At 44.1% G+C, this 71675-nt stretch overlaps 3 protein-coding genes and 2 long non-coding RNA genes across 37 annotated transcripts; 3 read left to right on the top strand and 2 right to left on the bottom strand.

Annotated features, from left to right (window-relative positions):
• Positions 1-5590: 5590 nt before the first annotated feature.
• Positions 5591-6742, top strand: LOC147986128 (uncharacterized). The gene is made up of 2 exons (XM_087541888.1): positions 5591-5881; positions 6059-6742. Exons 1-2 carry the CDS (start codon positions 5591-5593, stop codon positions 6740-6742), a joined length of 975 nt encoding a protein of 324 aa, XP_087398014.1.
• Positions 6743-29857: 23115 nt separating this feature from the next.
• On the bottom strand, positions 29858-40679 carry LOC125539023 (septin and tuftelin-interacting protein 1 homolog 1-like). Its single transcript, XM_087544482.1, has 3 exons — positions 39989-40679; positions 37813-37816; positions 29858-30254 (listed from the first exon to the last, which is right to left on the bottom strand). The coding sequence occupies exons 1-3, from the start codon at positions 40668-40670 to the stop codon at positions 29858-29860; spliced, it is 1083 nt and encodes a 360-aa protein (XP_087400608.1). The 5' UTR covers positions 40671-40679.
• On the bottom strand, positions 36071-36790 carry LOC147986127 (uncharacterized). Its single transcript, XR_015617044.1, has 2 exons — positions 36575-36790; positions 36071-36448 (listed from the first exon to the last, which is right to left on the bottom strand). It is a non-coding gene; the product is annotated as an uncharacterized LOC147986127 (long non-coding RNA).
• Positions 40680-46863: 6184 nt separating the features above from the next.
• Positions 46864-48507, top strand: LOC125539021 (peroxygenase). Its single transcript, XM_048702377.2, has 6 exons — positions 46864-47093; positions 47221-47376; positions 47477-47562; positions 47720-47814; positions 47923-48048; positions 48179-48507. The coding sequence occupies exons 1-6, from the start codon at positions 46979-46981 to the stop codon at positions 48330-48332; spliced, it is 732 nt and encodes a 243-aa protein (XP_048558334.1). The 5' UTR covers positions 46864-46978; the 3' UTR covers positions 48333-48507.
• Positions 48508-53738: 5231 nt separating this feature from the next.
• LOC125539020 (uncharacterized) lies at positions 53739-60173 on the top strand. 33 transcript variants are annotated; one of them, XR_007296639.2, is made up of 11 exons: positions 53784-56799; positions 57067-57314; positions 57508-57574; positions 58315-58351; positions 58528-58598; positions 58773-58864; positions 58947-59009; positions 59105-59190; positions 59401-59420; positions 59497-59556; positions 59643-60173. It is a non-coding gene; the product is annotated as an uncharacterized LOC125539020 (long non-coding RNA). The 33 variants fall into 33 exon arrangements; XR_015617036.1 differs by having other exon boundaries at positions 58513-58598; XR_007296637.2 differs by having other exon boundaries at positions 57496-57574.
• Positions 60174-71675: the final 11502 nt, after the last annotated feature.

The following is a 71675-nucleotide window of genomic DNA, read 5'->3' as shown; positions in this document are numbered from 1 at the left end:
CTTTGGCGAGGATTTTTCATTATTTATTATAAGATATTCCATGGAGTTTCAGGACTTTTGGAGTTGTGCAGGATAGGTCTCTAATATTTGCTCCTTTTCCAACCTAGAATTCCAACAACCGGCATTCTCCTTCCTTATGTAAACCTTGTAAAATAAGAGAGAATATCCATAAGTATTGTGACATAATGTGAAATAACAGCCCATAATGCAATAAATATCGATATAAAAGCATGATGCAAAATGGACGTATCACAAGGCACGTATTGTATTGTTGCCATCGAGGATAACAAGATGGGGTTTTATCATATTGCATGAATTTAGCCCTCTACATCATGTCATCTTGCTTAAAGCGTTACTCTATTCTCTTGAACTTAATACTCTAGATGCATGCTGGATAGCGGTCGATGTGTGGAGTAATAGTAGTAGATGCAGGCAGGAGTCGGTCTACTTGTCTCGGATGTGATGCCTATATACATGATCATACCTAGATATTCTCATAACTATGCTCAATTCTGTCAATTTCTCAACAGTAATTTGTTCACCCACCGTAAAATACTTATGCTCTTGAGAGAAGCCACTAGTGAAACCTATGGCCCCCGGGTCTATCTCCATCATATTAATCTTCCAATACTTAGTTATTTTCATTGCTCTTATTTTACTTTGCATCTTTATCATAAAAATACCAAAAAATATTATCTTATCATATCTATCTCTCACTCTCGTAAGTGACCGTGTAGGGATTGACAACCCCTTATCGCGTTGGTTGCGAGGATTTATTTGTTTTGTGTAGGTGCGAGGGACTCGCGCGTAGCCTCCTACTGGATTGATACCTTGGTTTTCAAAAATTGAGGGAAATACTTACGCTACTTTGCTGCACCACCCTTTCCTCTTCAAGGGAAAACCAACGCAAGTGCTCAAGAGGTAGCACATACCGATGACAAAGGGAACAACATATGTTGTTATGTGGTTTGACCGATAAAGATCTTCGTAGAATATGTGGGAGCCAATATGAGCATCTAGGTTACTCTATTGGTTATTGACCAGAGACGTGTCTCGGTCATGTCTACATAGTTCTCGAACCCGTAGGGTCCGCGCGCTTAAAGTTCGATGACAGTTATATTATGAGTTTATGTGTTTTGATATACCAAAGGTAGTTCGGAGTCCCGTATGTGATCACGGACATAACGAGGAGTCTCGAAATGGTCGAGATGTAAAGATCAATATATTGGACGACTATGTTCGTACACCGGAATGGTTTCGGGGAGTTTCGGGCATATATCGGAGTACCGGGGGGTTACCGGAACCCCCCGGGGAGACTAATGGGCCTATTGGGCCCTAGTGGAGAAGAGGAGGGGCAGCCAAGGGGAGCCGCACGCCCCCTTCCCCCCCCCCCCCCAGTCCGAATTAGACAAGGAGGGGAGCGGCGCCCCCCTTTCCTTTCCCCCTCTCTCTGCTTCCATCTCCTCTCCTACTCCCAGATGGAAGGGGGGAGTCCTACTCCCGGTGGGAGTAGGACTCCTCATGGGGCGCGCCTAGGGTGGCCGGCCCCTCCCCCTCCTCCACTCCTTTATATACGGGGAGGGAGGCACCCCTTGGAGACACAACAATTGATCTCTTGGATCTCTTAGACATGTGCGGTGCCCCCCTCCACTATAATCCACCTCGATAATATCGTAGCGGTGCTTAGGCGAAGCCCTGCGTCGGTAGAACATCATCATCGTCACCACGCCGTCGTGCTGACGGAACTCTCCCTCAAAGCTCGGCTGGATCGGAGTTCGAGGGATGTTGTCGAGTTGAACGTGTGCAGAACTCGAAGGTGACGTGCGTTTGGTACTTGATCGGTCGGATCGTGAAGATGTACGACTACATCAACTGTGTTGTGCTAACGCTTCCGCTTTCGGTCTACGAGGGTACGTGGACACACTCTCCCCTCTCGTTGCTATGCATTACCATGATCTTGCGTGTGCGTAGGATTTTTTTTGAAATTACTACGTCCCCAACATAATTAAACACAAAAAACACAACCAAAACAGAGGCTAGATAAATTATTTATTACTAAAGAGGAGCAAAAAGCAAGGAATAAAAATAAAATTGGGTTGCCTCCCAAAAAGCGCTATCGTTTAACGCCCCTAGCTAGGCATAAAAGCAATGATAGATCTAGGTATTGCCATAATAATAGGATAGATCACGAAAACTCATTTCATATTCTCTACGTTCAGCAGCAAGTTTTCTTTGAGGCAAGCAAAAGTAATCAAAAGGGCTAAATATAATGGGACAGAAGTCCCCAAGATCAATTTTGGGAGGTATAGGTTCCTCCTTTGGCCCTTCATATTGCACAACCAATTCATCATTATAAGCATTCTTTTGACATAACTTCATGAGCCTATACTCGAGAGAATATCCTAGCTCATTGTTTCGAATAGCAAAATCATTATTAAGTTCAGAAATTCTATCAACTAGAACATTGGTAGGAATCTTTTTTCTAAGGTTCTCATTAAAAGCAACATAGTGTAAAGATTGAAAACGCATTATTTCCTCTTGATCAAAGAGGATTGCCTCTATGGGAGGACGGCCAGCGTCCACCCTATAGTGCGCAAAGATTTCTTTGGCCCATTTTATTATAAATCTAAACTCATGAGCCAAAAAGATAGTAGCGGCACGCTTAACATAAGAATGCTCAATACTATAAAATTATAGGAAAATCCTTTGTATGCAAGGATGCATGTGCATAAATTGCCTTTCAAGTTCAACTACAAGCATGGCGATAGCGTCCGCAAGACTACTAGTTCTATGAAGAATAGAGCTACCCATAGAAGGCAAAGCACCGACACAAGTAAAGAAATCTTGGATAACTCCTTTTCCAATAATATTACCACTACCGATTCGGAATTTTTTGTATGTAAGATAGGGGGTTCTTCAGCAGGAGCATCGGAATTTTCCATGTTATTATTATTGTCCATATCGACAATAATTTCCCCAATTTCAGACATAATGACAGGAAGAGTGAGGAGCAAAAGAAAGAGGGAGGCGAATAGAAAAGAGAGGGCGAATAAAATGGCAAGGGTGAAGTGGGGGAGAGGAAAACGAGAGGCAAATGGCAAATAATGTAATGCGAGGGATAAGAGTTTGTGATGGGTACTTGGTATGTATTGACTTGTGCGTAGACTCCGGCAACGGTGCCAGAGATGGCTCGTTGTTGGGAGTCAAATGTTGACTTGACTTGGCGCGAATCTCCCCAGCAACGGCGCCAGAAATCCTTCTTGCTACCTCTTGAGCACTACGTTGGTTTTCCCTTGAAGAGGAAAGGGTGATGCAGTAAAGTAGCGTAAGTATTTCCCTCAGTTTTTGAGAACCAAGGTATCAATCCAGCAGGAGATCACGCTCGAGTCCCAATGCACCTACACAAACAAATAAGAACCTCGCAACCAACGCGATAAAGGGGTTGTCAATCCCTTCACGGTCACTTACGAGAGTGAGATTTGGTAGATATGAAAAGATAATATTTTTGGTATTTTTATGATAAAGAGAAATAAAGATGCAAAGTAAAATAAACGGCAATAGAAATAACTAAGTGTTGGAAGATTAATATGATGGAAGATAGACCCGGGGGCCATAGGTTTCACTAGTGGCTTCTCTCAAGATAGCATAAATATTACGGTGGGTAAATGAATTACTGTCGAGAAATTGATAGAAAAGTGAAAAATTATGAGAATATCTAGGCATGATCATGTATATAGGCATCACATCCGTGACAAGTAGACCGACTCCTGCCTGCATCTACTACTATTACTCCACACATCGACCGCTATCCAGCATGCATCTAGTATTAACTTCATAAGAACAGAGTAACGCCTTAAGCAAGATGACATGATGTAGAGGGATAAACGCATGCAATATGATGTAAACCCCATCTTTTTATCCTCGATGGCAACAATACAATACGTGTCATTTCCCTTTCTGTCACTGGGATCGAGCACCGCAAGATTGAACCCAAAGCTAAGCACTTCTCCCATTGCAAGAAAGATCAATCTAGTAGGCCAAACCAAATTGATAATTCGAAGAGACTTGCAAAGATAAACCAATCATACATAAAAGAATTCAGAGAAGATTAAAATATTGTTCATAGATAAACTTGATCATAAACCCACAATTCATCGGACCTCGACAAACACACCGCAAAAGAGGATTACATCGAATAGATCTCCAAGAGAATCGAGGAGAACTTTGTATTGAGATCCAAAGAAAGAGCTAGCTATGGACCCAAAGGTCTGAAGTAAACTACTCACACATCATCATAGGGGCCATGGAGTTGATGTATAGGCCCTCCGTGATCAATGCCCCCTCCGGCGGAGCTCTGGAAAAGGCCCCAAGATGGGATCTCTTGGGTACAGAAGTTTGCGGTGGTGGAAATAGGGTTTCGTGGTGCTCCTGGATGTTTGCGGGGTATGTGAACATATATAGGAGGAAGAAGTAGGTCGGTGGAGCTACGAGGGGCCCACGAGGGGGAGGGTGCGCCCCCTACCCCGTGGCTGCCTCGTTGATTGCTTGGCGTCCACTCCAAGTCCTCTGGATCACGTTTGTTCCAAAAATCACGTCCCCGAAGGTTTCATTCTGTTTGGACTCCGTTTGATATTTCTTTTCTACGAAACACTGAAATAGGCAAAAAATAGCAATTTGGGATGGGCCTCCGGTTAATAGGTTAGTACCAAAAATAATATAAAAGTGTAAAATAAAGCCCATTAACATCCAAAACATATAATATAATAGCATGGAACAATCAAAAATTATAGATACGTTGGAGACGTATCAGGCAGGTCGACCTCGTCCCCGGTGACCTCCTCGCGCCGCAGTGCTCGGATTGAGGCGTCCAGACCGGCTGGCAGCCCGGCCCTACCTATCCCTGAGCAGGCTGCCCTCCGGGCCACTGCCCGGAACCTCGAGCCAGGTACCCCGTCCGTCCCGACCACTTCTGCTACTTGTTCCTTTTCTGCTTTGGAGTCGGCTCCGCTTGGCCACCTCGCTAAGGTGGCGGCGAACTCGGCCATAGTGTTCAGCGGGGATGTTGCCCCCCGCTAGTTCAGATTGAGGCCATCCGTGCACGGGAGATCCTTGATGGCCGCCTTGTCGAGGCCCATGCATGCCCCCCTCCTACCTCGAGCGCCCCTTCTGGGGCTACCCCGAGCGCCCCTTCCCTCGCGACGGCCGCCCCAGATGTCATCCGGGGACGCACCCGCTCCCGCACCGCTGCCCTCCGCGCCCAGAGCGCCTCACGTGTCTTGGTATCAAGAAGCCCCCCGATGGATGCGTGATGCGAGCCCTTTTCTGGAACATTCGCGGCTTCGGCCAAGATGGTCGGCGCCACCAACTCATCGAGTACATGCGCTCCGAGCGAATCGACATTGTGGTCATTCAAGAAACGATGCGTACGAAATTCTTCCTGTCGGAACTTGAGCATCTGAGCTCCGACTTGTTTGCTTGGCATTGGCTCCCTTCTAGTGGGAGTGCGGGCCACTCGGGTGGCATCCTACTAGGCATAAAGGATGCCACCTTTGAGGTTGGAGGCATGGACTGAGGTGAGTTCTTTGTTAGCATGGAGGTCTTCGAGAGGGCCATAAACTTCAAATGGGAAATCATTGTAGTTTATGGGCTAGCCGACCGCCGCCGCTCGGAGGCCTTCCTCGCTGAGCTCCGTAGAAAGGTTGCGGCCGCCCAGCTTCCGGTGATAGTGGGCGGCGATTTCAACCTCATCAGATCAGAAGAAGACAAGAGCAATAATTTAGTGATCTTCCCTCGGATGCAAATGTTCAATGATTGCATCACAGACATGGGGCTGCGAGAGCTCGATCGAGTTGGGGCCAGGTTCACTTGGACAAACCGCCAAGTTGATCCCACTCGCTCGGTTCTTGATCGGGTCTTCGCCTCCCCAGAGTGGGACATTCGTTGTCCCCTAGCGTCACTTCGGGCGATTACGCGGATTGGTTCCGACCACGTCCCCTACTCCTCTCTTCGGAGAACGAGCGTCCTCCCCTACCCCCGTTTCCGCTTCGAAACCTTCTAGGTGCGTCAACCGGGCTTCACCGCCGCGGTGGCCGCCAGGTGGCGCGGGGCGCGGGAGGTGCCCCACCGTGCTCTGTCCGTCGTTGACTCCTGGCATTTCTGCGCCATGCGGTCACGTCAATTTATGAAAGGGTGGGGTGCCAACATGGGCCGGAACATCCGTGAGAGGAAGAAAGCCCTTATGGAGGGCATCCAGGCCCTCGACCTACGTGCTGACGCCGCGGGCCTCTCAGCAGACGAATGGATGCTTAGGTACGACTTGGAAGACCAGCTCACAGTCATCTACACTGACGAGGAGGCATACTGGGGCTTACGAGGTACGCAGAATTGGGTCCTCAAGGGGGACGCCAATACTGCCTACTTCCAGGCCATTGCTAACGGCCGTAGACGCCGTAACTCCATCCCCTCTTGTGGGATGGAGAGTCCCTCCTGCAGCGGCCGGAGGACATCCGGCTCATGTAGACAGCTTCTACAGAGACCTATTCTCTGCCCCCCCCCTCGGGGAGGTCTTGCCCTGGCGCATGATATCTGGCCGGCCCACTTCTGCGTCTCGCCTGAGGATAACGCGTCCCTCATAGCCCCGTTCACGGAGGCGGAGGTTTGGGCGGCAATTAAGGGCATGAACCCCGCCTCGGCTCCTGGCCCAGATGGCCTCCCACTAAAATTCAGACTTTCTGGGAGGTAATCAAGCCCGAGGTGATGGCCCTATTTGACGAGTTCTTTGTTGGGTCCATTGACCTTGCTCGGCTGAACTATGGGGTAATCACCCTCATCCCCAAAGTGACTGGGGCCTCGGACATCTGACTGTTCTGGACGATTACGGTGATTAATGTCATCTTCCGCATCCTTGCAAAGGGGTACGCCATCAGGGTGGCCCCTATTGCCGACCGGATTACCCATCTAGACCAGTCGACCTTCATTCAGGGCCGATATATCCTTGATGGGGTCTTGGTGTTCCACGAAGCTCTCCATGAGGTGCACTCCAAACACCTCAAGGCAGTCTTCTTGAAACTGGACTTCCACAAGGCATACGACACGGTTAGTTGGCCCTTCCTTCGGGAATGCCTGCTCCGTAAGGGCTTTGACAACATGTGGATAACCCGAGTGATGCAGTTGGTATCCTCGGGCCGCACCGCGGTGAACATCAATGGGGAGATTGGCCCTTTCTTCCACACATTCTATGGGGTTCGCCAGGGTGATCCCTTCTCTCCATTCCTGTTTAACATGGTTGTCGATGCTCTGGCGGCCATCCTGGATAAGGCCAAGGCGGCAGGTCACATTGATACGTCCATTTTGCATCATGCTTTTATATCGATATTTATTGCATTATGGGCTGTTATTACACATTATGTCACAATACTTATGCATATTCTCTCTTATTTTACAAGGTTTACATAAAGAGGGAGAATGTCGGCAGCTGGGATTTTGGGCTGGAAAAGGAGCAAATATTAGAGACCTATTCTGCACAGCTCCAAAAGTCCTGAAACTTCACGGAAGCTATTTTCAGAATATATAAAAAATACTGAGCGCAAGAAGTTCCAAAAGGGGCCCACACCTGGCCACGAGGGTGGGGGCGCGCCCCCTGCCTCGTGGGCCCCCTGGTGGCCCTCCGATACCCATCTTCTGCTATATGGAGTCTTTCGTTGAGAAAAAATAATAAGCAAGCTTTCGGGACGAGACTCCGCCGCCACAAGGCGGAACCTTGGCGGAACCAATCTAGGGCTCTGGCGGAGCTGTTCTGTCGGGGAAACTTCCCTCCGGGAGGGGGAAATCATCACCATCGTCATCACCAACGCTCCTCTCATCGGGAGGGGTCCAATCTCCATCAACATCTTCACCAGCACCATCTCCTCTCAAACCCTAGTTCATCTCTTGTATCCAATTCTTGTCTCTAACTCTGGGATTGGTACCTGTAGGTTGCTAGTAGTGTTGATTACTCCTTGTAGTTGATGCTAGCCGGTTTATTTGGTGGAAGATCATATGTTAAGATCCTACATGCATATTAATACCCCTTTGATTATGAACATGAATATGCTTTGTGAGTAGTTACGTTTGTTCCTGAGGACATGGGAGAAGTCTTGCTATTAGCAGTCATGTGAATTTGGTATTCGTTCGATATTTTGATGAGATGTATGTTGTCTCTCCTCTAGTGGTGTTATGTGAACGTCAACTACATGACACTTCACCATTATTTGGGCCTAGAGGAAGGCATTGGGAAGTAATAAGTAGATGATGGGTTGCTAGAGTGACAGAAGCTTAAACCCTAGTTTATGTGTTGCTTCGTAAGGGGCTGATTTGGATCCATATGTTTCATGCTATGGTTAGGTTTACCTTAATACTTCTATTGTAGTTGCGTATGCTTGCAATGGGGGTTAATCATAAGTGGGATGCTTGTCCAAGTAAGGATAGCATCCAAGCACCGGTCCACCCACATATCAAATTATCAAAGTACCGAACGCGAATCATATGAACGTGATGAAAACTAGCTTGACGATAATTCCCATGTGTCCTCGGGAGCGCTTTCTTCTATATAAGAGTTTGTCCAGGCTTGTCCTTCGCTACAAAAAGGATTGGGCCACCTTGCTGCACTTTATTTACTTTTATTACTTGTTGCTCGTTACAAATTATCTTATCACAAAACTATCTGTTACCTATAATTTCAGTGCTTGCAGAGAATACCTTGCTGAAAACCGCTTATCATTTCCTTCTGCTCCTCGTTGGGTTCGACACTCTTACTTATCGAAAGGACTACGATAGATCCCCTATACTTGTGGGTCATCAAGACTCTTTTCTGGTGCCGTTGCCGGGGAGTGAAGCGCCTTTGGTAGGTGGAATTTGGTAAGGAAAAAATTTATATAGTGTGCTGAAATTTACTGTCACTTGTTACTATGGAAAGTAATCCTTTGAGCGGCTTGTTCGGGGTATCTTCACCTCGACCAGTAGAGAAAAGAGTTGCTCCTCAACCTACTGAACCTACTGAAAATGAAAATGTCTACTTTGAAATTTTTTCGGGTATGATAGAAAAACTGCTAGCTAATCCTTTTGTAGGAGATGGAACATTACATCCTGATGAGCACCTAATATATGTGGATGAAGTTTGTGGATTATTTAAGCTTGCAGGTATGACCGATGATGTTATCAAGAAGAAGGTCTTCCCTTTATATTTGAAGGGAGATGCATTGACATGGTATAGGCTATGTGATGATATGGGATCATGGAACTACAAACGATTGAAACTGGAGTTTCATCAGAAGTTTTATCCTATGCATATTGTTCATCGTTATCGTAATTATATATATAATTTTTGGCCTCGTGAAGGCGAAAGCATCGCTCAAGCTTGGGGAGGCTTAAATCAATGTTATATTCCTACCCCAATCATGAGCTCTCAAGAGAAATGATTATCCAAAAATTTTATGCTCGGCTTTCTGATAACAATCGCACCATGCTCAATACTTCTTATGCTGGATCTTTTATGATGAAGACTACTGAATTCAAATGGGATTTATTGGAAAGAATTAAACGCAACTCTAAAGATTGGGATCTCGATGAAGGTAAGGAGTCAGGTATGACACCTAAGTTTGATTGTGTTAAATCTTTTATGGATACCGATGCTTTCCGTAAATTTAGCACTAAATATGGACTTGACTCTGAGATAGTAGCTTCTTTCTGTGAATCTTTTGCTACTCATGTTGATCTCCCTAAGGAGAAGTGGTTTAAATATCATCCTACCATAGAAGTAAAAGTAGCTACACCTATTAAAGTTGAAGAAAAGACTATCACTTATAATGATCCTACTATTCCTACTGCCTATGTTGAGAAACCACCTTTTCCTGTTAGGATAAAAGATCATGCTAAAGCTTCAACTGTGGTTCCTGAGCAAGTTAAAGTTGAACCTAATGTTGCTATTGTTAAGGATCTCTTGGTTGATAATATTGATGGGCATGTTATTTACTTCTGTGATGAAACTGCTAGAATTGCTAAACCTTGTGCTAAAGATAAACATAGACATGTGGTAGGCATGCCTATTATTTCTGTTAAAATAGGAGATCATTGTTATCATGGCTTGTGTGATATGGGTGCTAGTGCTAGTGCAATACCTATTGACTTATACAAAGAAATTATGCATGATATTGCACCTGCTGAGTTAGAAGATATTGATGTCACAATTAAACTTGCCAATAGAGATACTATTTCACCAATTGGGATTGTTAGAGATGTTGAAGTCTTGTGTGGGAAAACTAAATATCTTGCTGATTTTCTTGTTCTTGGTTCCCCACAAGATAGCTTTTGTCCCATTATATTTGGTAGGCCCTTCTTAAACATTGTTAATGCTAGGATAGACTGCGAAAAGGATGTTGTTACTATTGGTTTAGGTGATATGTCTCATGAGTTCAACTTTTCTAAATTTCGTAGACAACACCGTGAAGAGGAATTGCCTAGTAAAGATGAAATTATTGGTCTTCCTTCTATTGCCGTATCTCCTAGTGATCCTTTAGAACAATATTTGCTAGACCATGAAAATGATATGTTTATGAATGAAAGAAGGGAAATAGATGAGGTGTTCCTTAAACAGGGACCTATTCTGAAGGTATTGTCTTGGGGCATAAAATTTCTGAAAGAGGTATTGAAGTTGACAAAGCTAAAGTTGATGCTATTAAAAAGATGTCGTGTCCCAAGGACATCAAAGGTATAAGAAGTTTCCTTGGTCATGCCAGCTTTTATAGGAGGTTCATTAAGGACTTTTCAAAAATTTCTCGGCCTCTGACTAATTTATTACAAAAAGATATACCATTCGTCTTTGATGATGATTGTGTAGAAGCATTTGAAATACTTAAGAAAGTATTAATCTCTACACCTATCGTTCAGCCACCTGATTGGAATTTACCTTTTGAAATTATGTGTGATGCTAGTGATTATGCTGTAGGTGTTGTTCTAGGGCAAAGAGTTGATAAGAAATTAAATGTTATTCAATATGCTAGTAAAACTCTAGACAATGCCCAGAGAAATTATGCTACTACCGAAAAAGAATTCTTAGCAGTTGTATTTGCTTGTGATAAGTTCAGACCTTATATTGTTGATTCTAAAGTAACTATTCACACTGATCATGCTGCTATTAAATATCTTATGGAAAAGAAAGATGCTAAACCTAGACTTATTAGATGGGTTCTCTTGCTACAAGAATTTGATTTGCATATTATTGATAGAAAGGGAGCTGAGAACCCCGTTGCAGATAACTTGTCTAGGTTAGAAAATGTTCTTGATGACCCACTACCTATTGATGATAGCTTTCCTGATGAACAATTAAATGTCATAAATGCTTCTCATACTGCTCCATGGTATGCTGATTATGCTAATTACATTGTTGCTAAATTTATACCACCTAGTTTCACATACCAGCAAAAGAAAAAGTTTTCCTATGATTTAAGAAATTACTTTTGGGATGACCCACATCTCTATAAAGGAGTAGATGGTGTTATTAGACGTTGTGCACCTGAGCATGAACAGGAACATATCCTACGCAAGTGTCACTCCGAAGCTTATGGAGGACACCATGCTGGAGATAGAACTACACATAAGGTATTGCAATCCGGTTTTTATTGGCCTACTCTCTTCAAGGATGCTCGTAAATTTGTCTTATCTTGTGATGAATGTCAAAGAATTGGTAATATTAGTAGACGTCAAGAAATGCCTATGAATTATTCACTTGTTATTGAACCATTTGATGTTTAGGGCTTTGATTATATGGGACCTTTTCCTGCCTTTGATGGATATACACATATTTTAGTTGTTGTTGATTACGTTACTAAGTGGGTAGAAGCTATTCCAACTAGTAGTGCTGATCATAACACCTCTATTAAGATGCTTAAAGAAGTTATTTTTCCAAGGTTTGGAGTCCCTAGATATTTAATGACTAATGGTGGTTCACATTTTATTCATGGTGCTTTCCGTAAAATGCTTGCTAAGTATGATGTTAATCATAGAATTGCATCTCCTTATCACCCACAGTCTAGTGTTCAAGTAGAATTGAGTAATAGAGAACTCAAATTAATTTTGCAAAAGACTGTTAATAGATCTAGAAAGAATTGGTCCAAGAAACTTGATGATGCATTATGGGCCTATAGAACTGCATATAAAAATCCTATGGGCATGTCTCCGTATAAATGGTTTATGGAAAAGCATGTCACTTACCTCTCGAACTAGAACATAAGGCGTATTGGGCTACTAAAGAGCTCAATTATGATTTCAAACTTGCCGGTGAGAAGAGGTTATTTGACATTAGCTCACTTGATGAATGGAGAACCCAAGCCTATGAGAATGCCAAATTGTTTAAAGAAAAGGTTAAAAGATGGCATGCCAAGATGATACAAAAGCGTGAGTTTAATGTAGGTGACTATGTATTGCTATACAAATCTCGTTTAAGATTTTTTTGCAGGAAAACTTCTCTCTAAATGGGAAGGTCCTTACGTTATCGAGGAGGTCTATCGTTCCGGTGCCATAAAAATCAACAACTTCGAAGGCACAAATCCGAAGGTGGTGAACGGTCAAAGAATAAAACATTATATCTCAGGTAATCCTATAAATGTTGAAACCAATGTTATTGAAACCGTAACCCCATAGGAATACATAACGGACACTTTCCGGAATGTTTCATACTCCGGAAAGGAATAGGTATGTGGTACGGTAAGTAAACCGACTCCAAAACAGTTTTAATGGAATTTTTCTCCGTTTTGGAATATTTAGAAAAATAGAAAAATAAGAAGCAGTCCGGGAAGGACACGAGGGCTCCACGAGGGTGGAGGGTGCGCCCTACCCCCTGGGCGCACCCCCCAACCTCGTGGGCACCTCGTGCGCTCTTCGGACTCTGTTTTCTTGCACATTACGTATTTTGGTCAGTAAAAAATCATTATATAATCTCCCAGAGGTTTTGACTCATGTATCACGCAAATATCTCTCGTCTTTGTTTCGAGCTGTTTTTCTGACAGATCTAGGTCGACATGTCGTCTTCAAGTGCCCCCAAGGACAAGTTCTTCGAGAAGGTCATCAACCCCTACCTCGCGGAGGTGCTGCAACACCCTCAAACCATTGAGATGCGTGAGGGGTTGTTGCACATCCGCAATGCTGAGGGACCAAGGAAGACTGGAAGCACGGAGGCAAGGCTCGAGGCATTGGAGCAACAAGTTTTCAAGTGTCAGGAGATGGTGGAGTGTGGACTCGACTCCAATCACATTATGATCACGGAGTTCACCAACAACCACAAGCTGGACGTCAAGGACATTGGGGAGGCCATCTTCAAGCTTCATGTGAAAATTGAGCACCTCCAAGCCCAGATCTATGACCTGCAAAATCAAAACTGTGAGTATGAATATAGATTCAAAAGGATGAGTTTGGCTGCAGATTTGAGGACTCAGGAGACTCGATCATCCTTCTATGATGGTGAGCCTATGCCTTGGAAGAGGGATGACAAGCCTACATCATCAACAACTCCAACTCCTTCACCGGCAAAAGAGATATAATCACATGGGTATGGGCACTCCCCTTGGCAACTGCCAAGCTTGGGGGAGGTGCCCCTGGTATCGTATCACCATCACATCTCTATCTTTACCATTTTTCTTAGTTCGATCCTTTTAGTAATATCTTGATCTAGTAGAATAAGGTTTTTGTTATGATCTAAGTTTTGATTTTTGCTTTATGATCCCTCTATGTAATCGAGTCCGTGAGCTATATATAATAAAGTTTAGTGTTGAGTCAAGGGTTTGATTATTTTGCCATGATCTTGAGTGAACAATAGAAAAGAGAAAGAATAAAAGAAATAAAAGAGATCATATGGATCTTTGAAGGAAATATGCCCTAGAGGCAATAATAAAGTTATTATTTATTTCCTTATATCATGATAAATTTTTATTATTCATGCTAGAATTGTATTAACCGGAAACATAATACATGTGTGAATACATAGACAAACAGAGTGTCACTAGTATGCCTCTACTTGACTAGCTCGTTAATCGAAGATGGTTATGTTTCCTAACCATGAACAAAAGAGTTGTTATTTGATTAACGGGATCACATCATTAGAAGAATGATGTGATTGACATGACCCATTCCATTAGCTTAGCACCCGGTCGTTTAGTATGTTGCTATTGCTTTCTTCATGACTTATACATGTTCCTATGACTATGAGATTATGCAACTCCCGTTTGCCGGAGGAACACTTTGTGTGCTACCAAACGTCACAACGTAACTGGGCGATTATAAAGGAGCTCTACAAGTGTCTCCAAAGGTACATGTTGGGTTGGCGTATTTCGAGATTAGGATTTGTCACTCCGTTTGTCGGAGAGGTATCTCTGGGCCCTCTCGGTAATGCACATCACATAAGCCTTGCAAGCATTGCAACTAATGAGTTAGTTGCGAGATGATGTATTACAGAACGAGTAAAGAGACTTGCTGGTAACGAGATTGAACTAGGTATTGAGATACCGACGATCGAATCTCGGGCAAGTAACATACCGATGACAAAGAGAACAGCGTATGTTGTTATGCGGTCTGACCGATAAAAATCTTCGTAGAATATGTAGGAGCCAATATGAGCATCCAGGTTCCGCTATTGGTTATTGACTAGAGACGTGTCTCGATCATGTCTACATTGTTCTCGAACCCGTAGGGTCCGCACGCTTAAGGTTTCGATGACAGTTATATTATGAGTTTATGAGTTTTGATGTACCGAAGGAGTTCGGAGTCCCGGATGAGATCGGGGACATGACGAGGAGTCTCGAAATGGTCGAGACGTAAAGATCGATATATTGGATGACTATATTCGGACATCGGAAAGGTTCTGAGTGATTCGGGTATTTTTCGGAGTACCGGAGAGTTACGGGAATACGTATTGGGCCTTATTGGGCCATACGGGAAAGAAGAAAAAGGGCCTCAAGGGTGGCCGCACCCCTCCCCTTGGTCTGGTCCGAATTGGACTAGGGAAGGGGGGCGCCCCCTTCCTTCCTTCTCCTTTTCCCTTCCTCTTTTCCTATTCCATATGGGAGGTGGAATCCTACTAGGACTAGGGAGTCCTAGTAGGACTCCACACTTGGCGCGCCCCCTCCTAGGGCCGGCCTCCTCCTCCCTTGCTCCTTTATATACGGGGGCAGGGGGGCACCTCTAGAGACACAAGTTGATCCACGTGATCATATTCTTAACCGTGTGTGGTGCCCCCTTCCACCATAGTCCTCGATAATATTGTAGCGGTGCTTAGGCGAAGCCCTGCGACGGTAGTATATCAAGATCGTCACCATGCCATCGTGCTGACGGAACTCTTCCCCGACACTTTGCTGGATCGGAGTCCGGGGATCGTCATCGACCTGAACGTGTGCTAAAACTTGGAGGTGCCGTAGTTTCGGTGCTTGATCGGTCGGGCCGTGAAGACGTACGACTACATTAACCGCGTTGTGCTAACGCTTCCGCTGTCGGTCTACAAGGGTACGTAGATCACACTCTCCCCTCTCGTTGCTATGCATCACCATGATCTTGCGTGTGCGTAGGAAATTTTTTGAAATTACTACGTTCCCCAACAGTGGCATCCGAGCCTAGGTTTTATGTGTTGATGTTATATGCACGAGTAGAACACAAGTGAGTTGTGGGTGATATAAGTCATACTGCTTACCATCATGTCATACTTTGGTTCGGCGCTATTGTTGGACGAAGCGGCCCGGACCGACATTACGCGTACGCTTACGCGAGACCGGTTCTCCCGACGTCCTTTGCACAAAGGTGGCTAGCGGGTGACAGTTTCTCCAACTTTAGTTGAACGGAGTGTGGCTACGCCCGGTCCTTGCAAAGGTTAAAACAGCACCAACTTGACAAACTATCGTTGTGGTTTTGATGCGTAGGTAAGATTGGTTCTTGCTTAAGCCCGTAGCAGCCACGTAAAACTTGCAACAACAAAGTAGAGGACGTCTAACTTGTTTTTGCAGGGCATGTTGTGATGTGATATGGTTAAGACATGATGCTAAATTTTATTGTATGAGATGATCATGTTTTGTAACCAAGTTATCGACAACTGGCAGGAGCCATATGGTTGTCGCTTTATTGTATGCAATGCAATCGCGCTGTAATGCTTTACTTTATCACTAAGCGGTAGCGATAGTCGTGGAAGCATAAGATTGGCGAGACGACAACGATGCTACGATGGAGATCAAGGTGTCGCGCCGGTGACGATGGTGATCACGACGGTGCTTCGAAGATGGAGATCATAAGCACAAGATGATGATGGCCATATCATATCACTTAAATTGATTGCATGTGATGTTTATCTTTTATGCATCTTATCTTGCTTTGATTGACGGTAGCATTTTAAGATGATCTCTCAATAATTATCAAGAAGTGTTCTCCCTGAGTATGCACCGTTGCGAAAGTTCTTCGTGCTGAGACACCACGTGATGATCGGGTGTGATAGGCTCTACGTTCAAATACAACGGGTGCAAAACAGTTGCACACGCGGAATACTCAGGTTATACTTGACGAGCCAAGCATATACAGATATGGCCTCGGAACACGGAGACCGAAAGGTCGAGCGTGAATCATATAGTAGATATGATCAACATAGTGATGTTCACCAATGAAACTACTCCATCTCACGTGATGATCGGACATGGTTTAGTTGATTTGGATCACGTAATCACTTAGAGGATTAGAGGGATCTCTATCTAAGTGGGAGTTCTGAAGTAATATGATTAATTGAACTTAAATTTATCATGAACTTAGTCCTGGTAGTATTTTGCAAATTATGTTGTAGATCAATAGCTCGCGTTGTTGCTTCCCTGTGTTTATTTTGATATGTTCCTAGAGAAAATTGTGTTGAGAGATGTTAGTAGCAATGATGCGGATTGGATCTGTGATCTGAGATTTATCCTCATTGCTGCACAGAAGAATTATGTCCTTGATGCACCGCTAGGTGACAGACCTATTGCAGGAGCAGATGCAGATGTTATGAACGTTTGGCTAGCTCAATATGATGACTACTTGATAGTTTAGTGCACCATGCTTAACGGCTTAGAATCGGGACTTCAAAGACGTTTTGAACGTCATGGACCATATGAGGTGTTCCAGGAGTTGAAGTTAATATTTCAAGCAAATACCCGAGTTGAGAGATATGAAGTCTCCAACAAGTTCTATAGCTAAAAGATGGAGGAGAATCGCTCAAGCAGTGAGCATGTGCTCAGATTGTCTGGGTACTACAATCGCTTGAATCAAGTGGGAGTTAATCTTCCAGATAATTTAGTGATTGACAGAATTCTCTAGTCACCATCACCAAGTTAGTAGAACTTCGTGATGAACTATAATATGCAAGGGATAACGGAAACGATTCCCAAGCTCTTGATGATGAAATCGATGAAGGTAGAAATCAAGAAAGAGCATCAAGTGTTGATGGTTGACAAGATCACTAGTTTCAAGAAAAGGGCAAAGGAAAAAAGGGGAACTTCAAGAAGAATAGCAAGAAAGTTGCTGCTCAAGTGAAGAATCCCAAGTCTGGTCCTAAGCCTGAGACTAAGTGCTTCTACTACAAAGGGACTGGTCACTGGAAGTGGAACTACCCCAAGTGATTGGCGGATAAGGAGGATGGCAAAGTGAACATAAGTATATTTGATATACATGTTATTGATGTGTACTTTACTAGTGTTTATAGCAACCCCTCAGTATTTGATACTAGTTCAGTTGCTAAGATTAGTAACTTGAAACGGGATTTGCAGAATAAACAAAGACTAGTTAAAGGTGAAGTGACGATGTGTGTTGGAAGTGGTTCCAAGATTGATATGATCATCATCACACACTCCCTATAATTTCGGGATTAGTGTTGAACCTAAATAAGTGTTATTTGGTGTTTGCGTTGAGCATGAATATGATTTGATCATGTTTATTGTAATGCGGTTATTCATTTAAGTAAGAGAATAAATTGTTGTTCTGTTTACATGAATAAAACCTCATATGGTTACACACCCAATGAAAATAGTTCATTGGATCTCGATCGTAGTGATACACATAATCATAATATTGAAACCAAAAGATGCAAAGTTAATAATGATAGTGCAACTTATTTGTGGCACTGCCGTTTAGGTCATATTGGTGTAAAGCGCATGAAGAAACTCCATGCTGATGGGCTTTTGGAATCACTTGATTATGAATCAGTTGATGCTTGCGAACTATGCCTCATGGGCAAGATGACTAAGACTCTGTTCTTTGGAACAATGGAGCGAGCAACAGATTTGTTGGAAATCATACATACTGATGTATGTGGTCCGATGAATATGGAGGCTCACGATAGGTATCATTATTTTCTGATCTTCACAGATGATTTGAGCAGATATGAGTATATCTACTTGATGAAACATAAGTCTGAAACATTTGAAAAGTTCAAAGAATTTCAGAGTGAAGTGAAAAATCATCGTAACAAGAAAATAAAGTTTCTACGATCTGCGTAGAGAAGAGTATTTGAGTTACGAGTTTGGCCTTCAGTTAAAAACAATGTGAAATAGTTTCACTACTCACGCCACCTGGAACACCACAATGTAATGGTGTGTCCGAACGTCATAACCGTACTTTATTAGATATGGTGCGACCTATGATGTCTCTTACCGATCTACCACTATCGTTTTGGGGTTATGCATTAGAGACAGCTGCATTCACGTTAAATAGGGCACCATCTAAATCCGTTGAAACGACACCGTATGAACTATGGTTTGGCAAGAAACCTAAGCTGTCGTTTCTTAAAGTTTGAGGTTGCAATGCTTATGTGAAAAATTTTCAACCTGATAAGCTCAAACCCAAATCGGAGAAGTGCATCTTCATAGGATACCCAAAAGAAAATGTTGGGTACACCTTCTATCACAGATCCTAAGGCAAGATATTCGTTGCTTTGAATGGATCCTTTCTAGAGAAGGAATTTCTCTCGAAAGAAGTGAGTGGGAGGAAAGTAGAACTTGATGAGGTAACTGTACCTGCTCCCTTATTGGAAAGTAGTTCATCACAGAAATCTGTTCCTGTGACTACCAGACCGATTAGTGAGGAAGCTAATGATGATGATCATGTAACTTCAGATCAAGTTACTACCGAACCTCGTAGGTAAAACCAGAGTGAGATCCGCACCAGAGTGGTACGGTAATCCAGTTTTGGAGGTCATGTTACTTGACCATGACGAGCCTACGAACTATGAGGAAGCGATGATGAGCCCAGATTCCGCGAAATGGCTTGAGGCCATGAAATCTGAGATGAGATCCATGTATGAAAACAAAGTATGGACTTTGATTGACTTGCCCAATGATCGGCGAGCCATTGAGATTAAATGGATCTTCAAGAGGAAGACGGACACTGATAGTAGTGTTACTATCTACAAAGCTAGAATTGTCGCAAAAAAAAGTTTTTCGACAAGTTCAAGGTGTTGACTACGATGAGAGTTTCTCACTCGTATCTATGCTTAAGTTTGTCCGAATCATGTTAGCAATTGCCGCATTTTATGAAATCCGGCAAATGGATAAACAAAACTGCATTCCTTAATGGATTTATTAAAGAAGAGTTGTATATGATACAACCAGAAGGTTTTGTCAATCCTAAAGGTGCTAACAAAATGTGCAAGCTCCAGCGATCCATCTATGGACTGGTGCAAGCATCTCGGAGTTGGAATATGCGCTTTGATGAGATGATCAAAGCATATAGTTTTATACAGACTTGCGGTGAAGCCTGTATTTACAAGAAAGTGAGTGGGAGCACTACAACATTTCTGATAAGTATATGTGAATGACATATTGTTGATTGAAAATAATGTAGAATTATTCTGCAAAGCATAAAGGAGTGTTTTGAAAGAAGTTTTTCAAAGAAAGACCTCGGTGAAGCTGCTTACGTATTAAGCATCAAGATCTATAGAGATAGATCAAGACGCTTGATAAGTTTTTTTCAATGAGTACATACCTTGACAATATTTTGAAGTAGTTCAAAAATTGGAACAGTCAAAGAAAGAGTTCTTGGTTGTGTTACAAGGTGTGAAATTGAGTAAGACTCAAAGCCCGACCACGGCAGAAGATAGAAAGAGAATGAAAGTCATTCCCTATGCCTCAGCCATAGGTTCTATAAAGTATGCCATGCTGTGTACCAGATCTATTGTATACCCTACACTATGTTAAGCAAGGGAGTACAATAGTGATCTAAGAGTAGATCACTGGACAGCGGTCAAAATTATCCTTAGTGGAATAAGGAAATATTTCTCAATTATGGAGGTGACAAAAAGGTTCGTCGTAAAAAGTTACGTCGATGCAAGTTTTGACACAAATCTGGATGACTCTAAGTCTCGATCTAGATACATATTGAAAGTGGGAGCAATTAGCTAGAGTAGCTCCGTGCAGAGCATTGTAGACATAGAATTCGCAAAATACTTACGGATCTGTATGTGACAGACCCGTTGACTAAAATTATCTCACAAGCAAAACATGATCACACCTTAGTACTCTTGGGGTGTTAATCACATAGCGATGTGAACTAGATTATTGACTCTAGTAAACCCTTTGAGTGTTGGTCACATAATGATGTGAATTGTGTTAAATCACATGGCAATGTGAACTAGATTATTGACTCTAGTGCAAGTGGGAGACTGAAGGAAATATGCCCTAGAGGCAATAATAAAGTTATTATTTATTTCCTTATATCATGATAAATGTTTATTATTCATGCTAGAATTGTATTAACCGGAAACATAATACATGTGTGAATACATAGACAAACAGAGTGTCACTAGTATGCCTCTACTTGACTAGCTCGTTAATCGAAGATGGTTATGTTTCCTAACCATGAACAAAAGAGTTGTTATTTGATTAACGGGATCACATCATTAGAAGAATGATGTGATTGACATGACCCATTCCATTAGCTTAGCACCCGATCGTTTAGTATGTTGCTATTGCTTTCTTCATGACTTATACATGTTCCTATGACTATGAGATTATGCAACTCCCGTTTGCCGGAGGAACACTTTGTGTGCTACCAAACGTCACAACGTAACTGGGCGATTATAAAGGAGCTCTACAGGTGTCTCCAAAGGTACATGTTGGGTTGGCGTATTTCGAGATTAGGATTTGTCACTCCGTTTGTCGGAGAGGTATCTCTGGGCCCTCTCGGTAATGCACATCACATAAGCCTTGCAAGCATTGCAACTAATGAGTTAGTTGCGAGATGATGTATTACAGAACGAGTAAAGAGACTTGCTGGTAACGAGATTGAACTAGGTATTGAGATACTGACGATCGAATCTCGGGCAAGTAACATACCGATGACAAAGGGAACAGCGTATGTTGTTATGCGGTCTGACCGATAAAGATCTTCGTAGAATATGTAGGAGCCAATATGAGCATCCAGGTTCCGCTATTGGTTATTGACTAGAGACGTGTCTCGGTCATGTCTACATTGTTCTCGAACCCGTAGGGTCCGCACGCTTAAGGTTTCGATGACAGTTATATTATGAGTTTATGAGTTTTGATGTACCGAAGAAGTTCGGAGTCCCGGATGAGATCGGGGACATGACGAGGAGTCTCGAAATGGTCGAGACGTAAAGATCGATATATTGGACGACTATATTCGGACATCGGAAAGGTTCCGAGTGATTCGGGTATTTTTCGGAGTACCGGAGAGTTACGGGAATACGTATTGGGCCTTATTGGGCCATACGGGAAAGAAGAAAAAGGGCCTCAAGGGTGGCCGCACCCCTCCCCTTGGTCTGGTCCGAATTGGACTAGGGAAGGGGGGCGCCCCCTTCCTTCCTTCTCCTTTTCCCTTCCTCTTTTCCTATTCCATATGGGAGGTGGAATCCTACTAGGACTAGGGAGTCCTAGTAGGACTCCACACTTGGCGCGCCCCCTCCTAGGGCCGGCCTCCTCCTCCCTTGCTCCTTTATATACGGGGGCAGGGGGCACCTCTAGAGACACAAGTTGATCCACGTGATCATATTCTTAACCGTGTGTGGTGCCCCCTTCCACCATAGTCCTTGATAATATTGTAGCGGTGCTTAGGCGAAGCCGTGTGACGGTAGTATATCAAGATCGTCACCACGCCGTCGTGCTGACGGAAATCTTCCCCGACACTTTGCTGGATCGGAGTCCGGGGATCATCATCGAGCTAAACGTGTGCTAAAAATCGGAGGTGCCGTAGTTTCGGTGCTTGATCGGTCAGGCCGTGAAGACGTACGACTACATCAACCGCATTGTGCTAACGCTTCCGCTGTCGGTCTACAAGGGTACGTAGATCACACTCTCCCCTCTCGTTGCTATGCATCACCATGATCTTGCGTGTGCGTAGGAATTTTTTTGAAATTACTACGTTCCCCAACAATCTTATGGGGAGTAATGAGCTCACATATAAAGAGTATGATGATTAAAAGTTGTTGAGAGTTGACAAACATAGTTTTGGTCATCATTGCAATTAATAGGAAGTAATAAAGAAAGAGAGGTCTTCACATATAAATACACTATCGTGGACATCTTTTATGATTGTGAGCACTCATTAAAATATGACATGCTAAAGAGTTGACGTTGGACAAGGAAGACAACGTAATGGGTTATGTTTTCTTACATCTGAGATAAATTATATTGTCATGGATCATCCAACATGATTGAGCTTGCCTTTCCCCTCATGCTAGCCAAATTCTTTGCACCAATTAGAGATACTACTTGTTCTTCCAAATACCCTTAAACCCAGTTTTGCCATGAGAGTCTACCATATCTACCTATGGATTGAGTAAGATCCTTCAAGTAAGTTGTCATCAGTGCAAGCAATAAAAATTGCTCTCTAAATATGTATGATTGATTGGTGTGGAGGAAATAAGCTTTATATGATCTTGTGATGTGGAAGAAATAAAAATGACGGACTGCATAATAAAGGTCTATATCACAAGTGGCAATATAAAGTGACGTTCTTTCGCATTAAAATTTTATGCATCCAACCATAAAAGCGCATGACAACCTCTGCTTCCCTCTGCGAAGGGCCTGTCTTTTACTTTTATCTCCTACCTTACATAAGAGCATGGTGATCTTCACCTTTCCTTTTTACATTTTATCTTTTGGGAAGCACAATATGTTGGAAAGATCCTAGTATATATGGCTAATTGGATGTGAGTTTTCATGAACTATAATTGTTGACATTACCCTTGAGGTAAAACATTGGGAGGCAAAACTATAAGCCCCTATCTTTCTCTGTGTCCAATTAAAACTCCATACTCATAAGTATTGCGTGAGTGTTAGCAATTGTGAAAGACTACATGATGGTTGAGTATGTGGACTTGCTGAAAAGCTCTTATATTGACTCTTTCCTATGTTATGATAAATTGCAATTGCTTCAATGACTGAGATTATAGTTTGTTGGTTTTCAATGAAGTTTATGATTCATACTTGAAATTGTGATTGAATTGTTACTCTAGCATAAGAGATCATATGGCAATAATTATATAAGTTGTTGTTCTAAGAATGATCATGATGCCTTCATGTCCGTATTTTATTTTTATCGACACATCTATCTCTAAACATGTGGACATATTTTTCGATTTCGGCTTTCGCTTGAGGACAAGCGAGGTCTAAGCTTGGGGGAGTTGATACGTCCATTTTGCATCATGCTTTTATATCCATATTTATTGCATTATGGGCTGTTATTACACATTATGTCACAGTACTTATGCCTATTCTATCTTATTTTACAAGGTTTACATAAAGAGGGAGAATGCCGGCAGCTGGGATTCTAGGCTGGAAAAGGAGCAAATATTAGAGACCTATTCTGCACAGCTCCAAAAGTCCTAAAACTTCACGGAAGCTATTTTCAGAATATATAAAAAATACTGAGCGCAAGAAGTTCCAGAGGGGGCCCACACCCTGGCCACGAGGGTGGGGAGCGCGCCCCCTGCCTCGTGGGCCCCCTGGTGGCCCTCCGATGCCCATCTTCTGCTATATGGAGTCTTTCGTTGAGAAAAAATAATAAGCAAGCTTTCGGGACAAGACTTCATCGCCACGAGGCGAAACCTTGGCGGAACCAATATAGGGCTCTGGCGGAGCTGTTCTGCCGGGGAAACTTCCCTCCGGGAGGGGGAAATCATCACCATCGTCATCACCAACGCTCCTCTCATCGGGAGGGGGCCAATCTCCATCAACATCTTCACCGGCACCATCTCCTCTCAAACCCTAGTTCATCTCTTGTATCCAATTCTTGTCTCTAAGTTTGGGATTGGTACCTGTAGGTTGCTAGTAGTGTTGATTACTCCTTGTAGTTGATGCTAGTCGGTTTATTTGGTGGAAGATCATATGTTCAGATCCTATATGCATATTAATACCCCTCTGATTATGAACATGAATATGCTTTGTGAGTAGTTATGTTTGTTCCTGAGGACATGGGAGAATTCTTGCTATTAGTAGTCATGTGAATTTGGTATTCGTTCGATATTTTGATGAGATGTATGTTGTCTCTCCTCTAGTGGTGTTATGTGAATGTCGACTATATGACACTTCACCATTATTTGGGCCTAGAGGAAGGCATTGGGAAGTAATAAGTAGATGATGGGTTGCTAGAGTGACAGAAGCTTAAACCCTAGTTTATGTGTTGCTTTGTAAGGGGCTGATTTGGATCCATATGTTTCATGCTATGGTTAGGTTTACCTTAATACTTCTGGTGTAGTTGCGGATGCTTGAAATGGGGGTTAATCATAAGTGGGATGCTTGTCCAAGTAAGGACAGCACCCAAGCACCGGTCCACCCACATATCAAATTATCAAAGTACCGAACGTGAATCATATGAACGTGATGAAAACTAGCTTGACGATAATTCCCATGTGTCCTCGGGAGCGCTTTCTTCTATATAAGAGTTTGTCCAGGCTTGTCCTTTGCTACAAAAAGGATTGGGCCACCTTGCTGCACTTTATTTACTTTTATTACTTGTTGTCGTTACAAATTATCTTATCACAAAACTATCTGTTACTTATAATTTCAGTGCTTGCAGAGAATACCTTGCTGAAAACCGCTTATCATTTCCTTCTGCTCCTCGTTGGGCTCGACACTCTTACTTATCGAAAGGACTATGATAGATCCCCTATACTTGTGGGTCATCACACATTAAGGGGATAGTGCCGCATCTAGTTGGGGGAAACGGGCTTTCCCTTCTCCAATATGCGGATGACACCATCATTATGGTGGAGGAGTCGGAGAGTGATATTTCAAACCTCAAATTCCTCCTTCTCTGCTTCCAGCAGATGTCTGTCCTTAGGATCAACTTCGCCAAAAGCGAGGTGATGGTCTTGGGCTACGCCCAAGACGAGCGGCAGAGCATTGCGGATAGGCTTAATTGCCAGCTCGGGTCCTTCCCCACGACTTATTTGGGGATCCCCATTAGTGACTCCAGGCTTACGGCAGCTGAGCTGCGCCCCACCGTGGGGAAGCTTCAGCACCATATCAAGCCCTAGCAGGGTCGGTGGCTTTCGAAAGCGGCCCGTACGGTGCTCATTAACTCATCCCTCTTTAGCCTTCTTCTATTCATCATGAGCTTCTACAGCCTTCCGGAGACCCTTCACCACGAGATTGCCACCGTTCAGGGGCGCTTTTTCTGGGCCAGCGAGGGTGATAATCAGAAGTACCACATGGTTAGGTGGTCCAAGATCTGCAAACCTCGTGACCAGGGCGGACTCGGGATTATGTCCAAGCGCATGAATATTGCCCTCCTGACTCAGTGGCTTTGGCGGATTGCCAATGGAGATGGTGGCCTATGGCTCCACATTATTCAGCAGAAATACCTCCGTGGCCAGCGTCTCTCCTTTTGCCAGCGGTCTGGGGGCTCTTAGTTCTGGCAATCCATCATTCAGCTCCTCCCTGTCCTCCGGATCGGGACTTCGATAAAGATTGGGTCCGGCTCCGCCATGTTGTTCTGGTTCGATAGATGGGCTGGAGACACGCCCCTTGCAGCCTGCTTCCCAGACTTGTTCTTCATTGCGGTTGCCCCTCGGATTTCGGTGGCGACCGCCCTTGCTGACTTAGGGCAACTTGTGTTCCGGAGACCATTTGGCCCGGATGAGAACGCAGACTGGCAGGAGCTACTCGACTGTATTGCACTCCACGAGCCTGATCTCACGATAGACGACGACCATGCAAATTGGCGGCTTGAGCCTTCCAGTCGATTCTCCACCAAATCTCTATACCTGGCCATCGCCCCTTCCCCTGGCCATGAGGCGCTCTCCTCCATTTGGGAGATTCGCCTCCCCCTCAAAAGTAGGATCTTCTTGTGGCAATGGATTCGCGTCCACCTCCCCTCTGGCGTGGAGGTTCGAAACGCAATGGTCCTGGAGATGGGCTCTGCCCGCTCTATGGGACCGAAGAAGACTCGAACCATATCTTCTTCACCTGTGTGTCCGCGCAGTTCCTATGGAGCTATTTCCGCGAGATTGTGGGTGGAAGCTGGGACCGCAACAACTTCCCCGCTCTCTTTGCCAAACTCCAGGCGATCCCACCCGTGTTACGCCACATTAGGTGGCTGACCATTGGGGTCCTTACCTGGACGCTGTGGACTGTTAGGAATAAACTTGTGATTCAGCATATTCCTCTTCGTCATGCTACTGACGCTTTGTCCGAATGGTCTGGTTACTTGCAGCTTTGGCGACCGCTTAGCCGTCCTAGGGAGAGAGACGCCATCACCTCCATCATCACTCAGCTTCGCGCGATGGCTCTCCGGTTGGCTCCACCGCTTCCCCAGCCACCTCCGGAACCAGATTAGATCGCCGTCTTTGTGCTCCGCCGCCGTTGCCTTGGGGAGCTTCGTAGTGCGTTTGTGCTGGGCTTGTTATGTTGTGCCCACAGCTGAACTTGGGTCTGTGTGTGTTTGTGTCTGTCTGTGTTGGACCCTACCTACGGCGGCATTGTGTCGGTGTGTGTCGTGTTCCGTTGTTACCTTGTTACTCTTTGCATGGTGGTTGCTTTATTTATAAAGCGGGGCGAAAGCCTTTTTTGGTATGAATTATGTGTAAGAATTTGTATTCTCTTATTTGGTTCATGAGAGTTGATGAGGGACTAGACCAGGGAAGTGAATATAAGTTACGATGAAGGATTAAGATTGACTGACTAAAACAATTCCTACCCAACTCACATCCCCTCCCCTGTTAATAAAATGGTGAGAGTTGAAGTTGAAGTCCTATGCCTATTTCTTTATCAGTTCCCAATCCCCCAACCAAACAATAGATTTGAAGTCTTGTATCCCTTTAATTTCCATTCCCTGACTCTAATTACCCCCAACCAAACACGACGTTCAAGTTATTTTTTTACTTTCCTTCTGGTTTCATAGGTTAAATGCAACTCTATCTCTTACCCTTGCGATGATTTTGCAGTTTAATTAAATTGCAAAACGTTCGATATTTTGGTACATGCAGTATCTATTGTCTCTCCTAAATACTCTAAAACTCCTGAGTATATTTTTCATGTACTATACTATCCAAAGGCTACTCTTACAATATTCCTATGTTTTAAACGAGTGATGCTACATCTACAAAGGTTTATTTAAAGATTTTACATACAAACAGACGCGGAGGATTGTGATTGGTAATAGCGAGATGAGGGGGCCCAGCCCCACTTACATTCAGAGGGGGAGATAGAATTAGTTTGGAAGGTTAAGTAAACGGTTATAGTTCTTTGTGGTGTAGCATTATTGGTTTTAAACCATACTTCACAAGTGTGTGACATCTCTACCATGTGTTTTTTTTGTTTCTATTCTTACATTCGAAGAGTTCCAGTAAAACAAAATCATCAATGACCAACCGAACTGCCAAGAGTTTGCGAGTTTCAGGTCAAGTAGGGGGAGGTGGATGAATTGGATTGGATTGCTTGTTTTATCCATATGCAACACCGATATAGCGCAAAAGAATTTGTGAGACTCAAATTCGAGCTCCCAAACATAATTTTTTTATTTGTGTAGTATTTTTTGGATGATCTATAAATACTAACTAGATGAGTTTTTCCTTCTTCTTAAACACCATTATTGCCTAGCTAGTGTAGTCCATGTCATGGGACTTCACGCCATCTTGGTAGTCAAATAGCTTGGAAACATCACCCACTAGCTGGCTGTAGAGATTGACCAACTGCTCATTCTCCTTCTTAGCTTGGTCACCTCTCTCTCATGAGCCCCAATGTACATTTTGTGTTAAACAAATCTTAATGTACAAATTCATCATTGACCAGTAATGCACAAATAGAGCAATAATGCACTGGAAAGCATAATTTGATTAAATTCAGTGCCACATTTAGTTACAGGCACATGCTTAGTGACACTCAGTTAAACCCATACACTATAATTTCAACAGTAATCAACAACTTCATCATTGACCGCTACATCCCTAGACCACTCACATCCCTACAAAGCACAGAACGGACTGGCTATTGGATCTGACTATTGGTAAGCTAGAGATAACAAGTTCATCACTAACTTGCACAACACAACCTAGAAATATCCTCTCAGTGTCAATCCCATCAAAAGCCACCATCTTCTTGGGCCTCTGTGGTGTAGCATGCACTTTGCCTCGGATTCCAGCACCGCACCACAGAAACATGGATCCACTACGGTGTTAGGGGTATCCTGCAAACATTGCAACAAGATCCCTAATACTAATCAAACAAATCCGAGCACAAATCAAACAAATCCCCAAATCAAAAAGAGCTAATCCTAGGAGCAAGAAGTGGCTTACGGAAAGCTCCATGTCCATGCCAACCATGGACATGTCATTGTCCGTGCTCTCCTCCCCGTCGTTCCACGAAGGCATTGCTGAATGACGCTAACGGCCGTCAGGTGCACGCCGTCTTCCAGCCCGCCGACGTGGCACCTGACAGGTGGGCCACCTGCGATCCCGGCCTGTCATAATCTAGGTTAAACGGCCTGAAATGGTACCTTATCGAAAGTGGTGGGTTTTAAGAAAAAAAATAGAACCAACTTGGTAGTTCTGCCGGGGGGTGTAAAGTGATTGTTCTATGGGATAGATGCCTGAAAAGCTGTAGTTTTTTTTTTGTCAAATACTCCACCAATTGACATCCAACATGATTTTGTCTACATCAATGCTTCTTTGATGGCATCACGGAAGCAAAGTATTCTTAGCAATAGATGTGAGTAGAACAAAAAGTTTCTCTAAATCTGTAGTTAAAAGAAGAGAAAAAAATTATGTTTTTGATCCCTCAAGTTTCCCAAAATTATAGGCTCAGTCCCTCAAGATTTTTTGGTACACATTTGGTCCTTCAAGTCTCAAAACCGGTTAAGTTTAGTTCAAAACCAGATTTTGACCACTTTGACCGGGTTTGACACATCCTCCTACAGGCAGCCCTACAAAAGATCACTTACATAAGGTACTGTATTGCTGCTAACAGGATGATATTACGATCTTTGCGAAGCTTCCCCATCGTAGGTAGGGTAGATCTTTATTCTCTTTCACAAGTCGTTTGGTCTGGGCCAGTATGCTAGTACTGAAGGTTCTTCCAGGAGGCAACCCAATTAAATTAACCTCTGCATTGATGCACCATTTCAGCAGGTTAATGGCTTAGTTCAGACTCTGACCATTCCGCGATAGGATTTCATCTAGGAAAGTTTGTTTTGAACTGTGATCGGTAGGAGCATGTATAGATGAAGGGGGAAAAAGTGACTGAACAGAAAGCAATTTCAGGCATCTCATGTCTAGATGATCCCTTTTACATATCATAGCATACAAGATCACCATTACATTGCTAATCATGAGTGACTACAACCATATATACAAGCTGTTGACGCAGGAGTATCACTATCAACTATGACGAACAAGACGGTTGAGGTCTTCCGTTTGTCGATCCGCTATGGCAGCGCCGACCTCCAGACGCGCGAGCACGCGTTCGTCGTCGAGCAGTTCTGGAGTGAACAGGTTCTTCCAGCTGGTGCACCACGCGTCGGCCTCCCCCGGCGATGTCTTCGCGGACTGCAACCAATGGCGCAGCGCGCTCTCCCATTTGCCGAAAAACTCTTGTTCTAGGATCGACACCGCGTCTTCAGTGCGCACGAGAGGCGCCCACTCCATCACCGTGCGGAACTTGATGTCGATCTGCTTCGGGGGCGTGATCCTCAGCTGTTGCAGCCACCTTGTCAGCCTAGGCAAGACGTGGCGCCGGGAGAAGATCTCCCAATGCGCCGGGTCGAAGTAGTCCTTCCTGTTGAACTATGAGATGGGCCCAGAGCCCATATGACAATTTCAGATTTGATCTCTAAGGGCCCATGTAGGTGGCATGACAAGGTGGTGGGAAGTTTAGTCCCACCTTGGAAGTGGAAGGAGAGTTGGAGTGGTTTATAAGGGATTCTCTTCCTCATGCCATTGGAGCTTGAGAAGAGATGAGGCCCTCGCGCACTCCTCCTCCTCTGCTCGCCTCGCCACGCCTCGTCACGACGCGCCGCGCCGCGGCGCCGCGGGATTGAGCCGAGCCGAGCTCCTATGCGCTTCTTTCTGCCGGTCAGGAACGGAGAGTCTTTGACAGGTGGGGCCACGATCTAAGACGTCGGATCGTGGGCTACCGACTTGGACGTGGGTTCAGCCCACGTCTCTCCACGCGCAGCCGCACATATATATGTGGGGCGCTGCCAACCCTAGCCGCCACGAAACAGAACGCATCTCCGCCTCCACGCCCACGTCGTTCCTCTGCTGCTGCTGCCGCCGGCGACTCCGTCCCGTTCACCGCGTACACGGTTGACGGGAGAGCAGGCCTCCGAAACCCCGCCTCTCGCGACTACGCGACTACTCGCTTCTGTTCATCTACGTCCACATCACCTTCGTCATCACCATGTCGACCGACGCCGACCATGCCGCCGCTGAGAAGGCCGAAGCCGACAAGAAGGCCGCCGAGGATGCCGCGGCTACTGCCACCGCCACCACCGCCGCATGGCCGATTGGAGGGTATACATCGTTTATCCCTCTCATGTTTCTTTCTGTTGTAGCAGTACTAGCGATATGCGTAGATGTTTCTACTATATGCATAGTACATGCTTTGTTAGATCGTAACCAGTGTGTTATCAATGTTGTCATTGTCATGCTCATGATTTATTCATGGATTAATTTAATCGGAAAACTGCCTATTTTCTTATCAATCCAAAAACCTAATATGTGTAGGAGTTTCTCGAATTCTGGTTTTGCTGCTGCACTGAAACCGTCGCCGTTTACGGGGACGTACTTTAAGCGTTGGCAGACTAAAACCACCTTATGGCTCACTGCCATGAACGTGTTCTGGGTCGCCGGTGTGACTCCCACAGGAATGATTGCTCCTGATCAGGAGAAGGCGTTCAAGGAGGCCACTGTCGTGTTCCTCGGGGCAGTTCTGAGTGTGATTGGAGATAAGCTGGTTGACGCATATTTGCATGTGCGGTCTGCCAAGGACTTGTGGGAGGCGCTCGAATCTAAGTTCGGGGCTGCCGATGCAGGGAGCGAGATGTATATTATAGAGCAGTTCCATGATTACAAGATGGTTGAAAACCGTCCTGTATTGGAGCAGGCTCGTGAGATAATATGCATTGTTAAGGAGCTTGAGCTTCTTAAGTGCGAGTTACCGGGCAAGTTTGTCGCGGGCTGCATAATCGCTAAGCTTCCCAATTCCTGGAGGAACTTTGCCACCACTCTGAAATATCAGAGGCGTGAATTCTCTGTGGAGGATGTCATTGGCCATCTGAGTGTTGAGCAGAATTCAAGGGCAAAGAACTCGCACGGAAAAGGGGTCGAAGGAACTTATGTGGCCAACATGGTGCATCAGAAGAACTCCAATTCCCACAAGCCCAAGGGAAAGAACGGTGTCCAACAGAGTGCCGACTTTAAGAAGAAGGGTAAGAAGACCTTCAAGAAGAACAAGAAGGATGAGGGCTGCTTTACTTGTGGTTCGCTTGAACATTGGGCCAACAAGTGCCCAAACAAGTATAAGAAGCAAGGGCAGGACTCCAAGTCTGTCAATATGATTGTGAGCAACAATGAGAGTGGTGCATCTGGGTACGGTAATTTATTTGCTGTATTTTCAGTTTGACCGTCCACCGATTGGTGGGTCGACACAGGTGCAGGTGTTCATGTGTGTGCTGACATTTCATTGTTTTCTTCTTACCAGGCCACAGGTCACGGGTCCGTACTAATGGGGAATGGCGCGAGTGCTTCCGTTCTTGGTGTTGGCACGGTCGATCTGAAGTTTACTTCGGGAAGGATCGTGCAGCTGAAGAACGTGCAGCATGTCCCCGCCATCAAGAAGAACCTCGTTAGTGGCTCCCTTCTATGTAGAGAAGGGTTTAAGTTGGTATTTGAGTCTAATAAATTAGTTGTTACGAAATATGGACTATTTGTTGGAAAGGGTTATGAATGCAGAGGCATGTTCCGCCTTTCTCTTGCAGATCTATGTAATAAAGTCGTGAACAATATTCATTTGAGTGTTAATGAATCTGAAGTATGGCATTCACGTCTTTGTCACATTAGTTTCGGTGTTATGAGCGGCTAGCAAAATTGAATTTAATCCCGAGTTTCACTTTAGCCAAAGGTTCTAAGTGCCATTTGTGTGTGCAATCTAAGCAACCTCGCAAGCCTCACAAGGCAGCAGAGGAGAGACACTTGGCGCCACTGGAACTCATACATTCTGATCTTTGTGAGATGAATGGTGTGTTGACTAAAGGTGGAAAGAAATATTTCATGACTTTGATAGATGATTCCACTAGATATTGCTATGTGTATCTGTTAAATACTAAAGATGAGGCTCTACACTACTTCAAAATCTATAAGGCAGAAGTTGAGAATCAACTTGAAAAGAAAATTAAACGAGTCCGATCAGATCGTGGTGGAGAGTACTTCTTGAAAGAGTTTGATGCCTTTTGTGCGGAACACGGCATTATTCACGAGAGGGCGCCTCCCTACTCACCCCAGTCAAACGGGGTTGCCGAGCAAAAAAACCGTACTCTAACTGATTTGGTTAACGCCATGTTAGATACATCGGGTTTATCCAAGGCATGGTGGGGGGAGGCTATAATGACATCCTGTCATGTCCTGAATAAAGTTCCGACAAAGGATAACGAGATCACTCCTTACGAGAAGTGGACCAAGAGAAGGACAACACTCTCGTACTTACGTACCTAGGGCTGCTTGGCGAAAGTTAATGTGCCGATCCCCAAAAAGCGTAAGCTTGGACCAAAGACTGTGGACTGTGTTAATTTGGGCTACGCTATGAATAGTGTTGGCTATAGATTTCTAGTAGTGAAATCTGAGGTACCTGACATGAAAGTCGGTACAATTATGGAGTCTAAAGATGCTACATTCTTTGAGGACATTTTTCCCATGAGAGATGTACAAAGCACTTCTAGATAGGAATCTGAGGAGACTCCTGAACCTACCATTCCGATGGAATATTATAATCAAACACATGATGAAAATCCTGAGGAGGATAATGAGGAATCCCTTGGTAGAGGCAAGAGACAAAGGACTGTAAAGACCTTTGGTGATGATTTCTTCATATACCTCATGGAGGATAATCCCACTTCTATTTCAGAAGCGTATGCATCTCCAGAAGCTGACTACTGGAAGGATGCGGTCCGTAGCGAGATGGATTTCATCATGGCTAACGATACTTGGGAGCTTACTGAACGTCCTTATGGTTGCAAACCATTGGGATGCAAGTGGGTGTTCAAGAAGAAGCTTAGGCCCGATGGTACGATAGAAAAGTACAAGGCTAGGCTTGTGGCCAAGGGCTACGCCCAGAAAGAAGAAGAAGATTTCTTCGACACTTATTCAACTGTGGCCAGACTAACCACCATTCGAGTATTACTCTCGTTGGCGGCCTCGCATGGTCTTCTCATTCATCAGATGGATGTTAAGACGGCTTTCCTGAACAGAGAGCTAAAGGAGGAAATCTATATGCAACAGCCTGATGGCTTTGTGATGGATGGTCAGGAAGGAAAGGTGTGTAAGTTGGTGAAATCTTTGTATGGCCTGAGACAAGCGCCTAAGCAATGGCATGACAAGTTTAATGAAACGTTGACATCTGTTGGCTTTGTTGTTAATGAGGCTGACAAATGTGTATACTATCGCTATGGTGGGGGCGAAGGAGTTATACTGTGTTTGTATGTTGATGACATACTGATATTTGGGACTAATCTCAAGTTAATCGAGGAGGTTAAGTCTTTCCTATCTCAGAACTTTGAGATGAAGGACCTTGGAGTGGCTGATGTTATCTTGAACATCAAGCTATTGAGAGATGATGAGGGTGGGATTACACTTTTGTAATCCCATTATGTTGAGAAGGTGTTGAGTCGTTTTGGATATTCGGACTGCAAACCATCTCAAACACCATATGATTCTAGTGTGCTGATTCGAAAGTCTAAAGGCACAGCTATAGATCAATTGAGATACTCTCAGATTGTTGGTTCACTACAGTATCTAGCGAGCGCAACGAGGCCTGACATCGCATTTGCTATTAGCAAACTGAGCCGATTTGTTTCCAAACCGGGTGATGTACATTGGCATGCTCTTGAGAGAGTTATGCGCTATCTGAAAGGTACTATGAACTATGGACTTCACTATACCGGATACCCGTCGGTACTTGAAGGGTATAGTGATGCGAATTGGATCTCTGATGCTGATGAGATGAAGGCCACAACTGGGTATATATTTACTCTTGGAGGTGGTGCTGTTTCCTGGAAGTCTTGCAAGCAAACGATCTTAACAAGATCGACAATGGAAGCAGAATTAACAGCATTAGACACATCGGGTGGCGAAGCAGAATGGCTTCGAGATCTGTTGATGGACTTGCGAGTGGTTGAGAAGTCGATTCCGGCCATCCTTATGAACTGTGGCAATCAAACAATTATTGTCAAGGTGAAGAGTTCAAAGGACAACATGAAGTCCAACAAACACATAAGAATGAGATTGAAAGCTGTCAGAAAATTGAGGAACTCCGGAGTGATAGCGTTGGATTATATTCAAACGGCTAAGAATCTGGCAGATCCCTTTACTAAAGGGCTATCACGTGTTGTGATAGATAACACATCAAGGGAGATGGGTATGAGACCCACATGAGTTGCCATGGTAGTAACCCAACCTATGTGATCGAAGATCCCGTGAAGTAGGACCTGGGAAAACAAGCCAGTGGTGAACTGAGGAGAGTAACTTTACTAACCCACTCCGTTGGAGATGCAATACTCTCGGAAACTGTATGGAAGGATGACTACTGTCTTAATGTGTTCCAAGGCTTATATGCATAAGCAAGATGCTATCCTACAGAGCGATCTTTGGAGGAACACACCTATATGAGCCCGACTGCTGGTCACACAGTCTATGAGATTGGGGTGATCTCTAGCAAGCTCATGAACAGGCCAGGAGTGTGACTAATATGCTCCACCTGAGGGGTCGGCCTTCGGCAGCCTCATATCAGTGAGACTTGTGGTGAAACTTCTTGACGCCAAACTGACAATTCAAGGCATAGTCCATTGTTCAGTTGTGAAGGAGTGTAACTACTTGGTCTAGGTGGAGCTCAATCTTACTCGGTCTCCACTGAGATGCTGGTATATCAAAACAGCGTTTGGAACAAAGGACAAACTGGGCCCCTGAGATCTGATGGGGGATTGTTGAACTATGAGATGAGCCTAGAGCCCATATGACAATTTCAGATTTGATCTCTAAGGGCCCATGTAGGTGGCATGACAAGGTGGTGAGAAGTTTAGTCCCACCTTAGAAGTGAAAGGAGAGTTGGAGTGGTTTATAAGGGATTCTCTTCACTACTAGGGAAAAGCCTAGCAGCAGCGCGGGTTTTAGGCCTATCAGCAGCGCGGGCACCCGCGCTACCAATAAGGTGCTACAGCTAACGCTACTACTATCCTAGGTAGTAGTAGCATGCACTTCTCCTCCCACGCTACTAGTAGCTAATTACAAATTAAAAAAATAAAATTTAGCTGCATTATTCCTGGATAGAAAATAGACATGCCCAGTGCAAAATAAACTCATGTCAAGGAACAACATCTCAACTGAAAGAAATCACAACATCCCATTTAACATCAGACTCGTGTGAAGGAACAACATCTCAACTGAAAGAAATCATGAAATCCCATTTAACATCAGACGAACACAACCATCATCTAAAGGTGGGTACCTTCCCTAGCATTCCACCACCAACCTAAACAGACCACTTCTCTAGATGTATCTACTAAGGCTTGGAGTTCAGACACCGGTGGACCTCCCCCCGGACGGTGGCGTCGAGGACCTCCACCTTGGCGACCTCCGACATCGCAATCACCTGGATGATCATCTGTGTGCAGTAGTCACTGTGCTTCACGGTGAAGTCCGCCTCCAAGTGGTTGAAGAGCACGACACCCACCGGGCCACGAAAATCCTCCTCGATCACCCCTGCACCCATGTCAGGAAAGTGAAAACTTGTTGGTTCACGTGCTGTGTCCAAATCTAGTATTGTATTTTCTTTCGTTTTTGCGCATGCACATGAATCAATAGTAACAGCCGAAGGCTGGTCCTTACTTGTTGCTCGACACGTGAAGAAGGCTGGGTACCCTCCTTATTGCACGAACGAATCCAAGGAAGACACTGTTGGTGGCTCCGAACACGGCTTCCGCTTATCTGTAGACAAGGAATAGTTTCAGCTAACAAGGAAAATGAGAACAAAGAGCAATCAGTAATTCTGAGACAAGAAATAACTTCTGTTGCAACCCGTGCATTGTATTCTATCCCAAGCTAAACTACCTAGTATCTGTCGTAGTCATGGTGAACTCGCTTTCATTTTCAGAAAATCCTGTATCTGTCATGTTCCTCCGCAGGTTTACGCCGGGCTCATTTGGCTCCGGCAACGTGGCATTCTCACCGGCCAGCCTCATGACAACCAAAGACATCACCGGCCTGTTCTACAACATGGGCTTTTTTTTTGTAAAGAACCTCTACCAGAACCAGACTTGGATGGTGTTTTTTTTTCCTTTTAGTATGAACTGGTGGTGGTGGTGGTGTTGAGAATGCAACATGTGAGGGGACACCGACAAAATGGAGATTCTCCTGTTGCTGTTGTCTAGGAGGGGGGACATGAGATGGATAGTGCATTGGCTGGAATGTTGGCGTTCGTGGACTGCTTGATAAACTAAGAAAACCATCAGGTGGATGGGTATACATTCGCCTGAAACAAATAAGAGGAAGTAAGACAACAATTACTTAACAGCAAAGTAAAGAAATTAACGCTTGCTGTTAGAATCTGCTCCTCCATCTTCCTTCCCTTCAGCAGGATAGCCTCAATCGCACATGATATACTCATATATGTCACTGGAACAAAGATGCAAAGAATATGATTAAGTGCTAAAAACAGGTTGACCAAGTAAGGAAAATCACAGATCAATATTAACCTATACTGCATGTAAATATATAGTTCACAAATCAACGTCTTGCTGTTTGCACATTATGTCAATGCATCAATCGCCTATGAAAAAACTTCACTGGGACAGATGCAAACAGTATGGTGAAGTGCTAAAAGCATGGTTGACCAAGTAATGGTCATGAATTGAAATAGGTAGTTAGGTGTAGAATTAGGCAAAAAAGAAATCTGATATCCTTGTAATGATGTGTTCTAAAAATTCAGAGGGAAAGCCATAATGGAAACATGCAGACCATCATTTAATATGTCTGTCATGCATAATTTACAATCAAAAGCCTGGTCTTCTCTTTACACATTGAGCACATTAGTTCCAAGGTTCTGAGAGGAGTAAGATGTGAGTGACCATGGTCGGGTTGGATGAATTCGTCAGTGTTTGACTCGACTAACTGAACCGAACTGAATTCAGTTTGATTATGCAAAAGGATTGCTACCGATTTACATATACGTGCAGATGTCCTTCAGTTAGTGATACTTCTGAATATGCTGATACTACTACTGTACATACTTCATTCCCTTCAATTGTGTACAAAAAAATTATCTAGTGATACAGGTTGACTTGCGTAGAGTAAAATCAGTACGTTTCAACAACACTCAAATTAGACTGTCATGGTGTGCAAAAGAAACCGGTGAAGTGTACTTACTATAAGAAAATAATATGGCAAGAAACTCGGAATCGATGGACTTAGATTACAGTTTCTTATCAAATTAGATGACCATGATTTCTGAAAAACTGATACTAAATCAATGGATGGCTGCAGTTTATATCCAACTAGGAATTCATGGACATGTGAAAAATTAGATTGAAAAGAGTAATAAGATAGAAGTGGTCTATCAACCTGCGGTCATGCAGTCATGCACGAGAAGTGATTCAATTGAAAAATTAGATTGAAAAACTGATACATAACCTAGGTACTAACAATCAGGGCTGGAATCGGTGAGGAGGCGGCGAGTGAGCGGACCTTGAGCTCGGCCATGACACGGGAGACGGCGTCGGCGGCGGTGGCATCGAGGAGGGCGCGCTTGAGGGCGGCGGCCTCGGCGAAGTCCTCGGCCTCCTCCAGCTGGAAGCGCAGCACGGACGCGTAGCTCTCGGCCTGGTCCACCTCGGCGAAGTGCCGGCTCCAGCGGATCCAGTCCCACGCCGACGCCGATGCCGCGGGGGAGGAGGCCGCGGTGCAGCGGCATGCCGTAGCGGAGGAGGAGCTGGCGCCGCGGCGGGCGGGCACGTGCGTGGCGGAGGGGGGGGGGGGGGGGGGGGCGAGCGGCCGCCGGCGTGGCGCACGCGACGAGGGGCGTGGGGGCGGACGGAGGGAGGAGAGGAGGTGGAAGGGAGGCCGGCGGCGAGTGGGTTGGGGATCTGGATCGGGCTGCTTTTTTTTTATACAGACAGGAGTGGGTGGTGTGGGACGATTGGTGGGGTGGGAGTGTGGATCGGGCCGGGGTGGACACGCTTAGTAGTAGCGTGGGTGTCTTACCTGCGCTACTACTACTTACTTAGTAGTAGCGCCGGTTTTATACCCTCGCTACTACTATGGCCTATCTCGGGGCATTGTTGGAGACTATTTAGTAGCAGCGCGGGTTTATACCCCTCGCTACTACTATCAACTTAGTAGTAGCGTGGTTTTTATATCCCTCGCTACTGCTAACCGCGCTGCTGATAAACTTATGTGTATAAGGTTTTTTCTAGTAATGTGCTTCCTCATGCCATTGGAGCTTGAGAAGAGATGAAGCCCTCGCGCACTCCTCCTCCTCCGCTCGCCACGCCACGCCTCGTCACGACGCGCCGCGGGTTGCGGGATTGAGCCGAGCCGAGCCGAGCTCCTATGTGCTTCTTTTTGCCGGTCAGGAACGGAGAGTCTTTGACAGGTGGGGCCACGATCTGATACGTCGGATCGTGGGCTACCGACTTGGACGTGGGTTCAGCCCACGTCTCTCCACGCGCAACCGCACATATATATGTGGGGCGCTGCCAACCCTAGCCGCCACGAAACAGAACGCATCTTCGCCTCCACGCCCACGTCGTTCCTCTGCTGCTGCTGTCGCCGGCGACTCCGTCCCGTTCACCGCGTACACGGTTGACGGGAGAGCAGGCCTCCGAAACCCCGCCTCTCCGGATCCTATACGGGAGAGGGGCGATTAGGTTTTTGGGTAGCGACTACGCGACTGCTCGCTTCTGTTCATCTACGTCCACATCATCTTCGTCATCACCATGTCGACCGACGCCGACCGTGCCACCGCTGAGAAGGCCGAAGCCGACAAGAAGGCCGCCGAGAATGCCGTGGCTACTACCACCGCCACCGCCGCCGCATGGCCGATTGGAGGGTATACATCGTTTATTCCTCTCATGTTTCTTTCTGTTGTAGCAGTACTAGCGATATGCGTAGATATTTCTACTATATGCATAGTACATGCTCTGTTAGATCGCAACCAGTGTGTTGTCAATGCCGTCATTGTCATGCTCATGATTTATTCATGAATTAATTTAATCGAAAAACTGTCTATTTTCTTATCACTTCCATGGGAGATGGTGTCGTGGCTGCCGCCGCTGATCTTGCTCTCCACGATGCCGTAGAGGCTCTCCGGCAGGTGTCCGATCAAGGGAATCCACGGGCGTAGCCAATGGTCGCAGCCCGGGTTCCACACCGGCTCCCACTCTCGCGCTTTCATGGCCATCCTGGGCGCGAGAACCTGCTCGACGATGTGCTGCACGGCGGAGGGAGGCAGCGCGGTCCTCCACGCCCCCAGAGCGCGCTTCCCCTGGAGCACCTCCTCGGACTTGACGATCGCCGCCAGCGCGTCCGCCGTCTCCGCGCTGTCGTCGCCTTCAAGCTTCACGTCGCGCAGCAGCGCGAGGATCTTCTCGTAGCAGTCCCGTTCAAGGCCGAGGGCTCGTGAGGCAGCCGCCCACTCGCCCCTCCTGTCTTCCGCTGGCGGCGGCGCCGGCGCGCCCGGCAGGCCGTTGTCGTAGGGCTTCTCGGAGTGGCCGACGCCGGCGTTTGAAGAACGCTTTTCGGTCTTTACAGGGACGACGATGCCTTGGCCGTGCGCGCCAAGACCCGCGCCTTCCTTGTAGTTCCGCAGCCGCATCATCTTGGCCACCGGCGCGGTGGTCCGCGCGAGGCTGCCCGGCATCTTGGACGGGTACGAGTCGTCGTCCTTGTCTAGCAGCGCTGCGTTGAAGCTGCGTTTCAGCAGCGCCATGGCCGGCGTTGCCAGGCGAGGAGCAAACACGGAACGTCGCTGCTTGGAACCGGCCGGCCGGCGCGCTGTTCGTTAGGCGGCTTCGGCTGATGCCTATGAGAGTTACACACGTATGCATGGTACGTTCGTATGCATCATTATATAGCTAGCTAGGCCGGCTGTTCGACGCTAAATCGACTCCGTCTTGGAGACGAGCCTTTGAACACGTTTTCGAGTCCAACAAAGCATCCTAATTTACTGAGATTGGTTTTGTAGTCGTGTGCTTTTCTTTCTTTTTTGAATCAAATCGTGTGAATAGATTACTTAATTAGCATACGGCGGCCACTCCAACATACTTCCTCCGTCTCAAAATAAATGTCTTAACTTTGTACTAACTTTAATATAAAGTTGTACTAAGTTTGAAACACTTATTTTGAGACGAAGGGAGTATCAAGCACTTTTCATAGACGGTGAACGAGAACCCACAACTAATCTTTCCATAGACATATTGATGAAAAGGATTAAAACCATAGTTTAAAAAACCGAACAAGATTGTCGATTCAGGTTTTTAATGGCCACGCCACCGGTTCGTTGGTTCAATTGTTAAACTTTTAGGGTATAAAATAAAACAGTTCAAAGGATTGTTTCTGAGGGTCAGTTCAAAGGAGTTGTGTTCCTTCAATATGACATGAACATGGTATTGACGAGTTGGTTATTGGGCTGGGTTTATGCTTCGACCTCTTATCCGAGTGACCGGTGATCGAGTTGGTTCAAAAAAAAAAACAGATCATCAGACAGACGGTCGAAATTTCGGCCGATCGCCTCCCCAACCGTCCGATTCAGCAGTTTTGGTTTGTTGGATCTGGTCCCTCAAAATAGCAGAAAACCGCGTCATCATTCTCCCCCTGTTCTTCGCTCTCCGCTATTCATTGTTGAGGAAATCGCTAATTGGTAGTTGCTCGGTTAGCTAGCGAGTAAGGGATTAATAGGCTAAATTGCAAGTTAATCAGTTAATTGTCTGATTTATCAGTTTATCGGCTATTCGATTACTGTACAAGTAGGGATTAATCTGTAAATTAACTGGTTAATCGAACGAATTTTTAAACAGAGCCGCTATCCTTTTTTCTTCGATATGTTGTAGCAACCCGGTAAATGTCCATGCCGTGGCAACACGGCCATGTCCGGTTGTAGTAGCTGCCATGGCCTGATGATCTTTGCAAGATTTGTGAAAACGAGTGTAGCTAGTATCACTGATTAATATATATACTCGTTTCACCCAAAAAAAAGTAGCTGCCATGGCCGGTTCCAGCAAATGGACTGGCCCGTTGTAGCAACAGTTGTCACCACGGCCATTGTCGTAGAAAGTCGTAACCTGCGCAAAGTCCTGGTTCCAGCACTGGCACGTGCCGACTGTAGCACTCTTAGGCTGGTCACAATGAGGAAGAACTTAGAAGTAACATCACACACTTTAATACAACTTTGCTTATGTGTCACATATTTAATGAAAAGAGAGGTGCTTGTGGTAACTAGCTAAGTTACCGGAACATTACACACTCCAAAAAACAATGAGTCTATAACCTAATAAATACATTGTTGCATGACACTACATAGATGTTCCTACCCATTGTGGAGGTAGTAACATAGTCTAGGAAGTGTGTAAGTTACTTATTCTTGCCCATTGTTACCAGCCTTATATGTCGGTCCCAACCAAAAACACATCGCCGCCATGGCCGCACGACACGATGCCGCGACTGGTCGCAGCAAATCCCCGTGCGGGTTGTAGCATCTGATGATGATGTCGGTTGTGGCAAAAATAAGAACAACGCAATGAATAGGCAGAATGAATCCTTTTGCTCATCCCTTCTATTTAACTATCTTAGATTCAATAATCCAATGTTAGGCATCCGGGTTTTTGTTTCTTATACCGGTTTTCCTTTTTTATTTTTGTTTATCCGTTTTAAATTTTATTTTTTTGCTTTTCTGTTCTTTTTCTTATTTATTTTTCTGTTCAGGCTTCTTTTTGAAAACAAAATATTCATGTATTAGTAAAATCATTGGAAATTCAGAAAATATTCAAATTTTCAAAAATATTTGGGATTTGGAAAAAAAAAGTGTTTTCCAAAAATTGTTTGCGATGTTTGGGTTCAAAATTTTCAAAAAAAATGTTCAGAATTTCAAAAAGTATTCGTTTTCAAAAATTGTTCAAATTTTAAAACTGTTCATGTTTTAAAATTTTGTTCCTGTTTTTCAAAAATTATTCGGATTGTTTTTGCTCAATTTTTCACAAGTTTCCAGAAAATGTTCGGAATTTCCAAAATATTTCCATTTTTAAAACAATGTTCATGTTTTCACTTTTTCAGCAGTTTCTAAAATTGTTCAAATATTTCAGAAAATATATTTTTTTTCCAAATTTTGTTCGGGAGTTTAATAAAATGTTTCCATTTCCAAATTTTGTTTTGGAATTTCACAAAATTGTTCGTGTTTTTAAAAGTTTATTCCTGTTTTTACAAAAAATACAAAAGTTTTTGTTCAAATTATTCACAACTTTTCAGAAATTTTTTGGAAATTCGAAAAATGCTCCCAATTTTTCTAAAAATGTTCACATTTTTTTAACACATTTCCACTTTTTGGGAGATTAAAGATTGGTCGAAATTTAAATAAATGTTCTTGTTTTCAAATTTTGTTCAGAATTTTTGAAAAATGTTAATGTTTCGAATTTTGTTCTGGAATTTCACAAAATTGTTCGTGATTTTGGAAAAAAAATATTTTTTAACAATTCATCACAATTTTGAAAAGTATTTCAGTCAGTAAAACATTCATTTTTTTTCTTAAATTATGTTCATTTTTTTTCAAAAATATTGGGAACTTCGTTGGGCTTTTGGTTCTCGATGATTTTCGCTGTCTTAGAACCATTACAGCTTGCTAATTCTTCCGGTTGTTGGGCATCGTCAATAGGATGAGATGCTGAGTTCCATGCGAACCAACTTGTGATTGGATGGTTAGGTGGACATTTGTATCCCAGCCCATCAGGGTTCAAATCCTGGTGCTCGTATTTATCCTGGATTTATTTCAGATTTTTCGGTGATGCGCTTTTAGTGGGAGGAGACGTTTCCGTCAACTACGTGACGCCTACAGTGACTTAATAAAATCTCAAGATTATATGCTGGCTCAGGCTCTCGGAGATGCTCATAGGGGTAAGGTATGCATGTGTGCGTTTATAGAGGTGAGGGTATGCACGTTTATATGAGCACTTGTGTCTGTACTGATATTAAAAAAAAAGATGTTGGGTTCCATCCCCTGCTAGCACGCTTTTCTTATTAGCATTTTTTAGTAGCTATAGTTCGCTATCGCAGCCTGCCGCTACCTTCATGAGCTGGCCCAGTCTTATCCTCACTGTGCGTGCGGGCGACAACCTGCCGCAGGGAGCGGCTTCTACCGGTTTTTTATGTGTTTTCACTTTCTGGTTTTCATGTTGTTGCCCTTTTTTGCTTTCCTTTTCTTTTTTCACTTTTTTCTAATGTATGACTTTTTTCAAATTCGTTATATTTTAATTCATCTTTTTTCGAAAATCATGATTTGTTTTCCAAATTTGTGACTTTTCAAAATTAATAAAAAATATATCAAATTCGTGATCTGTTTTGAAAAGTTAATTATTATTTTTTTCAAATCCGTGGTTATTTTTCAAAATCATGATTTTTTTAATCCATGCACTTTATAAATTCCCAGGTATTTTTGTATTTTTCTTTTTTTTCCAAAATTCAATGGTTGACCAGTCAACTGGTCAACCTTGGGCGAGCTGCACATGAGCATGCTAATGGGCCACAGCCAGCGAGCATTCTATGTGGGCGCCATCTAGCCTTCTGGCGGCGCCGACAAGGAGCTCCCATGGTTTTGTACGGGGCGAGCCGATTTTGTATTTAAGTGTGTGGGTTTCTTAAGAATTTGTTTTTCTTCTTTGGTTTTGTATTTTCTAGGGAGTTGATTTGTTCTTTGGTTTCCCCTTTTTCTTTTACCGCTATCATTTTCATTCCAAGTTTACTACTTAAGATGTATACTTTCCCCCTTTGTCAATCTTTTTATAATTTTTAATTTTATAAATAATGCATGAATGTTTTAATACAAAAATACTTCTTGAATATGTGACCCACGTTCTTTCAATATGATAAACATTTTTTAAATACGCAACAAACCAATATTCGAAATGGGTGTACTAGATACGCGATGAACCTTTTTTCAATATGTGGTGAATCTTTTATGAAATGCGTGATGAAATATTTACGAGGAACACTAAACAAAAATGCGATGAGATTTTTTTTTTCAATGTGGGGTGAATATTTATGTAAAATGAGATGACCGGTACATAGCATGGCCCTTTTCCTATTGGCTGACACCCTTATGGTTGTATCAGTAGATGGATAGAGAGTAACAGAGAACCAGAAAAACTTTCATTTAAAATAGCGCATGCAATTCTTAAAAAAAACACAAAGTCTCACAATGCGCACGCGGGCCAAAACCAGAGGCGCCTAACGTTTCCGTATCAAGCAAATTATCCACCAAATGTATGTGGCACAGCACAAGGGAGATGGGACCGTACGGTTCAATGGGCAATGATGTGACATGGACGGACAATGAATCCGAAGAGCGACTCGCTGTACAAGCCGCCAAATGGAAGGTTCTCGGTGCCAAACGCAATTCATGTTTGCACGCGGGGGCTAAAAACGAGAGGTACTAAACATTTTCTTATCAATCACATCAACCGCAATTATATGTGGCAAACCACGACGAAGATGATCAATTTACAACCCGTCAATGCACAGCAAAGATGCAACACATCGACCGAGAGAATATAGCCTGCGTGTAGCTTCCTCCCGATCATATACCTCAGGCATGCAAGCATTACATTCTTAGAGCTAACCTAATAGTTAATCTAACAACCAGTCTATTATATGTGTTTTTTCATGAAGACTTGAAATGAGATGGCATATGTCTATAGTTAGCAACTGGCAGCTTTGTTAACCATGATCCTAACTTAGCCATATGGAACCGGACGAAATCACTATTCTGACCCTTTGAACGAACTTTGTTACAAAATGAACTCGACGTGAAAATATTTCACGATTTGACCCTTTTAGCAACGCCATAGCCCGCGGCGTTTCTGCTAAAAAAAACGCCGAGGTAGCTAGCATTTCTGATCAAAGAAGAAACGCCGAGGTAGCTAGCGTTGCGGGCCAGGTAAGAAACGCCGAAGGTGCTGGTGTTTCTGGCCATCATAGAAACGCCAAGGAACTACGGCGTTGCTGCCCTCTTTGGTCATAATTAATTAGCCTTATTAATTAGGTTGTTCATCCACGTTCTACATGCACATGAAAAAGGGCAGCAACGCCATGGTCATTGGCGTTTCTTATCTGGTCCGCAACGCTAGCTACCTCGATGTTTCTTCTTTGGTCAGAAACGCTAGCTACCTCGGCGTTTCTATGTTGGACAGAAACGCCGCTGGCTGTGGCGTTGCTAAAAGGGTCAGATCGTGAAATACTTAAACGTCGAGTTCATTTTGTGACAAAGTTCGTTTAAAAGGTCAGAATAGTGATTTCGTCCTATGGAACCGGACTCCCACGTGACATATGAAAAACCTGATGTGCTTTAGCACTCCAGGTGAATAATGATCTGAGCCATTCGACCCCTGTGGATTGTACGGCTCAAGAGACGACCGGCCGGTTTTCTTTTCAATTTTCACCTGGCCGACACGTGCCGTGGCCCTTTTTGTATTGGCCAGTTGACAAACCGACCATCTTTGTGGTTTTATCATCATCTACGTACGTGTACATAGATAGACATCAACAAAGAACCAGAAAAACATTCCGATTTTTATTTTTTTTAGAAAAAATCACAATGCGCACGCGGCGAAAACCAGAGGCCCTTAACGTTCCGATCAAGCAGATTATCCGCAAAATATACGTGGCACAGCGCAGCGCGACGTAGACGGGAGCGTGCGGTTTAATGGACAATGGGCGTGACATACTGACATGGACGGACAAACGGATCCAGCGAGCGACCTCGCCGCACAAGCCGCCACGGAGAAGGTTGTCGGCGCCAAATCACGACGTGACACCTCACTGCTCACTTCCTCGCGTGCAGTAAAAACAATCGTGCACCCTTTTCCTTCCTCGCTTGTACAGTATAAGAAGAGCAGGACGCGCGGTAGACTTTGTCACCGCCGGTCGGAGATTATTGCTTTCGATTCCGGTGCGCGCGCAGAGAGAGAGAGAGAGAGAGAGAGAGAGAGAGAGAGAGAGAGAGAGAGAGAGAGAGAGAGAGAGAGAGCTCGGGTTATGGCGGAGGAAGATAAGGCGCCCAGCGACGCAACGTCGACGGTGGCGGAGGCGGCGCCGGTGACGGCCGAGCGGCCGGTCCGGGCAGACCTGGAGCCGCGCCTTCCCAAGCCATGTGAGTGCCTGCCCCGTTCCTTCGGATAATTCTTACTGTACGTGCTTTCGGCCACACAGAGGGCGTTGGTTTCAACTTTCATCAGCAAAGCAAACATAACCAACACACATGCATCCGTATCATGCAGACTTGGCTCGAGCTCTGGCCGTGCCCGATGTGTACCATCCTGAAGGAGAGAGCGGGGAGGGGCACGAGCACGGCCAGAAGAGCGTGCTGCAGCAGCATGTGTCCTTCTTCGACCTGGACGGCGACGGCATCGTCTATCCCTGGGAGACTTACCGAGGTAACGCATGGTGATCCGTAGGGTTCTGGGAATGCGTACCCTGTGCACTTATCCGTTGATGGTTTGATTGGTTATGTAACTTATGTTGCACGAATTCTAGGAATGCGGTCGCTGGGCTTCAACGTGATCTTGTGTTTTATAGCGGCAATTGCCATAAATATTGGTCTAAGCTTCCCAACTCTACCTGTAAGTACAAAAGGAGCCGAAACTTGTTAAAAAAATATATTATTATTCTATCCCCCGCAAAAAAAAATATTATTCTATACTCGACATTTTTGTTGTTTAAAAGCTTCACCAAAGCTAGCTCTTATTCACCTTTGCTTTTCATGATGGGTATATACAGAGCTGGATACCATCTCCCTTGTTCCCCATACACATCAAGAACATCCACAAGGATAAGCATGGCAGCGACTCCTCGACGTACGACACGGAGGGAAGGTAACTAAAATCCACACTCCAAACTCGCTTACTACTACTATCTACACCATCTCTCAGTTCTAAAGGAGGTACGTTAACGGTTAACTACAACTGTGAAACAAAATATAGGTTCATGCCGGTAAATTTCGAGAGCATCTTCAGTAAGTACGCCCGCACGGCGCCGGACAAGCTCAGCTTTGGCGACATCTGGAGGATGACCGAAGGCAACAGGCTGCAGTATGACTTCTTTGGGTGGTGAGCACTTAGGAACTCTCATTTCTGCTTCATCATCGAATTATTATTATTTAAATAAAACGGAGGCAAAAGATTCCTCTACTGAAGACGTTGTTTCCCTCATGTTTGGCCTGAACTGATGAGTGTTCAGGTTGGTGAGCAAGGGAGAGTGGATACTGCTGTACGTGCTTGCCAAGGACGAGGAGGGCTTCGTCTCCAGAGAAGCTGTTCGCCGCTGCTTCGATGGTAGCTTGTTCGAGTTCATCGCCCAGCAAAGGAGGGAAGCCCACGAGAAGCAGCACTAGAGTCACAGGACTGAGTAGAGTGCAACGTTGTCATCTCGGAGTGTCTTCGATCGTGAGTTTTCAAATGTGGACCAGATTGATTACCTCATCATGTATGCCTAGGAAATAAGAGACGAACGAATACCAAGTTTAGAGGGCTGAAAAGTTATACACTTTTATATAAGACTAGTACATATGCCCGTGCGTTGCAACAGGAGAGAAATTATTATGCCCACTGTCCATCGAAACGACCATCATCATGGCATAATAACATCCAAAAGTGCCACCTGCGCGTTGCAACGGGAGAAAAAAATTTACCTCACTCTCCTATCCCAGTAAGCAAGTGATGATTTGAGCCTAAACACAACCTAAACCATAAGCGGTGATTTGATTTATGATACACATCGATTATTCCTAGATGAATAAAAATTTGGTGCTTTCACCATCTTTGCAAAAGGCTACTCTGCATGACTATTCAACAATCAATGCTATAGAAAAGCTAACCTTGATTGATCAATATGAGCTTGCACAGGTAGTTGTTCAGTTACTCCTTTGTATATACCAAGATATGCAAATTAGCATAAGTAAGTATTTCCTGAAAGCACGATGAAAATAATAATATGATTTTGGCCTTGAAGATGAACAAAAAAACCAATTCTCCTTGAAGATGAACAAAGAAAGGTAACATGCATGCTAATCTGCATTGCATTCAGAGGATCCCAATCCTTGCAAAATATTTGTCTAGCATGTTTCGAGTTATGCAAAATCCATATCATGTCAGATAGAAATAGATGAGCCAGCGAAAAAACAGAATTGTTGGAATATGAAAATACCTTATTTTCTCTTCTTTGTAGAACAGTTACTTATTGTGTAGTCAGTTTAGCTATAAAGACCTGATACATGGATGCTCGGCTAGGAAGAGAAGAAAAGAAAAAAAGAAGCATCTATTAATAAAAGACTAACTTGACTCATTAAAGCTACGGTTGTGCACCTGCTAGTTGAATCATGTGCAAGTTCTCATGAAGCAATTAATTAATCCATGTAGTCGCCGCGGGATCCACCAGCCTGCTTAAACATGTACTCATGTGTTTGGCTGGGAAAGAATCAAGCTAGCCGGCACCTGGCAGCTCGTAGCTAGTTCGGACTTCCATGTATATTTTTTTGGGTCAGAGGTTACAACGTGTGGCCAGCCATTTTGCTTTTGTTTCAATTAAGTTTTCTTTATAGGTACGTCCTGGTTTCGTTTGTATTGTTCCGGTTTTATTTGTTTGCATGTATGTTTGTCAAACAGACAAAACTTAAAAAATAGTGCATGTAAAAATACTCAAAACGGGACAAAACAAAGCGGAATCAAATCAAGAATATCTATCCCTTTAATAATAGGTATAGAATAATAATATTAATAAGTTGTAAACATATCAATTATAAACTCGAGGACACAAGTATTTTGGTGGGCCCTTTGCTCCTTCAGTTTCTTCCAACGGCAAGCTCTTCAAAGGCGACATTGCATTCGTCACGCTGTGGCAAGAGCAAAAGTGTGGAAGAAGATGTGGAGCAAAAGTCCGCGCGCCAAGATTTTATTCCTGTGAAGGTGAATTAATTAATTAAACCCATTAGCGGTGGCGCAAAGGGCGCTCCCTCGCTGCATTCACCTTATCACTTTTTAATGTGCTAGTCAGAGTAAAAAAATATGGGAGAAAAATAACCGAGCGGAGATTGGGCATGACATAAGAGCATCTCCAACAGCCATGCTACGCGCTGCGCGCTAAAAACTACTTTACCGCGCGCCTTTCGTCTGGTTTTGCGCGGCCGACAGCGCTGGCTCCAGCAGTCGCGCTAAAATGCAGCGCGCGCTATTGCACGCACATAGAAAAAATTCCCGTGCCTTTTTCAATAGATATTTTACATTGATAGATAAAACGATACATAGATATTTTACATAGTTCCAAAGCATAGATAAATAACTACGGTGCAACGACATAAAAAAAAATACTAGATAGTGCAACTAGATAAAAACTACAACCTACTCCCAGTCGTCATCCTCGCTGGTCTAGTCCGAGGTATCGAGCCACATGTCGTCCCAACGAGGATCATTATCCGTAAAGATTTACTGCCCACCATTTTCAACGATAACGCACTGCGATAACGCCAGGGCCTTCCGCCGGCGCCTGTCCAACCGTTCCTCGTGGCGCTTTGCCGTCTGCTTCGCCCAGTAGGCTTGCTCGTCGGCGACGTCCTCCGGATGGCGCCGGTGCCACTCCGCCATGGCCCGCTCGTCCTCCTCGGCGATGAGGAGGTGGCGCTGTAGCCGAGCATGCTCCGCACGGTCCTGATCCGTGATAAGACGAGGCGGAGGGGCGACGTCCTGCCCCTGCTGTCGCGTGTGGACGTCCTGAAAATTCATCTACGCGCGCGGCCTGTCTAGGCGCCACGCCCCTGCGTCGTACGCGCGGGCGGCCTCGTGCGCAGTCCGGAACGTGCCGAGGCCGAGCCGGACGTCGCCGGACCGGGTCTCGGCGTAGTACGAACCGTTGGGGCGCTGGGATACGGGTTGTTGAACATATTGTCGGGCATGTACTCTGTCCAGAAGAAAAGTATCGGGCCCGTATGGTCGAGGGGCTGACCCACGTCGACAGTGCACGTTCCGTGAGGTCATATACCAACATCACGCGACATGGACACTAAGCGGGGAGGGTTAAGCTGGTCAACAGGCTCATTCGTTTTTCTAGGCAGTTCTGGTAAAAGATTTCCCCAATCGAGCGAAGAACCCTAGGCACATGACAGTGTGTATCCGGCATACACTGGTGTGTTGCATGTGGTCAACGGTTAAGGTTGTGCCCATTTTCCTTATTTTGTGCTTCTTGTTTCTTCTGCAGTTTGTGGTCCCACTGATAGTGGTGAGGGTTGGTGCCTCTGTGAGATCGATATTGCTGCGAGAACTCTTTATGTCATCGACCCAATGGAGGCATTGTCGTCGATAAGGTATATAATGAAGAAGCACAAACGGATCAGCAAGTTTATTCTGCTTCTGCACAACCTAGAATTCTTCCGGTACTGGCATTCTGCTACTTACCCATGGACCTATAAGTACAACTCTGAGATGCATAAAAACTGCAGCAGGTATGCTCATGTTCATATTGTTGGTCACTATGGTGCTGGTTCTGACTTTGATGAATGACGCATACCATGAAAAATGCAGTGCTGAAAGCGGGTTCTATGTGATGTTGTGATCCACTACATGCAAGAGTTTGATGGTGTGACGCTCAGGACTACTCTAACATCTGCATGTCGTATACAAATTAAGCAAAGAACCAATTGACTGCTCCTCCTCGTGTCGAGTGTGACCCGTGTACTGCCTGCAGGGTTCGATTTCGCACATCCGGGGGCAAATGTCGTATGGAGTAGAGTAGTTGTCCTGAGGCCTGAGGGCCAACCATGGAAAATTGCTGAACCACATGTACGAGGGAATTCTGAGTGGATATCAGTTTGGAATTGGATGAAAAAATTCGTGGGTCTTCCATTGGTTTGGAAAAGTGCTTAGAAGTCGGTCAGGACAGGAGAAAGGGGTCCTTTTGGTTTGCAAAGCTGAAAAGGTTCCTCTCGGATCACTTCCTGGTCCTATGTACGTACGTATGACTGTATGAGTGTGTGTCATTCCATTGGCAAAAGACTTTGTCTGGTCAGTAATGAACCTGTTGTGTGTTCAAAATACATGGCTTTGGTATGACTAATTTGAACGCTTGTGTGTTTTTGTCTGAAATGAACTACTTTCAGTTGCCTAGCTGTTCCATCCAGTTTTTCCTATTTTGTTTTGTGGCTGATTTGCGCGGGGTGATGATTTGTATTGCCTTGACGGAGAACCATCAAAGATCTCTATGTACTAACTAGATGGAGGACATAATGGACAGGATCATGGAGGCAGCAAAAATGTAATTTACGCTAGGAAAACAAGCGTATCTATCGACTGGATCTGCTAAGAACTTTGAATCCATCGCCTACTGCCTCCGCTCGCGCATCGAGAGTCCGAGACCAGAGAAGCAGCTCACGGTCGAGCCGGTCTGACAGTTACTCCCACTATTCCGAATTACTTGTCGCAGGTATGGATGTATCTAGATGTATTTTAGTTCTAGATACATCTATTTCTACGACAAGTAATTTGAAACGGAGGGAGTATTTATTTTCTTTTCTTTTTACCTCATAGGCTGTTCATTAAAGACGGTTACACGGAACTCCCGTCACGGAAGTGCCGTTCTCCATCCACCCGTCATACGGGCCCATCCCTGTATTTTCTCTGTTCTCCTTGCATGTGGGCTTCAGTATTTTTCTGTCATCCATAACTGCTCATGCACTGTGTCACTGTACCATTGGTCTAGCTAACGGGAGCATGCGAGCTCGTCTGTTCCCTCTCCAGTCTCCACTCTCGTAGCCATTCTACTTTTGTGTAAGCTGAACATATGCTTTGACGTATTTCTTCACTGAACAACACCAGATTTTCGTATGTGCTGGCCTATTTTATATTGTGTTATATTTACGTAATGCATTCAGCAAGTAAATCACAAAGTATGCATCTATAGTGGAAAGCAAGTGCTCAAATCTGAAGTGCATCAAATACTTAGGTCACTTAGTGCCTGTTTTTTATTGTCCTCGGTGCGTTTTAGTTATGGTTTTGCATCCTGGCGTGTTTGACAATCTGGATGGATTAATTATGCTATCGGTCTTGGTATGTTTGATTGATTGTAGGTCCTTCATGGTTTATGGATTAATGGCTCTGGAAATAACGAACTTGTTGAGTGAATTTAGATCTGTAGATGTGACCGATCAACAAAGACTGCAAAGAAAGTAGTTTGACATTTGTCGTCTTATTGATCCATGCCATGTATGTTATGAACATGTTTTTTTTGACTAGAATGTTATGAACATGTTTCAAAAAACAGTCTTGGTGTAAAGTGCAAATTTGTTTCCATCTAATGGAAGCTCTCTCCGTTTTCCATTTCTCTGTTTTGTAGATGGTAGAGCAACCTATCATACATACACAATGAAATTGAGAGCAACCTATCATACACACAATACACAGAATGAAATTGATTCTGTTGAAAGCTTATCTACATTTTTTTCTCTTTCTTATTGATGCATCAAGGAATGATTGTAGTGAATATACTAAATGGCTACATCCAAGAGAGCAAGAGACCCTAATGTTATAACATACACCCATATTAATGTACATGAGTGAAATCAAGGACTAAATATAACAGCTAAATGTACGGACAAGATAAGTGTGCATAGGCGTGCCTCAGGAGGCGCCTAAAATGGAAAAGATAAGTGTCCATCCTAGAAAAAGGAAATTCCCCTGTCCACCCCCAAATCCCAACGGGAAGCACCGCCGCCGCCCTCGGCTGCCCACCCGATCCAAATCCGGCCCGAACCCACGCCCTTCACGCTCCACTTTCCTTCTTTACTTCCGCCTCCATGCGAGGCCTGCTCGTCGAAGCCGTGTCCGGCACCGCCTCTGCCCCGGCTATAAAGGCGCGCCCTTTGGCCGGCCCGCTCCTCCTCCTCTCTTCGTGCGCGCCGCGCCTCTCGCCTCCTCGCCGCGCTATGCCTGGTCCGCTCCTCCTCCTCTCTTCGACCGGGCCACGCCTTCGCCCTCCTCGCCGCGCTCTGACCGGTCTGCGCGACTGCGCCTCCTCCACTCTTCGTCCGGGCCGAGCCTTTCTCCTCCTCGCCGCGCTCGGGCCGGTCTGCTGCTCCTCCACTCTTCGTCCGGGTCGTGCCGTTCTCCTCCTCGCCACGCTCTGCCCTCTGCCCGGTTTGCTCCTCCTCCTCCTCCTCTCTTCGTCCGGGTTTGCCTGCCTCTGTCCTCCTCGAGTCGCATTTTATCTTGCTCGTCCTCGCTCGATCGATTCGACCGTTTAGAATCGCTGGATTTGGTTTTGCTCGTCCTCGCCGTCGCCAGATTAGATAGAGAATCCCACCTGATTTGATTTTGCTCGTTCTCGCCGCCGTTCGTCCGTGTAGAGTCGCGTCTGATTTCACTTTGCTCGTGCTCGATTCGTCAGTTTAGAATCGCTTCTGATATGATTCCGTTCGTCCTCGCCGTCGTCAGTTTAGAGTCGCGTCTGATTTGATTCTGCCCGTCCTCATCGTCGCCCCGATGCGCTCGCGTGTTCTTGGTCCGTCTCGTCGAGGGTCTCCGTCTGGTTTGCGACTGAAAAGTTTCTGTGTGCGCTTCTGTTATCTGAGAGACACTTTGCCTTTGGGTCATGCGTTTCGTGTTCGTGTCAGCGCGAGTGTTACAGGAACGGTCGGGTCTTGGTTTTGAAATTGGATTATGGGCGGAGATGGGGAGACAGGGAGCAATTATTATTTTGTCGTGCTAGTTCAGCTCGGTTCCTAGTCCATGTCACCTTTTGCCTTGTTCATCAGTTTTTTCAGATCTCAAACGACTATGCTTGTTCGTGTTCGTCCGTCAGAGATGTGCCCTTTGATAATCTGGTTCCTCTGTCGATTCTGTGATTGTGCCGGCTAGCTTGTTTCACTTTGGGCAGGCGTGTGTGCTCTCATCCCAGATGCAGGGGTGATTCCTTACGGTTCTTCTGATGGGTGTTACTGCTTCTGCTCTTTTCAATCCGTTATTACTTCCAATCATGCTTTGCTTATGTTCCCATATATGGTGATGTGTGTTCAAGGGTGCAAATCATGTAGGCCGTGGGTGCCATTTCTTGCAGGCAGGCAGAGCAGAGTGCAAACCATGTGGCCTGCTGCCTGACTAATTGAACACCTGCTGCTGCTACTGTTGGACAAGGTTTCCTCCTGTTGCTATTTCCATTTTCATACGAGTACTAGATGAGGTGCTGCTAGTTAGTCCCCCCTACACTTCGTTCTAGATTGCATAGCATAACTCCAGAATTATTTCATTGACACCTGGGCATATAATTCTGTTGTGAGCGGAATTTATTTATCTGTGAAAGCACGTTCATCACATGTTTTTTATCAATGCTGCTCACTTTTGTCATGTCCCTTTTGTTTGTCCTGTTAAATTTTATGGCATCAACTTGGAGCAAATTTTTTTACTCACTGGTTAAAATATCGAGAATGCTGACTTCTGTATTTGTCGCTATGTAAGCCATGCACTTGTGAAGCCTGGGCGTGATTAGGATTTGGATTGCATATAGATTTTATGCTATGTTTGTTTATAACCTGGTTGTGATCTAATATACTGTAAATCTGCTAATTTTTTAATTTAATTTATGTTCAACGCAAGTAAACATTTATTTAGCCAAATTTTGCTACTTCTGAGAACTTTGTTTTTAGATGTGTTGTAGCCATAACTGCCTATTCTGATATTTGCATGGATCTTTCTATATAAGGTCATTGGCATGTCATGTTGTGACCTACATACCTTTGTGGTTGGCAGTATCTTTGCCCTTTGATTCTGCTTTTCCTTGCTGTTGTCCGTTTGGATAGAGTCGCTTTTGATTAGATTTTTATCGTCCTCGCTGTTGCCCTGATGCGCTCGCATGTTCTTGGGTCGTCTCGTCTCGGGTATCTGTCTGGTTTGTGAACTAAAATTTCTCTTTGAGAAATTTCTACGTCTGTTTCTGTTATCTGAGACATTCCAGATCATGTGTTCTGTGTTCGCGTCGGCGTGAGGGTTGTAAGAACGATCGGGTCTAGTTTCGAAATTGGAGGGACCAATGTCAGTTTGTCGTGCTAGTTCAAATCGGTTTCACTTTCTGGAACTTCTTTATAGCTTTCTGAATTTATACTTCGGTCTTGCATGTAGCTTTCTGTTTGTACCCCTATCTATGTTTGTTTGTGTATGTGTGATGTGCCCCTATATATGTATGTTTCTTTGTCCGCTTCATATGTGCAAGCGCTCCATTGGCTGTGTGTGACTGTGTGGTTGACTGTTGTGCTTAGATGGGGTGATTCTGATTGTGTTACTGCTTATATGGTCTGTCCAATTGGTTTCTTCTTCATGCTTTGCTTGTGTTCCAATGTCGTCTCCCCATTATATGGGATGCAAACCATGTAGGCCGTTTCGAGCAGGCAGGGATCCAGAGACGTGCACTGGTCAGGCTTCTCTCCTGTTGATAGATGATGATAGGCTAAGCAGGAAAGTTTGACTCTTGTAACACTCACTTGCTTGGCTTCCACTCCTTTGTGTGGCCGATTTGGCATCCAATGCATCCCATGCCTATCTTATTTATCTCACTCACTCATCACAACACCCGTTTCCCTGTTTTTGTTCCTTATTTTTCTTATCATAATAATCATGTTTACCGTGGTGTTTGACAATACAGTTTTTGTGATATCTATGTTTCGTTATGTCTTATGTGGATATCATATTCTTTTTTTGTATTATTGATGTCCAGTCATTGGAATAATGCTTTTTCTAAGTATTTCAGGTAGGATATAGACAAATGTCACATTTGCTCTTCCTTGTGTTGCTAAGGACACTGATGGGTTGGGTTTGCTTACAGCGCGGGTATATTTATGTTTTTTACATTTTCTGATGCTGATGTCTGTAGTCCCAAAATGCTTATTTAGCCATGTTTTCCTTGTTCACTTCACAAGATTATGTATTCATGTTGATAGTATGGTACTCTTTCCAGGACTGATAATTCTACAAAGAATCATTGGAATATGTTTTTTACATTTTGCGATGCTGATGTCTGTAGTCTCAAAACGCTTATTTAGCCATGTTTTCCTTGTTCACTTCACAAGTATTCATGTTGATAGTATGTCTTTCCAGGACAGATAATTCTATTGGAATATTTCTTTGAGAAAGAAGTTAGATGTCTATGGCACCAGCAATATTTTGGCAATTCCAAGACTAATTGGTCATGATGACTTCAAGCATAAATAGAAGACAGCTGATTCTGAGGGCCATCTTGATCTGAACAGCTCATTATTCTAATTTTAGCTCACCTCTACAGTCATACAAACTGGCATGCCGAGGACTGCTCAGGGTTCCTTTCGCTTTCTGTTTTACCAACCGAGGTAATCAAATTTGATCTTCAGCTTGCAAATTTATAACCTTATGGGAGGGAAAGGTTTGCATGTACATGAACTCTGATTATCTACATATATACTTGAATTTCTTTGGATTTGTTGGACTACTACTATTCTACATGATGTTCTCCATGATTCATTTGATTTGTTGATTTTATTATTTTCCTAGCGGGCTCTTTAGGTTCATCTTGTGACACAAAATACAATATTGGTACGTGCAGACTCTGAAATTTGGTGATAAAGAAAAGGTACCTCCTAATTTGCTCTGTCTCTCTTACACTTGTCTTTGTTTATATAACAGTAGTGACCTCCTGGCTTGTAGTTGGGTAATGCAGAGAGAGATTTGGAATTGAAGCTATATAAACTAAAATAATGCAGAGTTGAAGGTTTTGAACGGGAAGCTTGAACAATCAGTTTACTTTTTCTCATGTCTTCGATTAGTTTCATCCTATCTTTGTCTGTTTCTTGTGTGCAAGCACTCCATTGTGTCTGACTGTGTGTGACCATGACTCTGCGTGTGTGACTGACTGTTTGTGTGTGTGACTGACTGTATGTGTATGTATTTCTTTGTCTGTTTCTTGTGTGCAAGCGCTCCATTGTGTCTGTGTGTGTGTGTCTGTGTTGACTGTGACTGTGTGTCATTTTATGACTGACTGTGTGTGTGTGTTTGTGTGTTGACTGTGACTGTGACTGTGACTGTGTCATTGTGCAAGCGCTCCATAATTACCTATTGGCACCTCATAATGCATGGATATTTCTGTATAATAAGGTCATGGGCATGTCATTTTTTGACCTACATACCTTGTAGTTGGTAGTACCATTGCCCTTTGGACATTCTTCAATGCATTGCTCTATATTTTCCTGCATCAAGTATGATGATTGTGCTTAGAATGTGTAGAATCCAGGGGTGGATGGAGGTTTCCATGATGGCTAATTTGTTTTGTTGTATGGTTGTTCTGATGGTGTGCTTCTGGTGTTTGAACTGAAGCCGTAGATTTCCTATCAACTTGGTCTGTGTTTGTATGGTAATCCCTCTCGAATTTAACCCCTTCTAGTTTTGTAACAATATTTATCTCATGGCTGGTAATACATTATGAATGCATTTTAGCTAGTTATATAGTAACACCATACTTCTTTGGACATTGTTCTGTATATGCAAGTGTGGTGAGCTCATATATTGTGTCAGTATCTACCTTCGCAGCTGAATTATTTCCGGATAGGACAGAGGTGCAGTGTTTACATCCATGGCACAAGGTTATTTAACAGTGTATGGTAATCCCTCTCGAATTTAACTCCTTCCAATTTTGTACACAATATTTATCTCACACTGGTAATACCTTATGAACATTTTAGCTAGTTATATAGTAATGCCATACTTCTTTGGACGTTGTTCTGTATATGCAAATGTGGTGAGCTCACATATTGTGTCAGTATCTACCTTCGCAGCTGAATTATTTCCGGGTAGGACAGAGATGCAGTGTTTACATCCATGGCAGAAGGTTCTTTAACAGTGCATCAAACGTCCTTGGACTCAAGAGGTTTTTAATTGCACTCTGACTTTGCTCGAGAAAAAAAAGCTTTTGCACATTTTATAGTTATATTGATGATATTTTTCTACAGGAAGATGACAAAATTATTGACCTTGTAAACAACTATGGACCACCAGAATGATCTCATTGCAAGGTAGGCAAGCAATGTCGGGAGAGGTATACTTTTGATTGTTTTATTTTTATATGGTTTGCTGAAATGCATTTTGTCCCTCTGTTGATGCATTATAGGTCAGCTACCAGAACTTCTTGCAGCTGATCCTGGGATGTTTCTGAACATGCTCCCAAACATGTTCAATTTATCCGCCCTAGGACAGGTGACTACTGTGCTCCTTTTATGATTCAGTGTAGCTAGTAGTCAAATCGTGTATAGTCCATTCTGTCATCACAAAGCAACCAGATTTGCAGTTTATTTGGTGATGGCAGCATGAACCCACCTGATCTATCACACTTCTTTATTATTCAAAATGTTTTGTTATTACTTCCTAATTCTTTCTTCTCTTTGCATCGATCCACTTGCTATGCAGCCACTGCCATGACACAGCAGGTATGCTTGATCTTTTTCTTTGTGCTTGAGATTTTTCTTGTTCTGTAATGCATATGTCTGACCACTCTTTTCTTAGGCTACTCGGCATGCTCGGCGTGTTTACCTCGGTGGACTTCCTCCAATCGCTAATGAACAGGTAATTACCTTGAGTAACTTGTTATTTCTTGGAGTCTCTTTCTCTATTCGCAATCCATGCTAACTATTTTGTTCTTCTTTCTGCAGACGGTTGCTCTATTCTTCAATCAAGTTATGACCGCTATTGGGGGAGACACATTTGATCCAGGTGATGCAGTTCTTAATATGAAGCTGATTTTTGAATTCATACAAAACATCTTAGGTGGCATAATCATCTAACTCTGTGTGTGTGACTGACTGACTGTGTGTGTCTGTGGCTGTGTATGTTTTGTGTGTGTGACTGACTGTGTGTGTGTTCTATGTCTTGTGTGTGTGACTGACTGTTCTTGTGTCTTGTGTGTGTGTGTGACTGACTGACTGTGTGTGTGACTGTGACTATGTGTGTTGGCTGACTCTGCGTGTGACTGTCACTCTATGTGTTGGCTGACTCTGCGTGTGACTGTCACTCTATGTGTTGGCTGACTCTGTGTGTGACTGTGACTCTGTGTTGGCTGACTCTTTGTGTGACTGTGACTATGTGTGTGTGAATATTGCATTTGCTTGATGGTGTGTCTTGTATGCTTTGTGTGTCTTGTATGCTTTGCGTGTCTTGTATGCTTTGCTGAATGATTGGTGTTTGTGGTGTAACACTGCCTTTGCCGGTCTCAAGCCCGGATGTGAAAATGTGGAGGGAGCTGCAATTACCTTCTTTGTATTGTTTGCATTACACGCAGTTTACATTACCTTCTTTGTGGTTACATAATGTGATAGCATGTGATTCAAGCTTTGAAATGCCAGGAACTTCCTGATTCCTTTCTCAAGCTGTATGAGATCAGTAGTGTTTACTTACGATAATACCAAAGGAAAGCGAATGTTCGATTGTTCTGGGTGGTGTATGGCTTCCCTAGAAAATAAAATGCAGTATGCCCTTGTTCATTTTGCTTAGGGACACCGACAGCCTTTGCGCACTAGATGTTGCTGCAGTGCTATCTGTTTGGATTTGTCTCGTCTCCTAAATTAATCTTACTGGTTTTAAATCTTGTCAGCGTGGATGTATTTGTCAAGTAAAAACGTTCCAGGTTGTTTGTCCCAAGTAACTGGGCGCTGCTAGCTAGGCAAAACGCGCTCAACTTGTGTCAGTTCTATATTGATGTTGCGTGAACGCGCTCTGCGCCCTCGGATGCATCGCATGGATCTTGGCGCAACGATCGCCATGTGAGGCGTAGAAATTGTTTGTGCTAACTGTTGGTGGAGCGAACGTTACCTATATCCCCCTTCCTCGCTCCACTAACGCCACTCCCCCACCTTTTCCTACACCGTCTCGCGCTCCACTCCGCATGTGGTTCATGGTTTCTTTGCCTTCGTTGGTGATTCGAGCGTCTTCGACCGCTGGGAGTCTAAGTTCTTCATCGGCTCTAGCATTGGGTAAGGCGTACACTGCTCTGCCACCCCTCTCTTTTGTTTTCTATAGGGTACATTCCACCGTGAGGTTCGATGGCTGTTGAGCAGTTGACATGGCGACGACAAACAATTTTGGTTTGTCTAACACGGCGTCGCAATTGCAGTCATCGCGGTGGTCATTTGCTGTGTCAACGAGGGGTTCCCAAGATGTTGGAGTTGGAAGGGTCGTAGTCCGCGTGGGATTAAGTGCGGCGAGCGTCGTGGCGAAAGCAGCGATAGGGTGTGGCGAGCATCGTGGCCACGGCCGCAATAGAGCCATGGGCATTGGCGCGTTCAATTTTTGCAATTTTTTTGGGGCTGTGAAGAGTTCGGTTTTTGCGATTTTCTTTCTTAATTATTTATTTTCTTTCCCAGGCCGCAGCCCAACCACTTTCTATTTCTATTTTTTTCCTGCTTCCCTTCCATCCTCATGGGCTTGCAGCCCAACCACCCAGGCGAGCAAGCGCTTGCTTTCCTTCTCTTCCTACGCTCTCAAGCCTTCATTCGGTCTCGCCTGAAGCGTCTATAGTTTAGTTAAGGGTCGGCCCATTCACGCTAAAATAAATACACTAGAGAAAAAGGGTAACGCAGAATCAATCCCACGACGTCCTGGTTGTAGCGTTGCACTGCTAGCCACTTGTCCACCATCAGGTTCGTGTTTAATTAGAAGGTCACGACATTGTTAAAGAAAAAGCGTTGGGTTTTCACTGGTTTTTTGGGTTTTTTCTTTTTCTTTTTCTTTTTTTCACCATTTTTCTCCATTTATTTTCTCTAATTTACTGGTTTTTTTATTTTCTTTGGTTTTCTTTGTTCCCTTTTTGGTTTTTCACTAGCTTCTTTCTCTTCTTCACTTTGTTTCTTTTTCTCATTTGTCATTGGTTTCTTTTGTTTTCTCTCGGGTTCTTATTGTTTTTCTGTACACATTTTTTGGTATATATCTAATACATTTTATAATATACATGTTTAATATTTTTCAAGTATACATGGTCAACATTTTTTCAATATACAGTTAACATTTTTCAAATACCCGATTAATATTTTTTACTAGAGGGTCAACATTTTTTCTGTACACATTTTAAATTTTTTAAATCCTTGATTATAATTTTGAAATATAAGTTTAACACATTTTTTCAAGACTTGTTTTCTATAAACTTTTAATATTTTTTCAAATGCTTGATTAATAATTTTTGAATATATGGTAAAAAAAGTTATGTACATATTTAACAATTTTCAAATGCTTGATTAACATTTTGCAAATACAAATGCTTGAATTAACATTTTTTAAATACATGGTCAACATTTTTCTAGTGTTAAAAAACATTTTTCTATACATATTTAACAATTTCTAAATGCTTGATTAACTTTTTTAAAATACTTGTTTAAAAAAATCAAATGCTTGGATTAACATTTTTTAAGCATATGATCAACTTTTTTCACACCCGTTAGCATTTTTTAAATTTTTATGTAAAATATTTTGTAATATATTTATTTAGAATACTTGTAAGTATAAATGAATTTAAAAAAATGAAAAACATGAAAAAAGAAATAAAAGAGGCAGTGGCCTGTGCCGGCCCATACGCTCGTGTGACTTCAGCGAGTCGGAAGGTTCGCTATAAGTGAGGTATAACCGCACCCCTGATGCAGCCATGGAGGATCTCGTGCTCGACGTGCACGCTTGCCACCATGGTCGGCCGACGGGAGGAAGCCGCCTTCCCCCTTCCCCGCAAACTGACCCTATCTGGGGAAGCATCTTGTCTGAGTTAGGTGACCTTCGCTGGCTGCTATAGACGAACAGGGCCAGGGGAAAAGTGCACACAGGGCTGCGCATGCCGGTGCTCGTACGCTGCCACCTCTGCTGCCCTCGGCTCCTTGCCACCCCTGGTGTGGCCGCTCGCCGCCCCTGCCATGCGAATATGAAGCTTTGCAGGGAGCCGCCGCGCGCTGCTTGTCGTGAACCGCCCGAGGCCGCGTGCTAGTGGCCGCGCCAATGGGGAGCCATCACGTGCTGCTGGACACGAGTGGCCTGAGGCCCCGCTGCTTGCTGTGCCATGGGGAGCCACCGCCCGCGCACCCCTAGTCAATGTCCTGGAGCTCAGCCTCCTCGGGTCACCGGCAGGAGATAGAGGGGAGTGGGCAGCGATTCTAGGGAGAGGTCGGCAGTCGGTTGTGGCAGAAAGGTCGAGCGGGATCAGTCTAGGGACCCGATTGCTTTTTCTTTTCTTTACAAGGAACCCGATCACTTCTTTTAGAAAATTACAGGACCTGATTGCTCTTTTTTTAAATTACAAGGACTCAATTGCTTTTTATATATATTTGGACCCCACTTGTCATAAGCTATGAACCCAGATCAAGCCGTCTAGTAACGACTAACTCCGGCCAAGACCCGTTAACGACATCGCCCGACAACGGCTGTCCTTAGCTGGCGCGCACTCAGCCAGCCTTCGACAACAAGCTATCGCCTCACCTACGCGTGGCGTGGCCGTTCTGCGCTCGCAGAACCCTTGCGCCACGCGGCCGGTGGGCAGACACACCAGACAATATGGACAAGACGCAATGGGTGAATTACTCACCCATGCCGCCGCATGGTACACACCTATGCTGAGACATGTCATGCCTCGCGCAGGTGTCACCATAGTCGGTGTTGAAAGACTGGGGTTCGTTCCCAAAAGATAGAAGACGATAACACATCACTACGCATTTAATGTGCTCACCTACCTGGTCAGACCCAGACCATTTTCTTTGCATCGAATCCATTGTGGTACCCCTTGGAATAAAACCTATTAACAGTCGCTACAAGGGCGCGCGAAGGGCTATGCCAAGGGTTAGCGCGATCGCCGCCTCATCCCCGCACGCAACCTCTCCTTTCGGCTCTCCTCTGCGGCTCCGCCTCTTCCTCTGGCGGCATCCAACCCATTGTCTTCTCCTACTTCCCTCTCTTATTCTTCTGTGCCTCGATGAGGTGGGCAAGCCGGTGCACACACAAAGGGTGGTTGCGGCTGCCGCTCCGACGCGGGCGCCGTGGAGGTGGAGTCGGAGCTGCAGCAGAAGGAGGTGGACGGCCGCGACAGCAGCATTAGCTTCGATGAGTTCCATCACCTCCATTGCTATCTCAGGTTCGTTTCGTTGCTTGCTTGCCGTTGGGTCCGATCAAGGCTCTATTTTGGTTGCCTGGTTCGACGGTTCCACTCTGCCTGCGTCGATCTGGCATCTGTTTGGATTTTGGATCTCGAACATTTAGGAGGTTGTTCTAGATTGCTACGCTCTGTAGTGGCAGGATTCGTGTTTCATATATTGCAAGAGATGAAATTGAGAGGCTGATGTGAATTCGTTTGTGTGTAGATTTTTTCAGTTATAGGATTGGATGTTTATGAAGTTTCTCTTACTGTCCTGCAGGTTAGCCGATTGATGTATTTGATTGCTGACCCCTTTGTGTTGGCTGATGGTGGTGAGATGAAATAAGAATTAAACCTGATGCTGGGACAATAAGTATTTGTACTATAGATCAACTAAACATTGTATTGAAATAGCAGGCTACATATCTATCTAATATGCATCTGTGGTACAAGGTGAATCTTGTTTCCTGACAGAGAACAATAAAGATAAGTTGGTGACACAAAGTACTGAATAAAAAACACTTCTAATGATCTATATAATGTGAAATCTTTTTGTATGTGTAGATTTATCGAATAATATCATAATTCTGATATGTAGTTTCCTTCTGTTGGGTATCTCACATAGCATGATATGAAGCTTCTGAATAATTGGTTGAAGAGTTCTCGTATGTGTCTTGGAGTTCCAAACTTCACATTCATTGAGCTTAAGTTTTTATATATCGCTTCTGTCTTCCCAGTCATGCAGTCGCAGGTTCTCCATTTCATGATTTTTAATAGTTGACGGGGTAAGAAATTTCATGGCAAGAGCCATGGTTTATCTCAGATGTGTAAAGGGAAATATATTTGTTGACCCAAAAATCACACTACACTGTTGCAATTTCTCTGTCGAAAAGGTATGCATAAGCCAATAGTACACAAAATATTTCTGTCGCCTAGAGATTTACTAGTTGTCTAAAAAAGCACCCAAAACTGATTGAAAAAGAAATAGATGCTGCCAAGTTGCATCCATTTGATATTTAGGGATGTCGCAAGATTGTACATATTCAATTCCAATAAGAATAACATTTATCCCAACCTATGTCTTTGCAGTGCCTTGATGAAAGCAAAGTTGGCCTCCCGTGCTATGATGACGCGAAGACTGGGACAATTTGCTCGATCAGTTTCAAATCAGAAACAACAAATTTGAGAAATTCATTGGATAAGTACTGATATGGTGCTTTTCTAAGAAAATAGGCATGCTATATATTTTTTCCTTACGTACCACTATGCTTTAGTATTATTGGCATTTACTTTCTCATTTGCATAATGATATAGTCATTTATGGGCCTTTACCAATGAAGTGGTAATATTACGTATGGGTAATTGGGTCATGGATAATTAATTAATTATTGGCTCGTATTAACTCTGGAGCATCTTCAAATTTATCAGTTATGTTTTCTAAAAGTTTTCCCTTTGGTATAAATGAGAAGCTAGAAAACAATATTTGTTTGCTGGCAAGTAAAATATGGTCTCCCCTTCTGTAACTTCTTAGTGTATTCTGTTTCTTTCATGGGAGTTCAATTAGACACAGTCGTTGTTGCTTTTGTATGCTGGAACTTAGCCAAAGGAGGTTGCTTGGTTGATATATTATCTTAAAAAGTTCTACTGAGAATTTGGAACGAAGTACTTGATTGGAAATCCCTAAGCAAAACTTTGGTACTGCTTCATTGGATCTCGGTTACATCATGATGTATTGCAAACATCGTATTTGGACCTCGGATAGGCGAGCGAGGCATGGGTTGCAGGACCGGCCTTCAGCATGCTATACGTGCCTCCAAGAGGAGGATAATGCGGAGCACATCTTGATCCAGTGCGTGTACACTAGGGAAGTGTGGCATACCATATTTGATGCTTTGAGCCTGCAGGCAAACATCCCAGACGCGCAGGATCATCTCTTGGGTTGGTGGTTGACACAGAGAGCTAGCCGGAGTAGGGGTTCCAAGAGGGGTTTTGATACGGTTGTCATTGCGGTCATTTGGGCGTTATGGAAGCAACGCAATGCGAGAGTCTTCCACGGAACCAACCAGCAGTTGAACGCGACAGATCTGGCTAACGCCATTATTGGTGAGTTGAAGGAGTGGAAGGCGGCAGGCTTAGGGGGAGGAGGTTTCTGTGGTTTCTATGAGAGAGTAGGTTTAGGCTGAATTTAGGGGATGTGTGGGTGTGTGCCTGGGATGTTTGTTAGCATTTATCCCCAGGTTTCTTGTACATTATTTTTCTGCTCTCTTTTATAAAATTAAGGCATGTTTTTGGCGTGCTCTCAAAAAAAGAGAGTATATTATCGTACTAATTGGGTGGTGCGTGCGTGCATGAGTTCGTGAGGTGAGTATACATGAGCATATGTAAGTGTCTGCGCTTGTGCTTTTAAAAAACGTACAACTGGACTTTTCAAAGATATATAGATTTAGCTTTCTACCACTAAAAGAGCAAGAAAGACGCATCGTCTACTCCTACTCTTGCACCACCACAGACAGCATGAACATGGCAGTGCCACCCCTCGCTGACATCGATCCTTCGACAAACTCTAGAGTTAGAACAACTATAGTAGAGTCTTTGCGATCGCCATCCATCGTATGGAGCATGCTTCATATGTATATGGAGACTGCAGTGAGTGTGCGCAAACACAGAGTCACCATAATGCGTTTTTCATGTCTTTTATTTTCTGTTCTGTTCTTTGTTGCATCAACTCAAAAATCCACACACTCAATTTGAATGATCAGAACACTAATTCAAGATAATATTGCATTACAAAGTTCATACATAGGGGTGAAAAAATCGATCAATGACATTTTCATACTAATACACTGATGACATTTTACGTCTTTGGAGAAGCACTAGCTGCTCCCCACCATGGCAATGGTGAATAAAGTGTACGGGGCATATGCATATGTGTCGAGTCCACTTGTCGTCTATGCACGGCGGTTTGACGGTCCGGTGGCCTCATCTTCATCCTGTTCCTGCTCGTCGTTGTCGATGTCAGGGATTACTTTTTCAAGTGGGGCAAAGGTCAATAGGGCTTGATCTATCTCAGTTAATTTTACCATGTTCATGTCGAATGTGCGCCCTCCCTCTCGTCGCGAAGTCCGCCTGCTTCTTGAGTGATATGAATTTATTTTCTTTCTAAAATGTGCCAATATTTCTTTTGTATTGTATAAACATTTACAAAATGTCATGCATATAGTTTAGAAATGGACGGAGATTTTTTAAAAATGTCAAGAACAATTTTTTTAATGATATGAACATTTTCTGAAAGTTGTTCGAGTTTTTTCTTACACTGCTTGAACATTTTGAAATGCCCGATGAACGCTTTTGAAAATTTATGTAACTTAATTGTTGGAACATATATATTTAAAATATTTCAAATATATAAAAAAGTAGAAAAAAAATGAAAAATACGAATGAAATGAATAACAAATAGATATAACTAAAATAGAAAGGTAAGATAGGACATGGAGCTTCTACACCCGGGCTCAAAATGCTCCTGGGTGAACAGTAAATTTGAAAAAAAATAGAAAATAAATTAGGAAAATTGTGGAAAATTTAAGGAGTTTGGAGTGTATGCAAAAATTTATCACGAAATCACACTGGTGGATGGCTTGGTAAAAAAACAAAATTAATGCTTTTGGAGCTCTTATTTTTTCGCCACAACTTCCACCCAAGTAATTTCTTGACCAAATTTTGCATGCACAATAAATATTTCTTAAAGTATGCCAAAAATTCACAATTTTCTAAAAAAATCTTGTTTTTTTTTTCAATTTACTGCTCACACCAAGAGCATTAGAGCCCGGGTGTAGAAAGGTACTTTCAGGTAACATACCAGAACTTGAGGCGCGGCAAGGTATCGCCACGCAATAGGTGTCCGCAGAAAACGAGCCCCGAAGGCTATATATCCAACGCTTGCCTCAACGTGGTCCGTCTGGTCCAGGCCCATTAGCAGGGCTCGGAGGTTCTTTTTCTTCTACTAGCACACATGCCCGTGCGTTGCAACGGGAGATAGAAATAGCATCTCCATAGCCTAATAAGCATGGCTCAAGACCCGCACATGTGCGAACCAACCAGTGGTCCCCAGCCCACAAGAGTTCAAGTCCTAGACTTGACATTGGTGCTTGCATTTTCCTGGATTTATTTCATGCCTTGCAAAGATGTGCGTGTAGTGAGAGTAGATGTTCCCGTCAACTACGAAGGCGTTTGTGGTGACTTCATCAATCTCAAGATAATGTGCTGGTTCAGTCTCTCGGAGGTGCTCATAGGGGTAGTGTGTGTGCGTGCGTTCGTAGAAGTGAGTGTATGTGAGAGACTTTGATTGTACTACACCTTCCCACCCGTATGACACCTGTATGTGGTATGATTCCTCTTGTATGCATGAGTGCTGTGATTCTTTGTTGCCCGACAGCTAGGATACAATATGGTTTGATATTGTGCCCATGAGATTGCAACTGAGAGAAAACAATCTTTTTCATGTACCAAGCTCAATAAGTTCATTTAAAACAATGTTCAATATTCAATAATACATGAAAATGCATTGAATAAGCATTAATCCAAATATTTCATTTTGTGATAAAACATGACATCAATTGCATGTAGATTAAATATGTAGATAAGACATTGGGCGCTGCAATGGGTATAAAATAAATAAATATTTTCTTACAAACCTATAGAATAATTTATGATTAGTTTTGGTAGCCTTCTTACAAACCTGGACAACGCCGACGGCGGCCACAACATCTTAAAGAAAATCTTGAGGTATCTACGTGCATGACTAAAAAGAAACCCTTCTTAATTGCAAGGCCGACTCAACAAAAAATTATACTATGGATGCATGCGAACTCGGTCACAAAGAAATATATAATATGATCATGATAGAAACTTCCCTGCCAAAATAATTAGGGTTAATTATCCTTTTGCCCTCAGTGGTGTCCATGTATTCAGTTTTGCCCTCAGATGCGAATTCTGCTCAGTTTTGCCCCTAGTTCGTGCGCACCGACTCGTTCCGTGAACTCTGCCGTTTCCGTCAGGTCAACCTTTTGACTCGGCCCTTACAGGTGGGACCAGGCGACAGAGACGGCCAATTTTATTCAGACCGTTGCACGCGTGGCTTGTGGGACCCAGCAGAGAGCCGTTGGCGGGTGTGCTATATAAGCGGGCGACAACGGCGGTGACCACATCGACAGAGAGCACGACGATGACCACGGCGAGAGAGAGAGCACGACGGCGGGAAGCTAGCTGTGGAGGGCGCGGCGGTGGGAAGCTAGCAGTGGAGGGCGCGGCGGCGTTGAGATCCCCTTCGGCTCCGAGCTCCATGTCTTCCTCAAGCTCCCGCGCCACCTCGCGGATGCAGAGCCAGGCGCATGTGGACATGCCTGTCTTCGTCTATCCGCGGTGCCGGGCGGGCGTTGATCGGAGGGTTTCTCAGACACCGAGGAACCAGAATCGTCCGTTCTACGTGTGCGACGAGAATGGGGTAAGAATCGGGGCAATTGCACCATTTTCGTGGTCGGGATCTTTGAGCAATGGGTTAATCTGTTTGGTGTTCATGCAGGTGACAGGCTTCTTTCTTTGGGTCGATGCTCTGGCCAAGACTCCGATGAATGAACTGCAAGAAGAGCATGAAGTATGGTTGTGCATGCTGCCACGAACGGCAGTGGCCGCACCACGAGCTCCGGAAGAAGAGATGGAGGGCGAAGCACGCACTGACAAAGAGCTAGCTGTTGAGCTTAGGATGTTGAAGAAGAAGGTTAGGAAGCTTGAAGATCAAGCACTACCAATACCCATTTGCAAATACTTTTGGGCATTTGTAGGTATGGTAATCGCACTGGTTGTAATGTTGAAAATGTATGGAAAGACATGAATTATGGACGAATTTGTAATCTTGAAATTGTTTGAGAAATTCACCTAGTTTAAATGTCGGTTAAAGTTGTTTAAATGTTGAAACAAAAAGAGAAGAAGTGACCAACATTTAAATATGTTGGAAAAAAGAGAAGAAATTAGGAATTCAGAAACTTTTGATCAATGAAATGCAGCTCTCTGCTCTGCCTTTCTATCCAAAAAAAGGTTGCTCTTGGGCCAAATTCAGAGCGTAGAGCCAAGTGCAGGCTAGACTAATGTGCCAACTGCATCCAATTAGGCCCATTCTGGGGTTCTCTTGCGTATTTTTCTATTTTCTATTCTGATTTAATTTAGGCAGTAAACCATAATGCTGAAACTTTTTGTGGGAGCTAATTGAATTATTCTGGAGCCAAACAATTAAGGTTAGAAATTTTTTGGAGCTGTTAATTAATCCAATTCAAATACACCGTGATTTAAATCAAAGACCAAAATGTCATGGAAAATGTGCCTCAGCTCTGGTAGAGGTTTACGCCAGGTGCCAAAATAAATGAACATTTTTTAAGGGCATTACATTGAGAAAAACATAATTTGTCTAAAAAAATGAAGGGTGGAAAATGCACAAAAAATTGGTGCGGCTGGGGACTCAAACCCAAGACCGCATGGGTTTGTGGTGTTTAGGGCTGCGCTGGTAACCGCTAGGACAGATGACAAGACTTTGACATGGGTAGGGAAGGAAGGTATACATAGTGAGACTGTGAATTTTTTTTAAAAAAATAGTGAGACCGTGAATGTTTGCACATGCGTGAGAGTGGTTTTCCATTGTTTTGCACTTAAATTTTGGAGGGTTGGAAGGTTGAAAATGTATGTTGCACTACCACATGATTTTGGTCAGAGTGGCACTTGGTTTAGGATTAGAGTGGCACTTGGTTTAGGATTTAAAGGGAATAAATTTGCATGTTAGTTCATGACTTTTTGTTTGAATGAAACAGAGGGCTTCTCACCCCCTCCGATTTTCATTAATGAAAACCACAAGTTCTCAAACTTCATGACTTGTTTAGGGAAGAAATGATATGTTTGGGCACAGACATTTTTTAACACACATAATAAACCCTAATAACTTAGATAAGATGAAACACACCGTACCATTGCAATAACTTAGATAAGTTCACGGACAGTTCACAGACACATGACGAAACATGACACGACACGACACGACATAGAAAAGCAACAAAATAAAAAACGAAACATGACGAGCTTGACTCCGGGCTTGAACATCTTCATCTTGACCTTCTTCTTCCACCTTGGCCGCGCGCGCCCCTTCAACACCGTCTTCATCTTCACACCTCCTCCTCCTCGTCCTATGGAAGGGAGTGCATCTGGCCTGGAGCGGGGAAGATGCGCTCGTAGTTGGTGTAGATGTTGTAGACGGTGAAGAAGATGGCCTCGCAGCCGCACCAAAAGACTTGGCCGAGGAGCTCGCGCGCGTCAAACGGGTTGGTGAAGGTGACCGTGAGCAGTAGGAGGATGCCGCCGTGGTCACGAACCTCGTTGAGGGTGAACATCCTCGGCGAGCCCCGTGGGAGGTGGGCATAGCCGGCTCTGAGGAAGGCGCGAGTGAGTTCAACGGAACCCCTCCACCTTGAAATAGCCCACACACGGAGCTCCCTCTCCACAAGCACGCCCGGTGGGTAGCGCAGCTCCGGCACGACAGGCGGACGGTTGA

The sequence above is a fragment of the Triticum urartu genome, chromosome 2A, assembly GCF_056163025.1.
Source record: "Triticum urartu cultivar PI428250 chromosome 2A, HENAU_Tu73, whole genome shotgun sequence".
NCBI classification, from domain to species: Eukaryota; Viridiplantae; Streptophyta; class Magnoliopsida; order Poales; family Poaceae; genus Triticum; species Triticum urartu.
The sequence above is the reverse complement of the archived record's forward strand: the minus strand, read 5'-3'. Positions and strand labels throughout refer to the sequence as shown.

What these genes read in the sequence shown, in the direction of transcription:
- LOC147986128 (XM_087541888.1), top strand. Translation starts at nt 5,591, where the DNA reads ATGGAGGTCTTCGAGAGGGCCATAAACTTCAAATGGGAAATCATTGTA. An exon ending in TCACTTGGACAAACCGCCAA is followed by an intron (nt 5,882 to 6,058) that starts GTTGATCCCACT and finishes GAAACCTTCTAG; the next exon opens with GTGCGTCAACCGGGCTTCAC.
- LOC125539023 (XM_087544482.1), bottom strand. Translation starts at nt 40,670, where the DNA reads ATGGCGCTGCTGAAACGCAGCTTCAACGCAGCGCTGCTAGACAAGGAC.
- LOC125539021 (XM_048702377.2), top strand. Translation starts at nt 46,979, where the DNA reads ATGGCGGAGGAAGATAAGGCGCCCAGCGACGCAACGTCGACGGTGGCG. An exon ending in GCCGCGCCTTCCCAAGCCAT is followed by an intron (nt 47,094 to 47,220) that starts GTGAGTGCCTGC and finishes CGTATCATGCAG; the next exon opens with ACTTGGCTCGAGCTCTGGCC. An exon ending in TAAGCTTCCCAACTCTACCT is followed by an intron (nt 47,563 to 47,719) that starts GTAAGTACAAAA and finishes GGGTATATACAG; the next exon opens with AGCTGGATACCATCTCCCTT.